Source organism: Rattus norvegicus, chromosome 17 (genome assembly GCF_036323735.1).
Source record: "Rattus norvegicus strain BN/NHsdMcwi chromosome 17, GRCr8, whole genome shotgun sequence".
Classification (NCBI taxonomy): Eukaryota; Metazoa; Chordata; class Mammalia; order Rodentia; family Muridae; genus Rattus; species Rattus norvegicus.
The window spans coordinates 3378384-3450472 of NC_086035.1; the positions used below are offsets into that span (position 1 = coordinate 3378384).

The 72089-nt window shown below is 38.4% G+C and overlaps 1 protein-coding gene and 1 non-coding gene across 3 annotated transcripts; one reads left to right on the forward strand and one right to left on the reverse strand.

The window, feature by feature from the left end:
• The first annotated feature begins 15546 nt into the window (after positions 1-15546).
• Positions 15547-51908, forward strand: Cts7 (cathepsin 7). Of its 2 annotated transcripts, none has more exons than NM_001106099.1 (8): positions 15547-15778; positions 16626-16762; positions 17053-17175; positions 17264-17404; positions 17939-18163; positions 18609-18771; positions 19228-19345; positions 20322-20687. In NM_001106099.1, the coding sequence occupies exons 2-8, from the start codon at positions 16637-16639 to the stop codon at positions 20419-20421; spliced, it is 996 nt and encodes a 331-aa protein (NP_001099569.1). In that variant the 5' UTR covers positions 15547-15778; positions 16626-16636; the 3' UTR covers positions 20422-20687. The 2 variants fall into 2 exon arrangements, with proteins under 2 accessions (NP_001099569.1, XP_038951373.1); XM_039095445.1 differs by lacking the exons at positions 15547-15778; positions 20322-20687 and adding exons at positions 50530-50622; positions 51809-51908 and having other exon boundaries at positions 16637-16762; positions 19228-19252.
• Positions 51909-57459: 5551 nt separating this feature from the next.
• LOC120098046 (U6 spliceosomal RNA) lies at positions 57460-57566 on the reverse strand. Its single transcript, XR_005495976.1, has one exon. It is a non-coding gene; the product is annotated as a U6 spliceosomal RNA (small nuclear RNA).
• Between the last annotated feature and the right edge of the window lie 14523 nt (positions 57567-72089).

The window sequence follows — 72089 nt, forward strand, 5'->3', positions numbered from 1 at the left end:
ATGCAATCCCCATCAAAATACCAATCCAATTCTTCAAAGAGTCAGACAGAATAATTTGCAAATTCATCTGGAATAACAAAAAACCCATGATAGCTAAAACTATCCTCAACAATAAAAGGACTTCAGGGGGAATCATTATTCCTGAACTCAAGCAGTATTACAGAGCAATAGTGATAAAAACTGCATTGTATTGGTACAGAGACAGACAGATAGACCAATGGAATAGAATTGAAGACCTAGAAATGAACCCACACACTTATGGTCACTTGATTTTTGACAAAGGAGTCAAAACCATCCAATGGAAAAAAGATAGCATTTTCAGCAAATGGTGCTGGTTCAACTGGAGGTCAACATGTAGAAGAGTGCAGATCGATCCAAGCTTATCACCCTGTACAAAGCTTAAGTCCAAGTGGATCAAGGACCTCCACATCAAACCAGACACACTCAATCTAATAGAAGAAAAACTAGGGAAGCATCTGTAACACATGGGCACTGGAAAAAATTTCCTGAACAAAACACCAATTGCTTATGCTCTAAGATCAAGAATCGACAAATGGGATCTCATAAAACTGCAAAGCTTCTGTAAGGCAAAGGACACTCTGGTTAGGACAAAATGGCAACCAACAGATTGGGAAAAGATCTTTACCAATCCTCCAACAGATAGAGGCCTTATATCCAAAATATACAAAGAACTCAAGAAGTTAGACCGCAGGGAGACAAATAACCCTATTAAAAATGGGGTTCAGAGCTAAAGAAAGAATTCACAGCTGAGGAATGCCAAATGGCTGAGAAACACCTAAAGATATGTTCAACATCTTTAGTCATAAGGGAAATGCAAATCAAAACAACCCTGAGATTTCACCTCACACCAGTGAGAATGGCTAAGATCAAAAACTCAGGTGACAGCAGATGCTGGATAGGATGTGGAGAAAGAGGAACACTCCTCCATTGTTGGTGGGGTTGCAGACTGATAGAACCATTCTGGAAATCAGTCTGGAGGTTCCTCAGAAAATTGGACATTGAACTGCCTGAGAATCCAGCTATACATCTCTTGCGCATATACCAAAAGATGCCCCAACATATAAAAAAGACACGTGCTCCACTATGTTCATCGCAGCCTTATTTATAATAGCGAGAAGCTGGAAAGAACCCAGATGCCCTTCAACAGAGGAATGGATACAGAAAATGTGGTACATCTACACAATGGATTATTACTCAGTTATCAAAAACAATGACTTTATGAAATTCGTAGGTAAATTGTTGGAACTTGAAAATATCATCCTGAGTGAGCTAACCCAATCACAGAAAGACACAGATGGTATGCACTCATTGATAAGTGGCTATTAGCCCAAATGCTTGAATTACCCTAGATGCCTAGAACAACTGAAACTCAAGAGAGATGATCAAAATGTGAATGCTTCACTCTCTTTAAAAGGGGAACAAGAATGCCCTTGGCAGGGAATAGAGAGGCAAAGATTAAAACAGAGACTGAAGGAACACCTTCAGAGCCTGCCCCACATGTGGCCCATACATATACAGCCACCCAATTAGACAAGATGGATGAAGCAAAAAAGTGCAGGCAGACAGGAGCCAGATTAGATCGCTCCTGAGAGACACAGCCATAATACAGCAAATACAGAGGTGAATGCCAGCAGCAAACCACTGAACTGAGAATAGGACCCCCATTGAAGGAATCAGAGAAAGAACTGGAAGAGCTTGAAGGGGCTCGAGACCCCATATGTACAACAATGCCAAGCAACCAGAGCTTCCCGGGACTAAGCCACTACCTAAAGAATATACATGGACTGACCTTGGACTCTGACCTCATAGGTAGCAATGAATATCCTAGTAAGAGCACCAGTGGAAGGGGAAGCCCTGGGTCCTGCTAAGACTGAACCACCAGTGAACTAGACTGTTGGGGGGATGGCGGCAATGGCGGGAGGGTGGGGAAGGGAACACCCATAAGGAAGTGGAGGGGGGAGGGTGATGTTTGCCCGGATACCGGGAAAGGGAATAACACTCGAAATGTATATTAGAAATACTCAAGTTAATAAAAAAAAAGTAAAAAAAAATTTAATGAATATCAAAGCACAACATACCCAAATGTAGGGAACACAATGAAAACATTGCTAGCAGGAAAACTCATAGCTCTGAGTGCTTCATAGAGGGCATACACTAACAACTTTACAGCACACATCAAATCTCTAGAACAAAAACAACCAAATATACCCAAGAAGAAAGGACAGCAGGAAATAATCAAACTCTGGGCTGAATCAACCAAGTAGAAACAAAAAGAACTACAGAAAGAATCAACAAAGCCAGGAGCTGATTCTTTGAGAAAATCAACGAGATATATAAACCCTTAGCCAGAATAACAAGAAGACAGAAAGACAGTATCCAAATTAACAAAATCAGAAATGAAAAGGGAGACATAACAACAAAGACTGAGAAAATTCAAAAAATCATCAGATATTACTTCAAAAGCATATACTCAACAAAACTGGAAAATCTGGATGAAATAGACAACTTTCTAGATATATACCAGGTACCAAAGTTAAATCAGAATCAGATACACCATCTAAACAATCTCATAACCCCTAAAGAAATAGAAGCAGTCATTACAAGTCTCTCAACCAAATAAAGTTGAGAACCAAATAATGAGTTTAGTGCAGAATTCTATCAGAACTTCAAAGGAGGCCTAATACACATACTCTTCAAACTATTTCACAAAATAGAAACAGAAAGAACATTACCCAATTCGGTCTTTGAAGCCACAGTTACACGTATACCTAAGCTGCCCAAAGACCCAAAATAGCGAGAGAATGTCAAACCAATTTCTTTTATGATTATCAATGCAAAAATACTCAATAAAATTGTTGCAAAGAGAATCCAAAAACACATCAACATAATCATTCACCATGATCACATAGGCTTTATCACAGGGATTCAGGGATGCCTCCATATATAGAAATCCATCAACCTAATCCATTATATAAACAAACTCAAAGAAATAATCCACATGATCATCTCATTTGATTCTCAGGAAGCATTTGACAAAACTCAAGACACCTTCATGATAAAAGCCTTGGAAAGATAAGGAAATCAAGGCCCATATCTAAACATAGTAAAAGCAATATACATCAAACCAGTAGCCCACATCAAACTAAATAGAGGGAAACATGAAGCAATCCCACTAAAATCAGGAACTAAACAGGGCTGCCCACTCTCTCCCTATCTATTCTATATAGTACTCAATGTCATAGCCAGAGAAATCAGACAACAAAAGGAGGTCAAAAGGATGCAAATTGTAAAGGAAGGAGTCAAAATATCACTATTTGCAGATGATATGATAGTATACTAAAGTGACTCCAAAAATTATACCAGAGAACTCCTAAACCAACAACTTCAGCAAAGTGGCTAGATGTAAAATTACCTCAAACAAATTAATAGTCTTCCTCTACTCAAAGGTTAAACAGTCTGAGAATGAAATTAGGGAAATGATTCCCTTCACAATAATCACAAATATTTAAAGTACCTTCATGTGACTCCAACCAAGCAAATGAAATATCTGTATGACAAGAACTTCAAGTCTCTGAAGAAAGAAATAGAAGATCTCAGAAGATAGAAAGATCTCTCATGCTCATAAATTGGAAGGATTAATAAAGTAAAAATGGCCATCTCACAGAAAGCAATCTACAGATTCAATGTAATCCCCATCAAAATTCCAATTCAATTCTTCATAGAGTTATAAAGAGGCATTCTTTTTTCTAAATGTATGCTTTTAGCTCTATTTCCCTTTTTCCATCATTTTCTGCCATAATAAACTTTTATCCCTTAGTAATAGTAAGTCAAAACAAACTTTTTTTTAATCTTTATTAACTGGGGTATTTCTTTTTTTTTTCTTTTTTGTAATTTATTTTTTCCATCTTTATTAACTTGAGTATTTCTTATTTACATTTCGATTGTTATTCCTGTCCCGGTTTCCTGGCCAACATCCCCCTAACTCTTCCCTCTCCCCTTCTCTATCAGTGTTCCCCTCCCTATTCTCCCCCCATTACCACCCTCCCCACAAAAATCACTTTCACTGGGGGTTCAGTCTTGGCAGGACCAAGGGCTTCCCCTTCCACTGGTGCTCTTACTCGGCTATTCATTGCTACCTATGAGGTTGGAGCTCAGGGTCAGTCCATGTATAGTCTTTGGGTAGTGGCTTAGTCCCTGGAAGCTCTGGTTGGTTGACATTGTTCTTCATATGGGGTCTCGAGCCCCTTCTAGTCCTTTCTCTGATTCCTTCAACGGGGGTCCCATTCTCAGTTCAGTGGTTTGCTGCTGGCATTTGCCTGTGTATTTGCTGTATCCTGGCTGTGTCTCTCAGGAGACATCTACATCCGGTTCCTGTCGGCCTGCACTTCTTTGCTTCATCCATCTTATCTAATTGTGTGGCTGTACAAAATAAACATTTTTATAACAACCATACCACTACCACAACCACCACAACCACCACCACCACCACCACCACCACCACCACCACCACCATATGACTGGTTAAACAAAACAAGGTCAATAACAAAATCATTTGTTTTGTCAATTGGGATGGGACAAGATCTACAGGGACCCTTTAGTGAATGAGATACAGACAATCATTTTCTTTGTCAAACTGGATTGATAAATAGGTTTAATTAAATTATCTAACAACATAATTATCTTCATGCATTATAAATAAAGAATTCTATGGACGTAGTTTTAGAGTTTGAAGGTCATGGAATGGAGAGGAGAGATGTAAAAAATAGATGATATGGACTGAAAGATACAGAGAAACATAGAATGGAATGGGCTACTTCTACAAGCATTAGCCAAAGGGGTCCACTAGACCTCCACAAATGTCTAGGCCACAGCAAATAGTCTTAATTCCCACAAGAAGTTGTAAGACCCTATTTTTGATATATCTGATTCACAGAAGATGAGAAAATAGAGTACTAAACTAGAAGTTTCTTTCCTACTGGATAGCTTTCACTATGCACACTATTCCTATAGAAAAGTAAACATTAGTATTACTCAACATGTAACACTGGTAGGTACAGCTGTGATTAGCATGACACTTTATGGCTATTAATGCAACAGTGGCATGAATGTCATGGGTCTATCCAATCAATATTTGATTCACAGGATGAAATCAATACCTCAGACCATTATTCAGAAAAAAATTCTAAAATGCTAACAAACAGCTATGATATAAAATAAACTTGTAATGAAGTATTATATCCCCAAATTAATGCTTCTTTTTACACACCTATGGAGGCTGCTACCTGAAGCAGATAGTTATTACAACAAAGACACTTAGTCAAGAAGACTAAGAGCCTGGAAATGCTCAGCAGGAAATGGAACAGATATACAACCACTCTTCCTCCATGGTTCAGATATCACTGGAAGGATATGACGTGAGACCCAGAGGCAGTTGATGACTACAAGGAAACAGAATCTTCTGGACACAACAAGCAGTTGTACAGAAGAACTCATAGTTAATGTGAAAGCAGACAGTAGACATGTCTAAGACAACAAGACAAAACAAAACAAAACATTACAAAACAAAAAACAAATCCCAGAATGAACAAGCCAGCTAGGCATGAAATCCCATTCTTGGACATGGAGCTACTAGCAAGAATTACCTTCTAGGAGAGGCAGAATCATTGATCTCTAAGACTATAGACTCTGGTAATCCAGCTATATCAACAAAAGGCCATATACCCACAAATACTTACACTGCAATAATTAGACTTGATGTTTTAAAATATGTCACAGAAACGTGTATAACTAAGGATGCTCAGATTTAGGAAGGAAATATAGAGTAGGGAGAGTGTGAGCTAAAATCTCCCATGAATCTCTCAAAGAACTAATTAGAGAAAAGATCATAATTCCAGGGATCATTTCAGTAGCTCCTTTCTGTTCTAGACACTGAACTTCCTCTATACTGGTGGAATGGGGAAGGTCCTATAAGCAATGTGATAATGTGAACACTGAAAATGTTGTCTAAAGCTTGATGTTGTCTTGGTTAGACCTGATTCCGTAGAGTTTGCAAAGATTTCCAATCTCCCTTTCTTTCATCTGAGCACTTTACTATTGTCCTTGAGAATCTGTGGTAGAACAGCAATAAGGACTGGTTGAAAATTCATGCATGATCACTGTATAATGACCTGCAGCAAAAGTTACCACAGATGAGAGTCTGACAGTTTTGGGAAACTTCTCAATATCAAGCAACACTCATCCTTCATGCATCATAATGAAGGACACTAGCAAGCTTTGGCTAGACTTTTCTTTAACACAATGAGTGACACATTGGCCTCTCATTAATGTCATTGTAGATTGCTTCCCCACCCGATTCCCCACAAGAACTCTGGAAAAGGATTGTCTCTATCTTAGAGTACTTCTATTGGAAACAAACATTTACTACATTTACTATATATATGAGACTCTCAAAGTGAAATTCTTAACAGACTTTTATGACAACAGACTAGATTCATAAACTTTCTGTATATAAAATGTTATTTTTCCCTAAATTACACTTCAAATTTGTATATAGCTAAATAATGTTAATATATTTAAATTCACAAGTCAAAAATTATTATGAAGTCCTTGTACCTAAAACTGAATATTTAGATTTCTTATTTCACAAATGAAGTTTATGCATGGAAAATTTAATAATGATTAGAAGAAGGCTAAGGTAATTATTTAATTAAATGTTTTAAATTTCATTTCCAGGAAGTTCTGTTTTATAAAATATAGCATAAACTTGTACTTTTCTATATAAAATTCTATACTTATCTTGAAAAGTGGTATAACAATATTTGGCACACTATTGGATTCAGGAAACATGATACTATTTCTTATGGGAAAGCATTTGAGTGTGAAGGCAACTATTTAGAGCAAAGATTGTTGGGAGATGGTATTTATAACCTTTGTCAATTCTTTTAATTCCCACGTAGAAAGACACTATAGCATACTTTGCAATAAATGGAAATAGTTTAACCAAAGGCTAACACATGTTACTAGATCTCAGTTAATAAAATCATCAAGATTTTAATGAATAGAAACTAATTAAAGTATCAGCGGTGCTAACAAAAGGTAAAAATTTTGAGATGGTAGATTAAGTATATAAAAACTCTATATACTTACACTGAAGCTTAAATCCAAGGTGATTTTCAGGGGAATTTTATTTTGAGAGAACATTTGATACCTGCTATTAGAAAATCTGTTCTGTGGGAAATACTTTGCTCTGTTCAATTTAATATGATTTTTGAATTATAATTTTCAGAAACCCAATCAAGCATTTTCTCAAAATAAAGAGAATATTCAGATGAAAAACTAGTGTCTTTATTTCCCAACACTCTATTTGAATGGAAGTTTCTAAGTACATAGAATGGATTGCTGTTGATGCTGCATATTGCATGTGAATATTGCTTCTGCATATTGACTATTTAGGTCTTTGTCTGACTCTCTTCTAATGCTGTGATTAACACCACGACCAAGAGCAACTTTGGGAGAATGGGTTTCATTTAGCTTGTAGTCTTTATAGTCTATCATCAGGAGAAACCAGCCCTTGAACTCAAGGAATTAACATTAAGGTTGGAACCGAAGCATATATAGGCTACAGTGGGACACTCTTGCTGTTGTCTTCTCCATGGCTTTTTTAAATCACCTTCACAATACAGTACAGAACCAAACTTTCATTATGACAGTGTCTACAGTGAGGTTGGGCTTCAAACATGAATCACTAAGAAAATGTGCACAGAAATGTCTGAAGGGACTATTTTATAACTTGATATACCATTTTCTCAGGCCATCAAAGATTGTGTCACGTTATCAACAAAAGCTTACTATCATAGTCAACAAAACAAAACAACAACAACAAAACAAGTCAAAGTGGAAATAGAAAGATCATTTGAAAACCATACTTTTCTCCATGTAGGTAACATGTTTTATGAATCCTAAGATAGCTATCACTCATTTAAACATTTAACGCTATCTTTTTATAAAGAATTTTGTGTAGAATAATTTTGGAGGAAGATGTGGTGCCAGCTCTCAGTTCCTTTGAATGATCTAAGGGACAACATACCCAAACATAGGGGATACAATGAAAGTAGTGCTAAGAGGAAAACTCTTAACTTTGAGTGCCTCAAAAAAGAAAATGGAGAGAGCATACACCAACAGCTTGACAGGACACATGAAAACTCTAGAACAAAAGGAAGCTAATACACTCAATAGGAGTAGATGGCAAGAAATAATCAAATTCAGAGCTGAAATCAAACAAGTAGAAAGAAAAAGAACTATAGAAAGAATCAACAGAACCAGGAGCTGGTTCTTTGAGAAAAACCACAATGTAGATAAACCCTTTGGCATACTAACCTCAGGGCACACAGACATTGTAACAAAACAAGTAACAAAATCATAAATGAAAAGGGGGACATAACAACAGAATCTGAAGAAATTCAAAACATCATCATATCCTCCTACAAAAGCCTATACTCAACAAAACTGGAAAGTCTGGATGAAATGGACAATTTTCTAGGCAGATACCAGGCACCAAAGTTAAACCAGGATCAGATAAACAAACCATCTAAATGGTCCCATAACCCCTATATAAATAGAAGCAGTCATTACAATTCTCCCAACTAAAAAAAGCCCGGAATCAAGTGGATTTAAGGCAGAATTCTGTCAGACCTTCAAAAAAGACCTAATACCCATACTCTTCAAATTATTCCACAAAATAGAAACAGAAGCAACAGTCTTTGAAGCCACAGCTACACTTATACCTAAACCACCCAAAGTCCCAACAAAGAAAGAGAACTTCAAACCAATATCCTTCATGAATATCAATGCAAAAATTACTCAATAAAATTCTCAAAAACCAAGTCCCAGAACACATCAACATGATCATTCATCATGATCAAGTAGGGTTCATGCCAGGAATGGAAGAATGTTTCAATATATGTAAATCCATCAATGTAATCTACTATGTAAACAAACTCAAAGAAAAGAACCATATGCTCTTTTCATTAGATGTTGAGAAAGCATTTGACAAAATTCAACCCCCCTCCATGATAAAAGTTTCAGAAAGATCAGGAAATCAAGGCCCATATCTAAACATAGTAAAATCAATATACAGCAAATCAGTAGCAAATATCAAAATAAATGGAGAAAAACTTGAAGCAATCCCACTAAAATCAGGGACTAGAAAAACAAAAATGTACTTGGCATGCACTCATTGATAAGTGGATATTAGCCAAAAAGCTCGAATTACCCATGATGCAATTGATAGACCACAGGAAGGTCAAGAAGAAGGATGACCAAAATGCAGATGTTCCCACTCCTTCTTAAAAAGGGGAAAATATCCATAGGAGGGGATATGGAAGGAAAGTTTAGAGCAGTGACTGAAGGAAAGGTCATTCAGAGCCTCCCCCAACATGTGGCCAATGATAGATAGTCACCAAAACTAGATAAGGTTGATGAAGCTAAAAAGTGCATGCTGAAAGGGGCCGGATATAGATCTCTCCTGAGAGACACATCCAGAGCATGTCCAATACAGAGGTCAGTGCAAGCAAAATACTGAACTGAGAACAGGACCCCCTTTGGGGGAATTAGAAGAAGGATTGAAAGAGCTGAAGGACCTTGCAACCCCATAAGAACAACAATGCCAACCAATCAGAGCTTTCAGGGACTAAACCACTACCGAAAGACTATACATGGACTGACCCAGAGCTTCAACTGAATATGTAGCAGAGAATAGCCTTGTTGGGGCACCAGTATAAGGGGAAGCTCTTGGTCCTGCCAAGGTTGGACCCCCAGTGCAGAGGAATGTCGAGGGGTGCTAAGGGGGTGAACGGGGGGACCACCCGTATGGAGGAGGGGAGGAGATGGGGGGGTTAGGAAACCGGGAAAGGGAATAACATTTGAAATGTAATCAAAGAAATAAATCTAATAATAAAAAAAATTCAAAAAAAGAAAAACTGCCTAGTCTTTCGCTACATATTCAATATAGTACTGGAAATCCTAGCCAGAGCAATTAGACAACAAAAAGAGGTCAACAGGATACAAATTTAAAAGGAAAAATTCAAAATATCACTATTTGCAGAGGATATTATAGTATACTTAAGTGACCCCAAAAATTCCACCAGAGAACACCTAAACCTGATAAACAACTTCCATAAAGTGTCTGGACATAAAATTATTTCAAACACGTCAATATCTTTCCTCTACTCAAAGGATAAACTCTCCAAGATAGCAGTTAGGAAAACAACACCCTTCAAAAGAGATCAAATAATACAAAATTCCTTTGTGTGACTCTAACCAATCAACTGAAGGACAAGAACTTTAAGTCTCTGAAGAAAGAAATCAAAGATCTCAGAAGATGGAAAGGTCTCCCATGCTCATGAATCGGAAGGATTAATATAGTAAAGATGGCCAATATACAGCTTCAAAGGAATCCCCATTAAAATTCCAACTCAATTCTTCATAGAGTTAGAAAGAGCAATTTGAAAATTCATTTGAAAAAACAAAAAATCCTGGATAGTGAAAACTATTCTCAACAATAAAAGACATTCTGGGGAAATCACCTTTCCTGACCTCAAGCTGTATTACAGATCAATCATGATAAAGACTGTAGGGTATTGGTACAGAGACAGGCATGTAGATTAATGGAATGGAATTGAAGACTCAAAATGAATTTCACACACCTATGGTCACTTGATCTTTAAAAGAGGAGCTAAAAATATCCAATGGGAAAAAAAAAGACAGCATTTTTCAGCAAATGGTGCTGGTTCAGCTGGAGGTCACTGTGTAGCAGAATGCAAACTGACCCATTCTTATCTCCTTGTACAAAGTTGAAGTCCAAATGAATCAAAGACCTTCACATTAAATTAGATATACTGAAACAAATAGAAGAGAAAGTTGGAAAGAGTCTCAAACACATAGGCACATGGGAAATTTTACTGAACAGAACACCAATGGCTTATGTTCTAAGGTCAAGATTTGCAAAGTTTCTGTAAGACAAAGGGCACTCACTGTCAATAGGACAAAAAAGTAACCAACAGATTGGGAAAAGGTCTTTACCAATCCTACATGGATAGAGGGCTAATATCTAATACATACAAAAACTCAAGAAGTAGACTCCAGAGAATCAAATAATCCTATTAAAATGGGGGTACAGACCTGCCCCACATATGGCCCATACATATACAGCCACCCAATTAGACAAGATGGATGAAGCAAAGAAGTGCAGGCTGACAGGAACCGGATGTAGATCTCTCCTGAAAGACACAGCCAGAATACAGCAAATACATAGGCAAATGCCAGCAGCAAACCACTGAACTGAGAATGGGACCCCCATTGAAGGAATCAGAGAAAGGACTAGAAGAGCTTGAAGGGGCTCGAGACCCCATATGAACAACAATGCCAACCAACCAGAGCTTCCAGGGACTAAGCCACTACCCAAAGACTATACATGGACTGACCCTGGGCTCCAACCTCATAGGTAGCAATGAATAGCCTAGTAAGAGCACCAGTGGAAGGGGAAGCCCTTGGTCCTGCCAAGACTGAACCCCCAGTGAAAGTGATTTTTGTGGGGAGGGTGGTAATGGGGGGAGGATGGGGAGGAGAAGCCCATAAAGAAGGGGAGGGGGAGGGGCTAAGGGGATGTTGGCCCAGAAACCGGGAAAGGGAATAACAATCGAAATGTAAATAAGAAATACTCAAGTTAATAAAGAAAAAAAGAAAAAAAAAGAAAAGAAACTAAAAAAATGGGGTACAGAGCTAAACAAAGAATTATCAATGGAGAAATAATGAATGGTTGAGAAACACCTAAAGAAATGTTAAACACCCTTAGTCATCAGGGAAATAAATGTAAATCAAAACAACCCTGAGATTCCACTTCACACCAGTTAGAATAGCTAAGATTAAAAACTCAGGTGAGAGTAGATGCTGGTGAGAATGTCAAGAAACAGGAACACTCCTCCACTGTTGGTGTAATTGCAAGCCAGTATAATGACTCTGGAAATCAGTCTGGTGGTTTCTTAGAAAATTGGACAGTATCATCCTGGGCATACTTCCAAATGATGCTCTAATATATAACAAGGAGACATGCTCCACTTTGTTCACAGCAGTCCTACTTATAATAGCTAGAACCTGGTGAGGACCCAGATGTCCTTCAACAGAGGAATGGGTAGAGAAAATGTGGTTCATTTAAACAATGGAATTCTATTCAGCTATTAAAACCAATGACTTCATGAAATTCACAGGCAAATGGATGGAACAAGAAAATATACTGAGTGAGGTAACTCAGTCACATAAGAACACACATAGTATGCACTTACTGATAAGTGGATAATAAGTCAAAAGCTTGGAATAAATGTGAAAAAATTTATAGATTTTATGAAGCTCAAGAAGAAGGAAGACCAAAATGTGGATGCTTCCTTCCTTCTTATAAGGGAGAACAAACCACTCACAGGAGGAAGTAACAGGAACTAAAAGTGTAGCAGGTTCTAACACAAAGGGACTGTCCCACCTGTGGATCCATCCCATTTCAGCCAACAAACTCAGTTACCATCGCTGATGCCTCAAGTGCTTACAGACAGGAGCCAGATATGGGTGTTTCCTAAGAGGCTTTCCCAGAGACCTACTGATACAGATGAGGATGTTTGCAGATAAGTATTGGAATTAACAAGGGCGAACCCAATGGTGGTGTTAGAGTAAGGACAGAAGGATCTGAAGGAATTTTAAACCCATAGGAAGAACAACAATATCAACCAACCAGACTCTAACAGAGCTACCAGGGACTAAACCACCAACCAATGTGTACACATGGAGGGACCCATGACTCTAGCCATATATATATATATATAGAAGAGGATGGCATCTTCCAGAATGAATAGGAAGAAAAGCTCTTGGTCCTGTGAAGGTCATTTCCCCAGTGTAGGTAATGCCAGGGTGTTGAGTTTGAAGTGGGTCGGTGGGAGTGGGAGCAACCTCATAGAAGCAGGGAGAGGTAGGAGGGGCTCTGGGAGAGGGGAGAAATGGCATAACATTTGAAATGTAAATACATAAAGTATCTAAGAAAAATAAAATAAAGGAATAGCCTCCCAACCGTAAAAACCTAACAACAAATGGATTTAAAAAAAAAAAGGAAAAGAAAAGAGATGAAACTGGTCTAGAACACTCCTAAAACATTTCCATAACTTAGAATTTTGGTATTCTCCAGATCCAGTTTATCTAAATATACATTCCAGAGATTCTGTCACCCCAGGTCTGGTATAGCATGCCAGCACACTCAGATGCACAGTTGTGTTCCTCCACTGTAATTAGAAATGTTCAGTGTGTGTGCTGTGCAGTTTTTCAGTCTGTAATATCTCTCAATATCAAAAAGTTGAATTTTAGGTAACAGAGTAAGTGACTTTACATGAAGGAAATAATCCATATGAATGAACTCACATTAAGGGAAATGGGACATGTGGAACACAAACCCTGAAATGAAGTTGAGTAAAGGCCACTTGCTCAGGATAGAAAAGAAAGAACCAGTAAATAGCTGATGAGTTACCTTATATGATAAAACTTACACATGAAAGTGTTCACAGTAGTGAAGCATGCAGATGAAGTATGGTCCTAGCTACCTTCCTAGTGTGGGGCAATAACTCAAGTCAAGTCATGAAAGAGCAGCTCAAAAGGGCAGGTAAGCTACAATTAGATTCCTTGATCACAGTTGATATTCGAGGGCATCTCAAAGATTCTTTTAGGCTGTACAAGAAGGCAGTCATGATTTGATGAATGTGTCTGAACATATGGTACAATAATGGATAAAAAGATAAACTGCTGTCTAAGAAGAACTCAGCCTGTGACACTCAGGAGGCTATAACTAGGAACACTTTATTAAGGACTATTGTACATAGGCTAACAAAATGGGGAGAGTTGGACAACTCAGCATATGTCCTTTTAACAGAGTTCAAAGTAAAGGAGGAAGCTTGGGATCTAAAAATGGAAAAGTATTGCAGCAAAACAGTATCAGAATTGAAGGGATATATGGCTGGATAAATGTTGAAGATGTTTGTTACAGACAGGTAATGATGAGTGGACCTTACTTAGGTCACTGTGGAGGAAGAGAAACTTGATCAGATTTAAAGGGTGATTAGATAACAATAATGACTTGTAGTGACTTATCAGGATTCTTGACGGAAATGGGATATTAGAAGGATGTGAATAGACATTGTTAGCAGAGACTCAGAGCTCTGAGTGAGGCATACCAGGCATTATTAAATAGAAAATGAATAATTAGGCATTTCAAAGACTTACAGTTATAATACTGCATTACTCTTTATGACATAAATATTCTTCATAGTTTATCCTATATTTAAATTTTTATTGGTTAACTTCAGATTTTGTACAAGTTGGGTACAGGGTGTAGAGTAGACAGGTATCATACATGACTTTCTTGATTAGAGAAAGCAATAAAACTCTACATTGAATACAGAATCAGAATATGGTGCGTTCATGTAAGAAAAAAATATATATAACTCAAGTAGAGGAGGGCAATTTGTACATGCTGGGGACTAAGTAATTTCCTAATACACACCCATTTAACACTGGTATGGTAAAAATTACCTTCAACGTGGCTATGGTAAGGAAAAACACTCTAACTCTGGTAGCAAGGAAATCCTTAAACAGAGAAAATACTGTGGCTGGTGCTGGGGTTAAAGACAGGGGTTACAGGATTATTGTGACCACAGTTTTCTGAAAGTAGATGAAATCTATCCTAAGGTAAAATTGGTGATGTTTGCATACCAATGATGACGTCCCAAAAGCCATTATAATTTATACCTAAAATGGTAATATGGGAAAATTTAGATAATATATGTGTTACTGAATGAAAACCTTGACAGGTCTGATGGTGCTTAGTAATGGGTACTCAATTAGAGAAACGTCAGATAGTTTTATGAGATCACGTGAACTAATGCCTTCATTTCCACTCTTGGCTTTGGCCTTGAACAACATTTTCTATACAGTCACCCTTCAAGTTTAGCCTTTTTATGATAATTAGTTGTGTTCCTCTGTGACAACGGAAAAAATGCATACTGTGTTCTGTGTTCTCATAGGCTCCTGATATAGATATATATTGAACATGAAATACAAGTGTGGAATATGCTAACTCATCCTACTTCATGCTGGTAAGCCACCTCTTACTCTAAACTAAGTGCTAGGCAGAGATCCCCACACCTTTTCTAGGAAACTTTCTAATTGTCTTTTTGAGGTACTATTGAGATAAAATGACTGGCTAATATGTGATCCGTAGCCTAAAGGTTGTTTCTGTAACATGCTCTGTGAAGGTCCACAAGTTTAATTCCCCAATGTCCACTAAAGGCAACCCACACCCACCCCTCCAGGACAGGTAAGATTAGATTTCAGTAGAAGCCTGGAGGCCGGATCCAGTGACCCATTTGGCCAATCAGAAGAAGGAAAAGTTTGACAAGGAGGACTGACTTGGTATTTAAACTGCAAATGAGGTGTGGCTGGGCCAGATCCTGACAGCTCAGCAACCTCTGAAGAACTTGTGGAGTACACCAAGACAACAGCGATCACCACAGGTTTGGCCCTGCTTCTACTTCCCCTGGAGGGAAGCCTTGAGAGACTCCATGGAAAATCAGGCAGACCCCCACAAATATCTTCTAAACTTCAGCAACCACATGGGTGGAGGTGGGGGAGAGTAGAAATGTCAGAGAGGAAGCCAAGCCAATCCTGGATCCAGGTTTTTATGGGTTTCAGTTCATTGTATGTCTGGTAATCTTCAGAGAATGCACAGTAGGGGCATGCTCATCTTACCCTGAGCCTAGATATATACTTTTTTGAAAACTATCACTAGATAAGAACTTATTTTCATGATTGCCATTTGTATTAGGTGGGATGCCTCTAGCAAAGAACTGTAGGAGGTATAGCTTATGACAACCTGGCTTGTCCTGAGCATGGAGTCCTAAAATGTCTGTATGTGTTACTTCATTATCCCTGGTAGCATTGGCTTCCAGTATCCTTCCCATGTGAGATTATTCTCACTGAGGTAATGCAAGTGTGGCAAAGTGTCTCAAGGAAGAATAGAGTACTTTTATCTTCTGTATATTTTCTAAGGAGGGAAACCTAGGATATTTTCTTTGAAGAGGGAATGTTTCAAATAAACTCATCTCCAGCTGTCTATTAGAAAAAGATGTGATACAATTTAAGCCCCAAGCCAAGAAGACACTTCTGACTTACCATCACATGCTGCATGAGAATTTTGTATCACTACAAATTCTCAGATAAATGTTCCAAGTCCCCAGATTTTTAGGTTCTGAATTTTGATATCCATGGTTATCTCTCTGATCATGCAAATTTGCAGTACACGCCAGTTTCATGTCTAGAATTTTGCTCACAGTCTGTATAATTTTACATTAAAATTAACTGCTATCCAGAGCATTTTTAGTCCAAATTAATATTCAGCCATTTCCTAATTTTTCGAGTAAATATCTGGCAAGAGTAGTTAGAATATTTTTAATCCAGCATGCATGATATAATTTATAAAGATTATTGGTATAGTCTTTGATTTGTTTTTCTTTATTCTCTAGGTACTTGCGACATGACTGTGGCTGTTTTTCTGGCCATCCTGTGCTTGAGAGCAGCCTTGGCTGCTCCAAGGCCTGATTACAGTTTGGATGCCGAGTGGGAGGAGTGGAAGAGGAACAATGCGAAAACATACAGCCCAGTAGGTCACATGGACATGCAAAGAGGGTCATGGTAGAAATTCTCACTGATGTTGGGTTTTCATTGGTAGAATAGCAGCCTTAGGGGGTACACCTACCTGAGGTAGTAATGTAATATGCAATGAACACAAGATGGCCACCTTGTCTGTTCATCAGGGTGTTAAGTGTGCCTTCTTTGTTTCCCTGAGATCCCTCTCTATGACCTTTGTATATCTGTAGCAGTAATTCCACATGGTCAACGAGGGTAGAGGCATAACCTGAAGTAAATGCCATCCACTATATTTATTTCCAGGAGGAGGAAAAGCAGAGGAGAGCAGTGTGGGAAGAAAATGTGAAAATGATCAAATGGCACACTATGCAGAATGGCCTGTGGATGAACAACTTCACCATAGAAATGAATGAATTTGGTGACATGGTGAGTGTGACTCAAATTGTTTCACACTTCTATCTTTGCTGTTTTGTTGTTTAAATGAAGTCATGATGTTTTTTTTTTTTCTGTGAAGACTGGTGAGGAAATGAGAATGATGACAGATAGTTCAGCTCTGACTCTAAGAAATGGAAAACACATCCAGAAACGCAATGTCAAAATTCCCAAAACCTTGGATTGGAGAGATACAGGCTGTGTGGCTCCTGTGCGAAGCCAGGTATGATAGCATCACATGCCTGTATTACCTATCTACCAAGGATACTGTATGCTATTGACATATTTCTATTATTTGACTGTGGTATGACATGCTGTTCACTTAACGCTTTTCTACAACCCAAAAGTCACATGTACTGTCTTCAGAATTTTGTCGCTAGTAACAAATGTTTCTTGGTTTCCCAAGTAATGAGGAAGCCCTAACACATTCCTTAGCAATTATAAGCCAATACATGTACAATATCATTTTTGTGCCTCAGTTACTTTGAATCTCCACCTAGAGGTTCCACTCTATTTCTCTCCAGACTTAATTTATTCCAGTAATGACATTTATCACACCTGCAGTACAGTAGATCACAGCTTTATGCTTGTATGTGTATGCTTGGAGCATGAGACACCTCCCTGTGGACACTGACCCCTCTTACCTAGGCATCTATCAAATGCTGATAGTTAACTTTTTTGAGAAAGTATGGAATTGGTTGAATTATTGTTCTAGTTAGAAATTTTGGTATATGATATTCTGTTTTTCCCTTCTCAGGGAGGATGTGGTGCATGTTGGGCCTTTTCTGTGGCCGCTTCCATAGAAAGTCAGCTGTTCAAGAAAACAGGCAAACTGATCCCACTGAGTGTACAGAATTTAATTGACTGCACAGTTACTTATGGCAATAATGACTGTTCTGGAGGCAAACCTTATACGGCCTTCCAATATGTGAAGAACAATGGCGGTCTGGAGGCTGAGGCAACCTACCCATATGAAGCAAAGGTAAGTGAACTTCCTGTATTGTCATTTCAGTTTGGATTGGGCAAGGGGAAAATATTAGAGAAATACACTGCATTCAGAGCTCATATTGACTGTAGAATCTGTCTGTGCACCATTACTGCTGCCATTTCAGTACCAACCACTGCATAGTTTGATTTCTTGGTTCCTGTTTCTATGCACATGGAGAATGGGCAAACCATTCCACATATTATACAGTTCTGTGCCATGAAAGTTTCTTCTGGATAAGTTTCTTCTCATGTCATTGAAGACATGAGAGCATATTTTCAGCTCTAAATATCTCTGTTAACATTTCATTGCCTGAGATAATGTATATAGAATCACAGACATGGGAATGTTCTGTTCCAAAGTGTAGAGTGTTATGGTTTTGAATTGTGCTCTCCAGAAGGTAGATTGAAGTCACTAATTTTTGTAACTTTATCTTTTATAGCTACGGCACTGCAGGTACCGTCCTGAACGTTCTGTTGTTAAGATAGCCCGCTTTTTTGTTGTCCCAAGGAATGAAGAAGCCCTAATGCAAGCTCTAGTAACCTATGGGCCCATTGCTGTTGCAATTGATGGTTCGCATGCATCCTTTAAAAGATATCGAGGAGGTAAAAATGTTTTCTTCTAGATATTAATGAAGACTTTTGAAACATGCCATGTTGATGCCCAATTATTGTGAATGATTTGGTGTGTATAAGCTTCTGTGCTAATCCATGCACTAATCAACTGTTGTTTCTGTGAGATGTGACAGGTAAATGCCTATGAGTACTTATCATCATTTTTAAAGCTTTTTTTAACTCTACTTTTCTCCACTTGGTGTATCTCAAGATATGGAGCTGACTTTTAAAGAGCACCTTGAATTAAGTAATTTATGTTCAGTTATGATTTCCTGGAATGACTTTCTATCAGTAAAAATATAAGATGTCGAAGAGTCTTCTTATATGGGTATAAGGAATGATGCTTTGTCATTTCAGTCAAGTCAGAAAATGCCTCACTTACTGTTCTTGACTGTGGTCACTATCAGCTTCCTGAAACTTTCACTCCCTTGATTTTATTTTTTTCAGGTATATATCATGAGCCAAAATGTAGGCGTGATACTCTCGACCATGGTCTACTATTGGTTGGCTATGGCTATGAAGGCCATGAGTCAGAGAACAGAAAATACTGGCTGCTAAAGAACAGGTATAAGCTGCTAAAGTTGTTTGATTTAAAGATTCAAATGGATTTTCTACTTGTAGTTAGATGTCAGATACTAGTCACAGAAAGCATTGTTCCATTAAATTGAAGGCACATGTTCTTTGTTGTTCAAGTGTGTGTGTGTGTGAGTGTGTGTGTGTGAGTGTGTGTGTGTGTGTGTGCGTGTGTGTGTATGTGTGTGAGATATTGATATCAGCTGTCTTCCTCAATGTTTTTCCATCTTATGTACTGAGGCTCAGATCCTAGAATTTTCTATTTTGGGGTTATGCTTATCCATTGATCTAGTTATGCCCTGACTTCTGCAATTATAATTTGACTGAAAATATCTTATTTACAAAAATGTTATTTTTATTTATTCATAAGTTGTGTGTTATATGAATGATTTCTTTGTGGGGGCAGATGCTTCTCCATCCTGAAAAACACCATTTTCACCAGAGATCCAGTTATAGAGGATTGTGAGATCACTTACATACCCATGTAAGGACAGGGTATTTTTTTCTTTTGAAGAAGTCCAAGGTGCCCCTAGTTTGAAGCTGTATCTTCAGCCTTAACCTAGCTTTAAGGGGAACTTGGAATCAAGCTCCAGAACTTATATTTATGTAATCTGGTTGATCCTGCTCTTTGGCTGTATCAACTAACATATAGTATTATATGGTCATGGAGTTCAGATTTTATTATTGGTTTCTGTGGAGGCCCAATATCATATTTGTGCCATTGATTTTTCTGTTTTTCAATTGTTATTCCTGAACAGTGCATTGGTGGAAAGATACCCCAATTTTCCATGCTATGATTTTTTTACTGCCTTCTGTGAGATAATTTTTGGTACTCTGGTGGTTGACATCTGCCTTTTCTGATGCTTTTTGTTAAGTTGACCTGTAGTTCAGTGCTCAAATACAGATTTGCTGTAACAATCAATTTTACTGATTCTTTTCTTACAAATGGAAAACCTCATTTCTTTCAGCCATGGTGAACAATGGGGTGAAAGGGGCTACATGAAGCTCCCCAGAGATCAGAACAACTACTGTGGAATTGCTTCTTATGCCATGTACCCTCTGTTGTGACCTGCCTGGATGTAGCAAGGAAGGAAAGATTTTTAAGGCAATATATACAGAAGAACCTCATCCTATTCAAAATGGCCAGCCTCTTCTGTATAAAAGGCACTAGTGTCAATGAACAGCAGGGTAGGAGGTGAAATCTGTGGTATGTTTAGTAAGTCATGACCACTGCTAGTCATGACTGATTTGTGTAATTTACTCCTGTAATGACCTGATTTTATGTTTTTCACTGTACCAAACGCTGTTCTTAAAAAATAAAAGCAAACTATAAACGTATGTATCATTTCTATTTTTGTGCAGTGGCATTTTTGTATTCAAACACAAAATTCTTCCTGATGATAGAACTTCATGTGGTGTTGATGTTACAGGAGAAAGAATGGGTGGTTCCTCTGCATCAGACGCTATTTCGTAGTCGGTTTTTGTCTGTTTATACCAGCAATTCTAGTATAAAAGATTATATGAAACTGTCTGTATTTGACATTTTTCGCTGACATGGCTCCACTCGGTTTCAATTATTGGCTTCTCTGTGCAATGAGATAGCCTTGCTTGCTGCTCCTCTAAATGGTACTTGGCTGTAACTCCCCCTGTCCACAATTTCAATCTTTTCGACCTTTCTCATACTGAGTCAGAGACATCAAGTTGCTTATACCTTCAGCTACAGAGATACACATTGAGGTTATTCCCTTACCATGCTGAGTGCTGACATGTCGTACAAAAGCAGGCTTTTGCATGCACAGATCTATTCTATTGCTGTTTATAGTTTTTATGGCCTGAGCATGCTTATCTGATGTAATTTTCTTTGCCATATGTGAGTATATACAGAAAAATAGCAATACAAACTTCTAAATATGTAACCCATTGGGATCTACTATGTATCACTGTCTGTGGTCTCAAGCATCTAGGACAAGCATTAAATACATCACCAATACAGTCATGATATCACCAGATATCATTTCAGTTTTCCAGTGCTTGACTTGAGAGATTGGCCTTTAAGTCTCAATAACCTTATTTGCATGATCATTATTTGAAGATAGTGCAGAGAAGTAGTCTTCTGCATATTTAGATTGACAAGTAAGTCTGCTTAGGCAGAATCCTCTATGCATCACACTTCTTTTTTTTAAAATATATACCACTTATAACTTTTATAAAGACATGGCATAGTTAATACAACAAGTCTGTGGTTGGGCCTATGATCAACAGGAACAGAATTGGAAGGGAATGTCCACTTTCATAGTGACATTTTTTCTTATTTTTTTCATCTTTATTAACTTGGGTATTACTTTTTTTAATCTTTATTAATTTAAGTATTTCTTATTTACATTTCGATTGTTATTATCTTTCCTGGTTTCCGGGCCAATATTCCCCTTACTCCTCCCCCTCCCCTCTTTTTTTTTTTTTATTAACTTGAGTATTTCTTATATACATTTTGAGTGTTATTCCCTTTCCCGGTTTCCGGGCAAACATCCCCCTCCCCCCTCCCTTTCCTTATGGGTGTTCCCCTCCCAACCCACCCCCCCATTGCCGCCCTCCCCCCATAGACTAGTTCACTGGGGGTTCAGTCTTAGCAGGACCCAGGGCTTCCCCTTCCACTGGTGCTCTTACTAGGATATTCATTGCTACCTATGGGGTCAGAGTCCAGGGTCAGTCCATGTATAGTCTTTAGGTAGTGGCTTAGTCCCTGGAAGCTCAGGTTGCTTGGCATTGTTGTACTTTTGGGGTCTCGAGCCCCCTCAAGCTCTTCCAGTTCTTTCTCTGATTCCTTCAATAGGGGACCTATTCTCAGTTCAGTGGTTTGCTGCTGGCATTCGCCTCTATATTTGCTGTATTCTGGCTGTGTCTCTCAGGAGCGATCTACATCCGGCTCCTGTCGGTCTGCACTTCTTTGCTTCATCCATCTTGTCTAATTGGGTGGCTGTATATGTATGGGCCACATGTGGGGCAGGCTCTGAATGGGTGTTCCTTCAGTCTCTGTTTTAATCTTTGCCTCTCCCTTCCCTGCCAAGGGTATTCTTTTTCCTCATTTAAAGAAGGAGTGAAGCATTCACATTTTGATCATCCGTCTTGAGTTTCCTTTGTTCTAGGGATCTAGGGTAATTCAAGCATTTGGGCTAATAGCCACTTATCAATGAGTGCATACCATGTATGTCTTTCTGTGAGTGGGTTAGCTCACTCAGGATGATATTTTCCAGTTCCAACCATTTGCCTACGAATTTCATAAACTCGTTGTTTTTGATAGCTGAGTAATATTCCATTGTGTAGATGTACCACATTTTCTGTATCCATTCCTCTGTTGAAGGGCATCTGGGTTCTTTCCAGTTTCTGGCTATTATAAATAAGGCTGCGATGAACATAGTGGAGCACGTGTCTCTTTTATATGTTGAGGCATCTTTTGGGTATATGCCCAAGAGAGGTATAGCTGGATCCTCAGGCAGTTCAATGTCCAATTTTCTGAGGAACCTCCAGACTGATTTCCAGAATGGTTTTACCAGTCTGCAATCCCACCAACAATGGAGGAGTGTTCCTCTTTCTCCACATCCTCGCCAGCATCTGCTGTCACCTGAGTTTTTGATCTTAGCCAATCGCACTGGTGTGAGGTGAAATCTCAGGGTTGTTTTGATTTGCATTTCCCTTATGACTAAAGATGTTGAACATTTCTTTAGGTGTTTCTCAGCCATTCGGCATTCCTCAGCTGTGAATTCTTTGTTTAGCTCTGAACCCCATTTTTTAATAGGGTTATTTGTTTCCCTGCGGTCTAACTTCTTGAGTTCTTTGTATATTTTGGATATAAGGCCTCTATCTGTTGTAGGATTGGTAAAGATCTTTTCCCAATCTGTTGGTTGCCGTTTTGTCCTAACCACAGTGTCCTTTGCCTTACAGAAGCTTTGCAGTTTTATGAGATCCCATTTGTCGATTCTTCATCTTAGAGCATAAGCCATTGGTGTTTTGTTCAGGAAATTTTTTCCAGTGCCCATGTGTTCCAGATGCTTCCCTAGTTTTTCTTCTATTAGTTTGAGTGTGTCTGGTTTGATGTGGAGGTCCTTGATCCACTTGGACTTAGGCTTTGTACAGGGTGATAAGCATGGATCGATCTGCATTCTTCTACATGTTGACCTCCAGTTGAACCAGCACCATTTGCTGAAAATGCTATCTTTTTTCCATTGGATGGTTTTGGCTCCTTTGTCAAAAATCAAGTGACCATAGGTGTGTGGGTTCATTTCTGGGTCTTCAATTCTATTCCATTGGTCTATCTGTCTGTCTCTGTACCAATACCATGCAGTTTTTATCACTATTGCTCTGTAATACTGCTTGAGTTCAGGGATAGTGATTCCCCCTGAAGTCCTTTTATTGTTGAGGATAGCCTTAGCTATCCTGGGTTTTTTGTTATTCCAGATGAATTTGCAAATTGTTCTGTCTAACTCTTTGAAGAATTGGATTGGTATTTTGATGGGGATTGCATTGAATCTGTAGATTGCTTTTGGTAAAATGGCCATTTTTACTATAATAATCCTGCCAATCCATGAGCATGGGAGATCTTTCCATCTTCTGAGGTCTTCTTCAATTTCTTTCCTCAGTGTCTTGAAGTTCTTATTGTACAGATCTTTTACTTGCTTGGTTAAAGTCACACCGAGGTACTTTATATTATTTGGGTCTATTATGAAGGGTGTCGTTTCCCTAATTTCTTTCTCGGCTTGTTTCTCTTTTGTATAGAGGAAGGCAACTGATTTATTTGAGTTAATTTTATACCCAGCCACTTTGCTGAAGTTGTTTATCAGCTTTAGTAGTTCTCTGGTGGAACTTTTGGGATCACTTAAATATACTATCATGTCATCTGCAAATAGTGATATTTTGACCTCTTCTTTTCCGATCTGTATCCCTTTGATCTCCTTTTGTTGTCTGATTGCTCTGGCTAGAACTTCAAGAACTATATTGAATAAGTAGGGAGAGAGTGGGCAGCCTTGTCTAGTCCCTGATTTTAGTGGGATTGCTTCAAGTTTCTCTCCATTTAGTTTAATGTTAGCAACTGGTTTGCTGTATATGGCTTTTACTATGTTTAGGTATGGGCCTTGAATTCCTATTCTTTCCAGGACTTTTATCATGAAGGGGTGTTGAATTTTGTCAAATGCTTTCTCAGCATCTAATGAAATGATCATGTGGTTCTGTTCTTTCAGTTTGTTTATATAATGGATCACGTTGATGGTTTTCCGTATATTAAACCATCCCTGCATGCCTGGGATGAAGCCTACTTGATCATGGTGGATGATTGTTTTGATGTGCTCTTGAATTCGGTTTGCCAGAATTTTATTGAGTATTTTTGCATCGATATTCATAAGGGAAATTGGTCTGAAGTTCTCTTTCTTTGTTGTGTCTTTGTGTGGTTTAGGTATAAGAGTAATTGTGGCTTCGTAGAAGGAATTCGGTAGGGCTCCATCTGTTTCAATTTTGTGGAATAGTTTGGATAATATTGGTATGAGGTCTTCTATGAAGGTTTGATAGAATTCTGCACTAAACCCGTCTGGACCTGGGCTCTTTTTGGTTGGGAGAACTTTAATGACTGCTTCTATTTCCGTAGGAGTTATGGGGTTGTTTAACTGGTTTATCTGTTCCTGATTTAACTTCGATACCTGGTATCTGTCTAGGAAATTGTCCATTTCCTGAAGATTTTCAAATTTTGTTGAATATAGGTTTTTATAGTAAGATCTGATGATTTTTTGAATTTCCTCCGATTCTGTAGTTATGTCTCCCTTTTCATTTCTGATTTTGTTAATTTGGACACACTCTCTGTGTCCTCTCGTTAGTCTGGCTAAGGGTTTATCTATCTTGTTGATTTTCTCAAAGAACCAACTTTTGGTTCTGTTGATTCTTTCTATGGTCCTTTTTGTTTCTACTTGGTTGATTTCAGCTCTGAGTTTGATTATTTCCTGCCTTCTACTCCTCCTGGGTGTATTTGCTTCTTTTTGTTCTAGAGCTTTTAGGTGTGCTGTCAAGCTGCTGACATATGCTCTTTCCTGTTTCTTTCTGCAGGCACTCAGCGCTATGAGTTTTCCTCTTAGCACAGCTTTCATTGTGTCCCATAAGTTTGAGTATGTTGTATCTTCATTTTCATTAAATTCTAAAAAGTTTTTAATTTCTTTCTTTATTTCTTCCTTGACCAGGTTATCATTGAGTAGAGCATTGTTCAATTTCCACGTATATGTGGGCATTCTTCCCTTATTGTTATTGAAGACCAGTTTTAGGCCGTGGTGGTCCGATAGCATGCATGGGAGTATTTCTATCTTTCTGTACCTGTTGAGGCCCGTTTTTTGACCAATTATATGGTCAATTTTGGAGAAAGTACCATGAGGAGCTGAGAAGAAGGTATATCCTTTTGCTTTAGGATAGAATGTTCTATAAATATCCGTTAAGTCCATTTGGCTCATGACTTCTCTTAGTCTGTCTACATCACTGTTTAATTTCTGTTTCCATGATCTGTCCATTGATGAGAGTGGGGTGTTGAAATCTCCCACTATTATTGTGTGAGGTGCAATGTGTGTTTTGAGCTTTAGTAAGGTTTCTTTTACGTATGTAGGTGCCCTTGTATTTGGGGCATAGATATTTAGGATTGAGAGTTCATCTTGGTGGATTTTTCCTTTGATGAATATGAAGGGTCCTTCCTTATCTTTTTTGATGACTTTTAGTTGGAAATTGATTTTATTTGATATTAGAATGGCTACTCCAGCTTGCTTCTTCTGACCATTTGCTTGGAAAGTTGTTTTCCAGCCTTTCACTCTGAGGTAGTGTCTGTCTTTGTCTCTGAGGTGTGTTTCCTGTAGGCAGCAGAATGCAGGGTCCTCGTTGCGTATCCAGTTTGTTAATCTATGTCTTTTTATTGGGGAGTTGAGGCCATTGATATTGAGAGATATTAAGGAATAGTGATTATTGCTTCCCGTTATATTCATATTTGGATGTGAGGTTATGTTTGTGTGCTTTCATTCTCTTTGTTTTGTTGCCAAGACGATTAGTTTCTTGCTTCTTCTAGGGTATAGCTTGCCTCCTTATGTTGGGCTTTACCATTTATTATCCTTTGTAGTGCTGGATTTATAGAAAGATATTCTGTAAATTTGGTTTTGTCATGGAATATCTTGGTTTCTCCATCAATGTTAATTGAGAGTTTTGCTGGATACAGTAACCTGGGCTGGCATTTGTGTTCTCTTAGGGTCTGTATAACATCAGTCCAGGATCTTCTGGCCTTCATAGTTTCTGGCGAGAAGTCTGGTGTGATTCTGATAGGTCTCCCTTTATATGTTAATTGATCTTTTTCCCTTACTGCTTTTAATATTCTTTCTTTATTTTGTGCGTTTGGTGTTTTGACAATTATGTGACTGGAGGTGTTTCTTTTCTGGTCCAATCTATTTGGAGTTCTGTAGGCTTCTTGTATGTCTATGGGTATCTCTTTTTTTAGGTTAGGGAAGTTTTCTTCTATGATTTTGTTGAAGATATTTACTGGTCCTTTGAGCTGGGAGTCTTCACTCTCTTCTATACCTATTATCCTTAGGTTTGATCTTCTCATTGAGTCCTGGATTTCCTGTATGTTTTGGACCAGTAGCTTTTTCCGCTTTACATTATCTTTGACAGTTGAGTCAATGATTTCTATGGAAACTTCTGCTCCTGAGATTCTCTCTTCCATCTCTTGCATTCTGTTGGTGAAGCTTGTATCTACAGCTCCTTGTCTCTTCTTTTGGTTTTCTATATCCAGGGTTGTTTCCATGTGTTCTTTCTTGATTGCTTCTATTTCCATTTTTAATTCCTTCAACTGTTTGATTGTGTTTTCCTGGAATTCTTTCAGGGATTTTTGCGATTCCTCTCTGTAGGCTTTTACTTGTTTATTAATGTTTTCCTGTGCTTCCCTAAGTGTGTTCATGTCTTTCTTGAAGTCCTCCAGCATCATGATCAAATATGATTTTGAAACTAGATCTTGCTTTTCTGGTGTTTTTGGATATTCCATGTTTGTTTTGGTGGGAGAATTGGGCTCCGATGATGGCATGTAGTCTTGGTTTCTGTTGCTTGGGTTCCTGCGCTTGCCTCTCGCCATCAGATTATCTCTAGTGTTACTTTGTTCTGCTATTCCTGACAGTGGCTAGACTGTCCTATAAGCCTGTGTGTCAGGAGTGCTGTAGACCTGTTTTCCTCTCTTTCAGTCAGTTATGGGGACAGAGTGTTCTGCTTTCGGGCATGTAGTTTTTCCTCTCTACAGGTCTTCAGCTGTTCCTGTGGGCCTGTGTCTTGAGTTCACCAGGCAGCTTTCTTGCAGCAGAAAATTTGGTCTTACCTGTGGTCCCGAGGCTCAGGTTTGCTCCTAGGGTGCTGCCCAGGGGCTCTCTGCAGCGGCAGCAACCAGGAAGACCTGTGCCGCCCCTTCCGGGAGCTTCAGTGCACCAGGGTTCCAGATGGTCTTTGGCTTTTTCCTCTGGCGTCCGAGATGTGTGTGCAGGGAGCAGTCTCTTCTGGTTTCCCAGGCTTGTCTGCCTCTCTGAAGGTTTAGCTCTCCCTCCCACGGGATTTGGGTGCAGAGAACTGTTTATCCGGTCTGTTTCCTTCTGGTTCTGGTGGTGTCTCAGGCCGGTGTCCTGCCGCTCCTGGGCCCTCCCCCACGGGAGCCCAGAGGCCTTATACAGTTTCCTCTTGGGCCAGGGATGTGGGCAGGGGTGAGCAGTGTTGGTGGTCTCTTCCGCTCTGCAGCCTCAGGAGTGCCCACCTGACCAGGCGGTTGGGTCTCTCTCTCACCGGGTCTGGGAGCAGAGAGCTGCTGCGGGCCGGGATCCGCGGGTGTGGGACTTACGGTAAACACAGAACGTGCCTGGTCCTAGAGAAATTCTGCTTCCGTGTGTCCCAAGCTCACCAGGCAGCTTTCTTGCAGCAGAAAATTTGGTCTTACCTGTTGTCCCGAGGCTCAGGTTCGCTCGTGGCGTGCTGCCCAGGGGCTCTCTGCAGGGGCAGCAACCAGGAAGACCTCCCCCTCCCCTCTTTATGGGCTTCTCCTTACCATCCTCCCCCCATTACCACCCTCCTCACAAAAATCACTTTCACTGGGGGTTCAGTCTTGGCAGGACCAAGGGCTTCCCCTTCCACTGGTGCTCTTACTAGGCTATTCATTGCTACCTATGAGGTTGGAGCCCAGGGTCAGTCCATGTATAGTCTTTGGGTAGTGGCTGAGACCCTGGAAGCTCTGGTTGCTTGGCATTGTTCTTCATATGGGGTCTGAAGCCCCTTCAAGCTCTTCCAGACCTTTCTCTGGTTCCTTCAACGGGGGTCCCATTCTCAGTTCAGTGGATTGCTGCTGGTATTCACCTATGTATTTGCTGTATTCTGGTTGTGTCTCTCAGGAGAGATCTACATCCGGTTCCTGTCACCCTGTACTTCTTTGCTTCATCCATCTTACCTAGTTTGGTGGCTGTATATGTATGGGCACATGTGGGGCAGGCTCTGAATGGGTGTTCCTTCTGCCTCTGTTCTAAACTTTGACGCCCTATTCCCTCCCAAGGGTATTCTTGTTCCCCTTTTAAAGAAGGAGTGAAGCATTCCCATTTTGGTCATCCTTCTTGACTTTCATGTGTTCTGTGAATCTAGGGTAATTCAAGCATTTGGGCTAATAGCCACTTATCAATGAGAGCATACCATGTGTGTTTTTCTGTGATTGGGTTACCTCACTCAGGATGATATTTTCCAGTTCCATCCATTTGCCTATGAATTTCATATAGTCATTGTTTTTGATAGCTGAATAATATTCCATTGTGTAGATGTACCATATTTTCTGTATCTATTCCTCTGTTGAAGGGCATCTGGGTTCTTTCCAGCTTCTGGCTATTATAAATAAGGCTGCTATGAACATAGTGGAGCATGTTTCTTTGTTGTATGTTGGGGCATCTTTTGGTTATATGCCAAAGAGAGGTATAGCTGGATCCTCAGGTAGTTCAATGTCCAATTTTCTGGGGAACCTCCAGACTGATTTCCAGAATGGTTATACCTGTCTGCAATCCCACCAGCAATGGAGGAGTGTTCCTCTTTCTCCACATCCTCACCAGCATTTGCTGTCACGTGAGTTTTTGATCTTAGCCATTCTCATTGGTGTGAGGTGAAGTCTAAGGGTTGTTTTGATTTGCATTTCCCTTATGACTAAAGATGTTGAACATTTCTTTAGTTTCTCAGCCATTCCACATTCCTCAGCTGTGAATTGTTTGTTTAGCTCTGAACCCCATTTTTTAATAGGGTTATTTGTCTCCCTGTGGTCTACCTTCTTAAGTTCTTTGTGTATTTTGGATATAAGCCCTCTATCTGTTGTAGGATTGGTAAAGATCTTTTCCCAATCTGTTGGTTGCCATTTTGTCCTAACAAGAGTGTCCTTTGCCTTACATAAGCATTGCAGTTTTATGAGATCCCATTTGTCGATTCTTGATCTTAGAGCATAGGCCATTGGTGTTTTGTTCAGGAAATTTTCTCCAGTGCCCATGTGTTTGAGATGCTTCCCCACCTTTTCTTCTAGTAGTTTGAGTGAATCTGGTTTGATGTGGAGGTCCTTGATCCACTTGAACTTAAGCTTTGTACAGGGTAATAAGCTTGGGTCGATCTGCATTCTTCTACATGCTGACCTCCAGTTGAATGAGCACCATTTGATGAAAATGCTCTTTTTTTTTCCATTGGATGGTTTTGGCTCCTTCGTCAAAAATCAAGTGACCATATGTTGTGGGTTCATTTCTGGGTCTCCAATTCTATTCTGGGTGTATCTGGCTGTCTCTGTTCTAATACCATGCATTTTTTTTTATCACTATTGCTCTGTAATACTGCTTGAGTTCAGGGATAGTGATTCCCCCTGAAGTCCTTTTATTGTTGAGGATAGTTTTAGCTATCCTGGGATTTTTGTTATTCCAGGTGAATTTGCAAATTGTTCTAACTCTCTGAAGAATTGTATTGGTATTTTGATGGGGATTGCATTGAATCTGTAGATCGCGTTTGGTAAAATGGCCATTTTTACAATGTTAATCCTGCCAATCCATGAGCATGAGAGATCTTTCCATCTTTTGAGGTCTTCTTCAATTTCTTCAGGGGCTTGACGTTCTTATCATACAGATCTTTTGCTTGCTTGTTTTAAGTCACACCAAGGTATTTTTCATTATTTGGGACTATTATGAAGGGTGTTGTTTCCCTAATTTCTTTCTTGGCTTGTTTCTCTTTTGTGTAGAGGAAGGCTACTGACTTATTTGAGTTAATTTTATACCCAGCTACTTGGCTGAAGGTGTTTATCAGGTTTTGTAGTTCTCTGGTGGAACTTTGGGATCGCTTAAATATCTTATCATATCATCTGCAAATAGTGATATTTTGACTTCTTTTCCAATCTGTATCCCCTTGATCTCCTTTTGTTGTCTGATTGTTCTGGCTAGAACTTCAAGGACTATATTGAATCAATAGGGAGAGAATAAGCAGCCTTGTCTAGTCCCTGATTTTAGTGGGAATGTTCAAGTTTCTCTCCATTTAGTTTAATGTTAGCTACTGGTTTGCTGTATATGGCTTTTACTATGTTTAGGTATGGGCCTTGAATTCCTATTTTTTCCAGTACTTTTATCATGAAGGGGTGTTGAATTTTGTCAAATGCTTTCTCAGCATCTAATGAAATCATCATGTGGTTTTGTTCTTTCAGTTTGTTTATATAATGGATTACGTTGATGGTTTTCCATATATTAAACCATTCCTGCATGCCTTGGATGAAGCCTACTTGATCAGGGGGAATGATTGTTTTGATGTGCTCTTGGATTTGGTTTGCCAGAATTTTATTGAGTATTTCTGCGTTGATATTCATAAGGGAAATTGGTTTGAAATTCTCTTTCTTTGGTAGGTCTTTGTGTGGTTTAGGTAAAAGAATAATTGTGGCTTTATAGAAGGAATTCAGTAGCACTCCATCTGTTTCAATTTTGTGGAATAATTTGGGTAGTATTGGTATGAGGTCTTCTATGAAGGTCTGATAGAATTCTGAACTGAACTCATCTGGACCTGGGCTGTTTTTGTTTGGGAGACCTATAATGATTGCTTCTATTTCGTTAGGAGTTATGGGGTTGTTTAAATGGTTTAACTGTTCCTGATTTAACTTCGGTACCTGGTATCTGTCTAGGAAATTGTCCATTTCTGGCAGATTTTCAAGTTTTCTTGAACATAGGCTTTTGTAGTAAGATCTGATGACTTTTGAATTTCCTCTGATTCTGTTGTTATGTCTCCCTTTTCATTTCTGATTTTGGTAATTTGGACACACTCTCTGTGTCCTCTCATTAGTCTGGCTAAGGGTTTATCTATCCTGTTGACATTCTCAAAGAACCAACTTTTGGTTCTGTTGATTCTTTCTATGGTCCTTTTTGTTTCTACTTGGTTGATTTCGGCTCTGAGTTTGATTATTTCGTGCCTTCTACTCCTCCTGGGTGTATTTGCTTCTTTTTGTTCTAGAGCTTTTAGGTGTGCTGTCAAGCTGCTGATATATGCTCTCTCCTGTTTCTTTCTGCAGGCACTCAGAGCTATGATTTTTCCTCTTAGCACAGCTTTCATTGTGTCCCATAAGGTTTGGTATATGGTACCTCCATTGTCATTAAATTCTAAGAAGTCTTTAATTTCTTTCTTTATTTCTTCCTTGACCAGGTTATCATTGAGTAGAGCATTGTTCAACTTCCATGTATATGTGGGCGTTCTTCACTTATTGTTATTGAAGACCAGCTTTAGCCTGTGGTGGTCTGAAAGGACACATGGGATTATTTCTATCTTTCTGTGTAGTTGAGGCCTGTTTTATGACCAATTATATGGTCAATTTTGGAGAAAGCACCATGAGGTTGTAATTAGAATTTTTTTCCTTTAGGATAGAATGTTCTATAAATATCTGTTAAGTCCATTTGGTTCATGACTTCTCTTCGTCTGTCTATGTCTCTGTTTAATTTCTGTTTCCATGATCTGTCCATTGATGAGAGTGGGGTGATGAAATCTACTATTAATGTGTGAGGTGTAATGTGTGCTTTGAGCTTTAGTAAGGTTTCTTTTACGTATGTAGGTACCCTTGTATTTGGGGCATAGATATTTAGGATTGAGAGTTCATCTTGGTGGATTTTTCCTTTGATGAATATGAAGTGTCCTTCCTTATCTTTTGTGATGACTTTTGATTGAAAATTGATTTTATTCGCTATTAGAATTGCTACTCCAGCTTGCTTCTTCAGACCATATGCTTGGAAATTTGTTTTCCAACCTTTCAGTCTGAGGTAGTGTCTGTCTTTGTCTCTGAGGTGTGTTTCCTGTAGGCAGCAGAATGCAGGGTCCTTATTGCATATCCAGTTCGTTAATCTATGTCTTTTTATTGGAGAGTTGAGACCATTGATGTTGAGAGATATTAAGGAAGAGTGATTATTGCTTCCTGTTATATTCATATTTGGATGTGAGATTTTGTTTGTGTGCTTTTCTTCTCTTTGTTTTGTTGCCAAGACGATTAGTTTCTTGCTTTTTCTAGGGTGTAGCTTGTCTCCTTATGTTGGGCTTTACCATTTATTATCCTTTGTAGTGCTGGATTTGTAGAGAGATATTGTGTAAATTTGTTTTTGCCATGGAATATCTTGGTTTCCCCATCTATGTCAATTGAGGGTTTTGCAGGATACAGTAACCTGGGATGGCATTTGTGTTCTCTTAGGGTATGTATGACTTCTGTCCAGGATCTTCTGGCTTTCATAGTCTCTGGTGAGAAGTCTGGTGTGATTCTGATAGGTCTGCCTTTATATGTTACTTGACCTTTTTCCCTTACTGCTTTTAATATCCTTTCTTTTTTTTCTGAATTTGGTGTTTTGACTATTATGTGACGGAAGGAGTTTCTTTTCTGGTCCAATCTATTTGGAGTTCTGTAGGGTTCCTGTGTGTTTATGGGCATCTCTTTTTTTAGGTTAGGGAAGTTTTCTTCTACGAATTTGTTGAAGATATTTAATGGTTCTTTGAGCTGGCACTCTTCACTCTCTTCTATACCTATTATCCTTAGGTTTAATCTTCTCATTGAGTCCTGGATTTCCTGTATGTTTTTGACCAGTAGCTTTTTCCGTTTCATATTTTCTTTGACTGTTGTGTCGATGATTTCTATGGAATCTTCTTCTCCTGATATTCTCTCTTCTATCTCTTGTATTCTGTTGGTGATGCTTATGTCTATGGCTCCTTGTCTCTTCCTTTGGTTTTCTATATCCAGGGTTGTTTCCCTGTGTCCTTTCTATATTGCTTCTATTTCTATTTTTAACTCTTTCGCCTGTTTGATTATATTTTCCTGGCATTCTTTCAGGCATTTTTGTGATTCCTCTCCATAGGCTTCTACTTGTTTATTTATGTTTTCCTGCGTTTCTGTAAGAGAGTTCTTCATGTCTTTCTTGATGTCCTCCATCATCATGATCAAATGTGATTTTAAATCTAGATCAAGTTTTTCTAGTGTGTTTGGATATTCAGTGTTTGCTTTGGCAGGAGAATTGGGCTCCGATGATGCCATGTAGTCTTGGTTTCTGTTGCTTGGGTTCCTTCGCTTGCCTCTTGCCATCAGGTTTTCCCTGGTGTTACCTTGTTCTGCTTTTTCTGACAGTGGCTAGACCATACTATAGGCCTGTGTGTCAGGAGTGCTGTAGACCTGTTTTCCCGTTTTCTTTCAGTCAGTTATTGGAACAGATTGTTCTGCTTTTGGGTGTTTAGTCTTTCCTGTCTACTGGTCTTCAGCTGTTCCTGTGGGCCTGTGTCCTGAGTCCACTAGGCAGGTCACTTGGAGCAGAAAAGTTTGTCTTACTTGTTTTCCCGCAGCTCAAGTTGCTCGTTGGGAGCTGCTTTTGAGCTCTCGGTGAGGGCAGTAACCAGGAGAGTCTGCACCACCTTTTGCCGGAGTCCCCGTGTACCTCGGTCCCAGAAGGCATTTGGTGTTTTCCTCTTGAGTCAGAAATGTGGGCAGTGTGTAGTCTCTTCTGGCTTCCCAGGCGTGTCTGCCTCTCTGAAGGTTTAGCTCTCCCTCCCACGGGATTTGGGTGCAGAGAACTGTTGACCAGGTCCCTTCAGGTTCTGGTTGTGTCTCCGGCACAGGGGACCTGTAGCTCCTGTGCCCCTATCTACCGGATCCCAGAGGCCATATACAGTTTCCTCTTGGGCCAGGGATGTGGGCAGGGTTGGGCAGTATTGGTGGTCTCTCCTGCTCTGCAGTCTCAGGATTGCCCACCTGTCTGGGCGGTGAGCTCTCTCTCCCAAGGGGCTTTATAGTCATTGTTTTTAATAGCTGAGTAGTACTCCATTTGTCAGGATGATAGTTTTCATTTTAAAACAATATCTAAATGAATATAAAATTAAATTAACAAATCAGACTGTACTTTGAATATTATACTTTCCTCTGGCTCTTTTTTCCTCTTTTCACTGACGAGTAACCTGGTAGCCAATGCTGTTTTCTACACTTTTCCTTATCTCACATATTTATGGCTTCTTGACTATCCTTTCATGTACTTCATGAATTGGAACTGATTATGTGTTTGTGTTTCTGTCACTGGAATAAAGTGTATTTTTGTATTATTTGTATTGTTTTCTTTTCCACCAGAGATAGGTATTTCTGCCTGTATTTTCCCATAATCTATGTTCATAGCCTCTGTTTCATAAAAAATATAAAATATAATAAGTAGATCCTGAAAACATTGGCCACAGTAAGTTTTTGAATGGGTAATGACCAAAAATTTATTCCAAGTGAACATTACATGTTTCTGAAAACTTTCGTCCATAATGAGTCTTCTGTATCCTTGTTTCTGAAGACCCAGTGTGGATTGTTTTTACATGAACTTTTTTCATTCAACACACCCAAACACCTGAGAATATTCAGAGACTCTGTGTGCCCTTAATGGTTATTTTTTTACATTACACAGAAAGTGTCCAGCATTTATAGAAACATAATGACTTAATCTTGGCAAACAGATTCTTTAATATATTCCTATCTCCATTGTCATTCAAATATCCACTAAATACAACTTTGAATTGTGTTGAGAATCATTAGTTTTTCAAACTGCCATTTGACTGACATTCTTGTGTTTTATAAAAAAAGGTCTCATGAATTTTGTCTTGCAATTGGGCAAGAATTACCAGAAATTTCTGAATTTCCCTACCACATATTTTGCTGTATTATACCATTAGTTCAAAACATAAATTATTAGCAGTGATAATTATAAAATCAACATATTTAATTTTCAAAATGACTAAAGATTCTATGGAATACACCTAGAGTAGATATGTCTGTTGTGAAAAGTCTCTTGACTTTTGTCTATATGTGCTCCAATGGGGGAAAAGTAGCCATGCCTCCGGCAAGAAACCCTCATCATGGTTGTCCCATTGGGCTTGGGGCTTTCCATTCCACTAGGGATGTCATTTTGATGGGTAGGCCTCCTCATTGTCAAAGAACAGCTTGGTTATTCTTACAAAAAATGCCTCCTCATGAACAAAACTTCAGAGCAGCAGTGATAAACTCAGTTTAATATGTCCAGGCAGTGAGGTAGCCTGATCAGCATCTTAGAAAATCAAGGAAATTCCTTGTGGCTTCTCAGTGAACAACTATATATCTGGTGTAATACCTCTGATGACAATTTTTTCACTTATTGCATTTGACAGGTAAAGGCCATTTCAATAAGTAAGCATATAGATGGTAGAGGGATTAAGGAGATGATGTGAAAGAAATGTAAACTGTCCAACCCCATGAACAGTAGAAGTGAATATGTAGGTTACCAACTCAGGATGACTATACTATACTTTGCAGTCAGTACTTTTTTTGCTTGTATTTTCCTGTTGATTGTGTCTATCTCTTAGAGATAAGAGATTACCTCATTGTAGGGTCCAGGCTTATAGGTCACTGGTAATATGTGAAAATCACTATTCTATAGATCCTCTAAGCTAGTATTCTCTGTGTATGCCCAAAATACTGTTATTCAAGTGTGTCTTTATTTATTCTGTAAATCTTTACCCACAGTTCATAACTTCTATCGATTGGGTTGGGTTGTAATGTGTTTGAGCTGAAAAATATGTCTGTAAATGAAGAAGATATCAAAATAAAGATAAATGTCTTTAGATATCATCAAGAGAAATGAGGGTACCTTGTGGATTCAGTCCTGTTTGTGTATAGATAGATGCTACATGAGTATCTTTACCATTCCCATCTTTTCATAATAGCAAGGAGTTCATGTTACTCTGGCACACTTTCTCTTCCCACAGCATCTGAGAGTTGACTGCACAGAAGAATTTAACTGTCTGTCCCATGGTCACCATGTTATCAGAAGCTGATTTTAGTCTCTGAGTTACACTTATACCAGCAATCTCTCACAATTCCTCATGAAGTACTTACTCCAGCTGCTGAATAGTGTGGGAAGGAGAGATTATGGAAGTCTCAGACAAAGAGAGAATAGTAGAGACATTTTTATTTAGTGTTTTCAAGCTCTAGACAGATTGTAAGAAAATTCTGGAAGAAGACAGATGATGAATGTGGAGGAACTTTGACTGCAGATCAAAGGCTCTATTCAAGGAGTGAGTATTAAATACTCCTTAAGAGAGGGTAGACATTATAAGTTAGGAGGGTGCAGGATTTATATTAATTCTCACAATTTTGCCAGAAACAATGAATCATGGATTATATTCTTCATAATGTGACTTTGCAGTGGATACTTGATTGATATGTCATGGTACAAATTTGTCAGTAGGAAAATATTTTGTTAATAGCAACCCACCTATGACTACTGATTCCACACTTAAGAATTAGATGGCACTTAAGCTGTTATAGTTATCTTTAACTATATTTTTTGGTTTATTGTTTTATATTTTCCCTTTATACCTTTGATTTCCTGGTCAGATTCTACGTTAGAACCAATCAGCTATTAAATTGTCTGTCAAGTATATTTTTTCTTATAGTGTCTGAGAATTTTGCATTTTCTTTTTGTTTTGTTGCAAGAGATTTTATACCTGGACTAAAGGAAATTCTTATCTTCATCACAACGAACATAAGCATACAGGTCAGTGAGTTCTAAAGATCTGTGTTTAGAGATGTTCTTGGGTTCTGTCCGGAAATAATGACTAATGCTTCTGAATCACCTGCTGAGGAAGAAAATCATTGTCTCTTTGGGAATGCTACAGTACTTAACTGTTGCTCCTAGGTCCTATGTGCTCTGGGCCATCTGTGAGAATCATTCTCATGGTACTCACTAATCAACCTTGTCACAGCACTTTGAGGATGATACCATACTTGCTTAACAGAATGTAAGGCGGTCAAAGGATTATGGAAAAGGGAGCACTTTAAGCTCCTTCATGTCAATAAGAAACAAAACCACTAACTGTGCCTTATAGCACACACACACACACACACACACACACACACACACACACACACACACAATTAGTAAAAACAATTCACCACTACTCACCCTTATTCTTATGATGGTCATTTGCTGTGAAATACAAGAAAACATATGAAGTCACTGTAAAAATAATAGGCAAGGTTCAGTATTACTTTGGCATACTTCACTATAAACGAGGAAGGTCTTTTCTTAATCAAAGAAATGAACTCTCCTGAATCATTTATTGTAATGTCAGTGAGTGACTGCCATGTCTCTAAAGGTATGATTGATTAGCTAGCACCTAGAATAATTTATTAAGAATTTGGGGTTTCATAATGCCCCTAGTAATGATGATGATTTAATTGATTTTAATAATAAAGGTTTTAAGTTGTCACTGATGTCAAAACAAGGTCATTCTTCTCAGATATCATCATCTTCATCACTTTTTAGTGCTTTATATATTTCATGTGCTTCACATACCAGATAGAAATGTATAGACAATATATGATATGAACATTTTCTGTTGGAAATTAAAATCTCAGTGACCAGCAGCCTCGTAAACAATGGGAATATTGTGTGGAGATTTTCAGCCATATATGTAATCTTTAGTTCTTGAAGTTACTGTGAGGAGTACAATAAAAATAAAGTATATCTACAGTCTAGGACCTCTCCAGTCACAGATAGTTAGCTGGATTTACAATATGAAGCAAGAATTTCCTCATACTGAGGGGTCTGTAAGTCCACTTAAATAGAAATATGTTTTCATATTGAGGAAGGTGTTTTGGAAATGATAGGAAGACATACTCTCAATTTGGTGGAAGTAGTTAAATGATAATGATCAGGGTGCTAATAATCATGATGGTAGAAATAATAACTCTGAATGTATAAGGATGATAGTTTGCACATTGAAACAACTTTCAGGTAAATATTTAAATTAAAGTAATAAATCAGATCTTAGTATGCTTATAATATAAAATATTACTTTGTCATATTATGACCTCTATTTACTGGTTCTCCTACCCTAACCCAAGGCTCTAGGTTGTTCTGAAAATTTTTGTTTTCACCTGATCAACAACTCAAAGAAACATCTTCCTCATATGGTACTGAGGATTATGTTAGTCTTTGACTGCTGTGGGGGAGTCACTTTAGGTGACATAATTACTCCATTTAAACACTTACATAATCAAACATACACACACACACACACACACACACACAGAGAGAGAGAGAGAGAGAGAGAGAGAGAGAGAGAGAGAGAGAGATCGCTTCAATCAGCTATAATGTCTACAAATTGTAACAATAACAGACCTTGTAAGATAGCACCAACAGTATGACAGTGGCATTTTCATCATGGTGAAAATCAACTTCTGTCTAACTGGACTTAAAAATTTATCAGTATGAGGAAATTCTTACTTGGTATTGTAAATCTAGCTAACTACTTATGGCTGGAAAGGTCATAGATTCTAAAAGAGAATCTGCTATATCTACTTTCCTAAACCAATATAATCTATAACTCTGCTCTAAATAGTTTTTCTCCTAAATACGGAGAATTACTAACTGTCACCATTTATCAAAGAAACTTCTTTAGGCATAAAAGGAGAGTATTATAGACAGCTGCACTAGTCAAAATGGAGAGTATGAGACCATGGAACAATTCCAGTGAATGAATCTATAATGCAATTTCTCCATCCATTCTTCTATAAAAAGTAAACATTGAAAAAGAAAATGGCGAAGAACATGGTTAAGAGCCACAAGAATTGTAATTGTGTTGTTAGATAGTGATTTCCAGACATGACATTGAAGCTGCACTATTGTAATCTCACCAATATAGTTATGTAAACAAGAGCAGTATAATGACATCACCTACTGATTTGCCAATGTGGCTATAAGAATAGCCCCAACATTACATCCAAGTTAGAGGCAACCAATTTTTACTGAGAGATGGAAAATCAGTTTTCTCCAGGAACAATCTTCCTAGTAGTTTATTCAATCTGAAGTGGCTAGCCTCAACCACATGTTTATCAAAGAACACTAAATGAACTAAATATGGAATATATATTTAAACATGTAAACAAAAGTATATGCATGTATATATGTAAAAATAATAAGAAAAGGTCATCAAATTGAGAGGGAGTAGAGAAGACATTGGCAAGAAGAGAGGGGTCAAAACAGTATAAACATAATACATGTAAAATTATAAAAATATAAAATGTAAATAAAGTCTCAAGAATTGTGTTGTTTTATAAATTGTGACGAACAGACATTTCAAGTCACTACATGCATGGGTGGATTATTTTGCAATATGTTCAACACCTAGGAACTAATTTATGACATCATTTGCTAAACACCACTAAATACATAGGTGAGGGTATATATTAACTATTGTTTGAGAATAGCAACAATTTTTTTATCATAAATGCAAAAGAAAATTTTAAATGGCTTAAGATTTGCCTATTAATGGAATAGTGTTCATGCATTGGAAATAAAGCCTTTCACTGAACACTGGCTATGAAATAGGAACACTGACATCATGTGTTATCTCTTACTATACTGGATATTTAGGATTACTACTACTACTATTGTAGAAGCTAGTTTGTCTGTTTCTCACACACTCTCTCTGTGTGTTTCTCTCTGTCTGTGTTACACACATATGTGTTTTACTGTTAAATTCTAGGTGATAACCAAGAAAGGGAGATATTGTTATGGAAGACTATACTGGGTGGATCAAATGGGGAAGGGATGAAAGAAATGGGAAAAGGAAGGACTATAGAGGATGGATAACAATGCTAATTGCCATTTGAGGGCCCATGTGAAAAGTTGGTTCCTAAAATATTTATGGACTAAAAAAGGAGCCATCAAATATTAGAGGAGGCAAGGCTAACCACATATATTTCACCAACAAGTCCAAACTTCAGTGCCAAGAATAGGTTAAAATAAATACGTGACTAAAGGGGCCCGAGCATACCAATAAACAATTTCCAAGGTCATTATTTGCTCTGAACAAACTGATAATAAGGCGCTATTATTGAAGACAATGCACATATCTCTCTAAACAGAGGATATGATGTGGTGTATAATTAGATCCTTCATCCCCTTTGATGGTATTTGCAGGTACTCTTCATATTAGCATATGAGATGAGTAAGCACTAACTCAGCTACAAACCATGCAATCTACAATGCTGGCCTGTCTGAATGAAATGTTAGTACAATCATGGCACAAACATTGCTGGAGTTACTAACCACTATCTCATTGAATTTGAGATCCACTCTATGGGATAGAACTCATGCCTGACACTGCTCTCGTGCCCAAGAATCCATGAGTATACAACCATGAGCCCAGTGGAATATTATTCTTCTGCTAAAGGAACATATCACTAAAATGACTCCTAACAATATTCTGCAATACGCATAGGTCAGTGTATCTCTCAGCCATAATCAAAAAACGGTTAATACTGAAGGAGATGGGACTAATACAGAGACCCAGAACTTGACAAATTACAGAGAGTGAGAGATCTAGGAATACTCGGTCCTAAAAGGATGTCTTCTTCAAAGCTTTGCCTTCAGGGCTCAGGAAGCTATGTGGAAAAGGAAGTAGAATGATTATAACAGCTAGAGGGGAGGGATGACACAAAGGAAAGAGTGCCATCTAGACACTACAGGACAGACACACATATGAACTCACAGATACAGGGACAACATTCACAGGGTCTGCACAAGTTTCAGACAGAGTGTGTTTTAACACTAATAGGGGAAATAGACTAATAGGTCTGACCCTTAATTTCAAAGCCCTCTCTAACAAATGGCAATATGTATGGAGAAATAGTTCCTAGTTGAGTCTTACTAGGCACATAAACCATACTCAAAGATAGGCTCCATGCCTAGAAATAAAGTAGTCAACAAAAAGAGAACTAAGTGGTGTTTTGGGAAACTTTGTCTCATATTGCTTTGTTTGAGTTTTTAACTTATTGATCTTTTGCTTAAATATTTTGTGTTTTTATGGTGTTTATGTGTGAGTATGTGTGTATGGGTATATCTCTTGTGCTTTTTATTTGCTTTGTTTTTAAATTATGATTTGTTTGTTTTTCTTATTTTCTAAAAGAAAAAGACATCCAGGGTTGGGGACGTGGGAATTGTAGATCTAGGAGGTGATGAGGGAGGGAAACCATTATCAGAATATATTTATGAAAATAATTTTCAATTAGAAAACACTGCATGAAATTCTCAAAGAATTAAAAAAGAAGAGCACAATTTCAGAGGTAATTTCCATACCACCTAGACTTAAGTATTTTCCTTAGTGTAGACAGTAGAAGACCCCATGACCAACATGCTAATGTGATTATTTTAATTTTGAGAAAGCTTTCCAAAGTCTGATATTAGACCTGTGATAGTCCTGAAGATTCCAAATTCCAAAAGCTATTTTATCCTATTTTGCCAGATGAAAATTTAACCATTATCCTTGCGATCAACCTCTATTCTAAGATTACAGACCTCTGTGGCAGAATATAAGGCAGGTTACATGTTGAGAGTTAAGACCAGGTTTAGGCTACTTCAGACATAATTGCGTCCAAGTAAGAAGTTTTAATGGACTAGGTAAGCCTGAGAAACAGGCAACAGTCACTCCTCATGAATGATTGATGCACTCAGAAGTCTTGGCCAAAGTGTCTTTTGAGATGATAAGCAACACAAAGTTCTTTGTCTAAAAACCAGAGAGAGGAGGGATTGGCTTTGTTAGGTATTCCTTCAACAGGGACAGTGGTCTGATATTTTGACATGTTCAAGGTCCTTCAAAATACAATCATTGCCAGAATTTTAGAACAATGATTGTAGGAGATTTATACGCAGTCTGTTCACAGCAAAAAAAGTTTTTATTCCCCACCTTTGATCTGACTGTGACCTCCCAATCTTAGAATGCCAAACAGTTGCTTCATGTTGATTCCTTAGCACAGAGTCTAATCTAACAGAGATTCAAGAAGAGCACCCAGGAACACCAGTACAAAACTGTCATTTCCTTCACCAGTCATGCTGCCTCTTCAATCCTAAGCTTTATGACTTCTCACTTCAGCACTTTATCCTTTCTAGCTGGAACAGTGATGAATCACTGTGTGGGAGCTGAATTAGATTTGGGCCTAGTTGCCTTGTCACTGTTTGGCCTTAGTCTTAGATTGTAGGATCAAAAGCCTCTCCCTGTAATTTATGGCACAAGAAGTTTACATTCATGGAATGTTTCCAGCTGGAACAAGACCCTTCTGGGTCTCCAGCAAGGTTTGACCCCTGCTGAGCCCTGCCCTTACATGTGGAAGCCTTTTGTTCCCAAGTGGCAGTCTGGCCAGGTACTTCTCACCTGAGTCAGAATTAGGCTGGCCTTCCTAGTTATTTTCCTAATTTGTTACCGAAGTCTCAGCCAGGGTTCCCCACTGTGCTTCACAGATACCTGCTAAGTGCTGTACTTGGGATATATAGTTTGGTCAATAAAGAAACCAGAGGCTCTCTTCCTCTTCTGGCTTGACATGAATAACGTGTGTGTGTGTGTGTGTGTGTGTGTGTGTGTGTGTGTGTGTGTGTGTGTGTGTGTGTGTTCCTTTCATCCCACAGGCTTTCGCCTGATTCTCAGTACCTTGTCCGTGCAGGCGCCGACATCACTGCATGGGAAATTTGGTACCAATGTTTTGTCACATTGATTTGCCCAAGAATTGGAGGTAAAGCAAGGGTGTGCTAATGTGTCAATATGCAATCAGGTTTGTTCCTCCCTAAGCTACCATCTGGTGAATCAAACCTACATCCCAAACCATCTCTTTCAGATTTATAAGCACATTTCACAGTTTATCACACATTTTGGAGGGCTACAGCATTATTTCCTACACTCTCCCAACTTTCCTAGAAGGTGAGCTTTCAGGACAACAGAGTAATAAGGGAAGAATGCTACAAGAGTTCTTTCTGTTGGGTATATTCAACAGCCACATGTCATTGTTGCAGAGACGTTTTTCTATTCATGAATCAACCCAAATCCAAAGTCCCCCAGCATGATACAGTAGGATTCCACATGGTTGAGAATGGCCAATGCTGGGTTTGAGGATTTAGCTCAGTGGTAGAGCACTTGCCTAGCAAGTGCAAGGCCCTGGGTTCAGTCCCCAGATCCGAGAAAAAAAAATGAAAAAGAAAAAAAAAAGAAAAGAAAAGAGAATGGCCAATGTTATAACCAAGATTAATATGCAGTTCTCCAGAACTTCCAGTTGCTGATATGGCTTACCTATGAATAAAATATAGTTTATAAAGAATGGGTTAACCTTTCAGAAAGGATTTCATTTTTTCCCCATCTTTATTAAATTGGGTATTTCTTATTTACATTTCAAATGTTATTCCCTTTCCCAGTTTTCAGGCCAACATCCCCCATCCCTCCCCCTCTCCTTATATATGGGTGTTCCCCTCCCCATCCTGCCCCCATTACCACCCTCACCACAAGAATCCAGTTCACTGGGGGTTCAGTTTTGGCAGGACCAAGGGTTTCCCCTTCCACTGGTGCCCTTACTAGGCTATTCATTGCTACCTATGCAGTTGGAGCCCAGGGTCACTCCATGTATAGTCTTTGGGAAGTGGCTTACACCCTGGAAGCTCTGGTTGGTTGGCATTGTTGTTCATATGGGGTCTCCAGCCCCTTCAAGCTCTTTCAGTCCTTTCTCTGATTCCTTCAATGGGGGTCCCATTCTCAGTTCTGTGGTTTGCTGTTGGCATTCGTCTATGTATTTGCTGTATTCTGGCTGTGTCTTTCAGGAGAGATCTACATCTGGTTCCTGTCAGCCTGCACTTCTTTGCTTCATCCATCTGATCTAGTTAGGTGGCTGTATATGTATGGGCCACATGTGGGGCAGGCTCTGAATGAGTGTTCCTTCAGCCTCTGTTCTAAATGCTGACATTGCTATGACCACAGTGTTGTACTAATGAATCCTTGTGTAGCTGATGAGCTGCATTATAAGGTCAATTTTAAACATGAAATATATACCTGTACTTTGATGCAGATGCAGGGGTGCTATTGGGTAACTCTTCAAAACTTGGCAGTCACTTCAATGTGTTTCATGTCACAAACAGCACTTAGAGATGAGAAATGGGCTTTAGATCACTCCACTTCATCCCTTTCCCTTCTCCAGTTATGTGCTTGAAGAACAATAGTAAGAACCCAACAATCCCCAAAAATGTGAGTTTATAATGCTTAGGGTTATGATCAGAGTTGAGACTTTCAGTCTTTGTGTATGATCATCCTAACTGTTTGATAAAGCTGCCTACTCTCCTAGAATAGTGTTTAAAAAGAGGAAATGTAGGTGTATAGGAAAATTGTGTTGTGACACTACAACATAACATCAGTAAAGGCCATGGATATGCTAATAAAGATGGATGATGAATGGGTTCCTGCACTGAAGAAGAGACTCTAAGCAGAGTGTAATGTATAGGAAATTGTATTGCGGAGGAGTAGAATGGGACTCTGTAGACATAAAACATATTTCAGAGAAATAGAATCAGCTGACATAGCTGTCTCCTAAAGTGCTCTGCCAGAGCCTGGCAAATACAGAGGCGGATGCTTGCAGCCAGCCACTGAACTGAGAACAGGGTCTCCAATGGAGGAGTTAGAGAAAGGAATGAAGGAGATGAAGGGGTTTGCAACCCCATAAAAAGAACAACAATATCAACCAACCAGATCCCCCAGAGCTCCTGGGGACTAAACCACCATTCAAAGAATACACAGGGGTGGACCTATGGCTCCACCTGCATATGTAGCAGAGGATGGCCTAGTCAAGCATTAATAGGAGGACAGGCACTTGATCCTCACAAGGCTGGATGCCCCGGTGTAGGGGAATGTTTGAGTGGAGAGTCAGGATAGAATAGTTGGGAGCACCCTTATAGAAGCAGGGGGAGGGAGGATGGGATAGTGGGTTTCTCTAGAGGAAACTAGGAAAGGGAATAACATTTTAAATGTAAATTAAAATAGTCAATAAAAGAAGAAAAAAAATCAGCCTACATGTGCAGGACTCTGCCTAGTTCAGGATCCTTGCTGTAGAGAAGTGAGGATGAGAAGACATCACATGGTACGGAGTAGAGGAATATATATCTCATCAGATAAGACGGGAGATCAGATAACAATAATGGTTATGATGACCTGAGTTACCAGGATTGATGTTGTAAGTGGGATGACTCAAAATACCCACACATTATCAGAAGACTTTTAGTCCAGAATCAACACAGGTACCACTCAACAGAAAGTGAATAAATAGGTATTTTAAAGGCTTAATTTAAAGATTTAAAGCCTTAATATTGCATTACTCATTCTCACATTATACTTCCTCCAAAACTCAGCACCCACACTTTGTGTTCTCTTTAGAAATTTGTCAATCAATGGATAAATCAAATAAAATGCTTCCATTTAACATCAAATTACATAGTTGAGTAAAGGAGATTTTGACAATAGTGATTAGAGTTTCATTTGTTTCTGAACAGTCACACCTTTTAATACAACTACAATGGAAATTTCCTTTACTAGGACTCTGGTAAGAAACCACTCAACCCACAGTCATTGACAAATTTCTACAGAGAACACGAAGTGTGGATGCTGAGTTTTGGAGGAAGGAGTAGAGAATATTGTTTATTGAGTCCAGAGTTTTCCTGTGAAATGTGGAAACCCATTAATAGAGGTACTTGTAAATTGATGCACAAAATGTGGCACGTACCTAAGGACACTACTGTACTCACACAAAGTAAGAAACTTGCAACACAATGCAAACATCAAGTCATACTTGCTGATGAGTGTCTGATGCAATTTCTACTACAAAAGCCACCAGAGATTCAGTATGCCAGGCCATTCATTTTCCCTCCTAGGTCTTGGCTGCGAACATCACTTTCCAGATTGGATGTCACCCCCACTTAAACTTCTTTTGAGAACAAGTTATATTCCACCTTGACCAAGGAGACCCATTCCAAGGTCTGTATTTTCATAGGATTCTACTGCAGCTGTGAACATATCATGAAAAATTAGACTAGAACATACTCAGTCCATTCCATGGATGGCAAACAAAGCCTTTCACTTTGATCTAAAGTAACTCTTTATACTGGAGAGTTTTATGTTAACATATGTTAATAATCAAAGAAGAGGTAGCTTAAGCAAAGAAAACTTATTATCTATAAGATTTGGCTATAGGCAAGTCTTTAGGGCATTTTTCTTAATTAGTGACTTATTGAGGTGGCAGTAGGAGGCATCCCATTACGGATGATACCATTCCTTTATGGCAGTCCAGCATTTTTTTTAGAAAGCAGGCTGAGTAAGCCATGATGAATGAGTCAATAATCAGCACTCCTTCATGGGCTCTGCATCATCTCCTGCCTCCAGGATACTGCCTTACTGGAGTGACTATTCTGACTTCCGTTGGTGACGAACTGTAAGGTGGAAGACTAATCAGAATCACCCCTTTCCTTCTGAAGTTTCTTTTGTTATGCTGTTTTATCACAGCAATAATAACAATAATACAGTATTAGACAAAAATTCCATACAACTTCACCACATTTTACTTAAGCCACTCAGGAGGGAAGAGCATTGAGTATCATGTGATGCAAGGAAGAAGGGATGGTTCTCTGCCTTCCTCTGTTAAGATTCACAAGGTCATCTCTACACCATCTATTGAAGCTGCTCACACACAACCCTTCGGGACAGGTGGGGTCAGATCTTATTACATGTTCCAGAGCCTAGAGGCCTAATCCAGTCACCAGCATAGCAAATCAGAAGAATGGCAAGACTGACTTCCTGGCCTGAAAGGATATTTAAAGCTGAAGTGAACTACAGCAGGGTCCGATCCTGGGATCTCAGCCACATCTGAAGATCTGAGTTTATGGAGTGAATAAAGACCTTAGAAGTCTTCCTGGTAAGGTCCTACCTCATATAAGCTAGAAAAGGAACTAACACTAGATAAGAAAACTGTTTGGGAGAATCCATCATAAACTCCAGGATTGAGACTATCTTCTCAATATCTATAGTCTTACTCTTAGGAGGTTGAATAAGGTAGAAAAAGTAAGAGAAAAAAAAGATCCTGCAAGTTTAACGTGACATTTGTTCCCTTAATGTAAAAACATGAGTCTTATTGTAGAGAGTAATAGCTAGTCCCTTCTGTCTCAGTATCATTTATTTCCCCTTGCACATTGCCACTTCATATATTACAATTCTTCATTGACATGTGCAAATTATTAGCAGATGACATAGCTCTCATTAGTTTTTATAGTGAGTGTCATATAAGAGGTACATTAAGTTGTGTTTTGAATTTTGTGTGTGCCTCTCTTTTGTATCCCACATACACTGATACCCAGTGTCTTTCCCTTGTGAAACTTTACCACTGAAGTAGTGATTATGGTGTAGAGTCAGAAAGACAGAACAAAGGGAATACTATTCGTCCTTTCAATATTTTCAAAGGCAAAATTACAAAATTTTCACTCAAGATGGGATTTTAAAGACAAGCCTACATACCAACCAACTATTAGGTGGGGATATGAAAGTCATTTGGCCACAGCTCTCAGGGTTACCTTGTGCTTAGAATTAGATACCACAAAAGTTTGTACAAATTCATGTCCTTCATCACTGACTCTCCTACATTTCAATTTTGAGGATCATGGACATCTTTCTGAAAATGTAAGTTTGCAATACACAGGCTGTTTCTGCTCCTAGAATTTGAGACACATGTTGTGCATTTTAGTGGAGGAACTAAGTATCATCTATTGAATATTTAACCACAAGTATCTATTTATCCATTTTCAAAATTTGTGGGCAGATATTTCACAAAAATACTTCAAGTAATTTTATCCAACACAAATGTCTCTATTTCTTAGAAAGGAATGAAAGGCATTTTGAAAGAGTTGCAGTTGGCCATCTTTATTTCCCTTCCTCACTGTCTAGGTGTTTGTGGCATGAGTCCTGCTGTCCTGCTAACCATCCTGTGCTTGGGGCTGGCTGGAACTATAAAATCATCTGATCCTAGTTTGGATTCTGAATGGCAGGATTGGAGGATAAAATATAACAAACACTACAGCCTGGTTAGTAATATGAACACTATTCAGCCAGACCCCATGAAGAATGGTCCTTGTTGAAGTTTATCGGAGCAAAAGAGGTCATAGTGACCATCTTTTATTAAGGAATTTCCCAAAGTCAAGCACAAAGAATACAGGATGGCCAAAATTTCTGTTCTCATGTATGTGAAGAGTGGCTTTTTTCTGCAGTGTCCTGAGACCTGTCTCATGACCCTTTGCAGTGAGTCTTTTTGTCAGCTTGTGTACAGGTTTTATAGGAAAGGTAAACACATGTTCTTCAGTGGTTTTTAACCTTTAGGTTGCAACCCCATTGGTAGTGAAATGACACTTTCAGTTGCATATTAGATGTCCTGCATGTTGTATATTTACATCATGATTCATAGCAGTAGCAAAATTACACTTATGAAGTAGCAAAGAAAATAAGTACATGGTTCGTAGACATTAGGACATGAGGAACTTCATTAAAGGATATATAGGAAGGCCAAAAACAACTCTTCTAATAAAGAATATTTGTGAGAACCCTGCTAAGTTGAGGGCCACATTACTGTGTATAACATTTGATGAAAATAATTAGTAATAACCTGCTCCCGTGCATGTGATCACTTTGCAGCTGAAAATCCCCTAATTATCCCAGAAAGTGAAATGACCTGGGACACATCATTCCCATGTACATGAGAACTTCATAACATATAATTATTATAATGCTTAAATTACTTCAGCCACTTGGTATATGTTAAGTTATGGAAAGATTGTCATTCTAGAACTAAATTCTAAGGAGTACCTTGAATTAAATAATTTGATATTGAATTATGTTCCTTGAAATATGACTTTCTTAGTAAAACTGCAAGGAGAAATTGATTTGTATATATGTAGGCAAGTATTAATTAACAAACTTATCTTTTGTTTAATTATTTTTTTGTTGTATCTCTTTGCATTTGGATCAAAACATGTATCAGGATTGATGTCAACCATGGGTCCTATTTTTTATTAATCCTTTTATTTGTTTACATTTCAAATGATATCTCCTGTTGTGGTTATGCCTACACAAACCCCCATCCCATCATCCATTCCCACCTCCTCTTTGCCTCTATGAGGGTGGTCTTTCACCCACTCACTTCCACCTCACCACTCTAGCATCCCCCTACACTGAGGCATTAAGCTTCCAGAGGACCAAGGGCCTCCCCTCCTATTGCTGTCAGATAAGACCATACTCTGCTACATATGTAGCTGGAGCCATGGATTCCCTTCATGTATACTCTTTGGTTGCTTTTTTAGTCTCTGGGAGCTCTAGGTGGTTCTGTTAGTGGACATTGTTCTTCCTATAGGGTTGCAGTCACCTTTAGCTCCTTCAGGCCTTCCCCTAGGTCTTCCATTAGGGCCCCTGGGCTCATTCTTATGTTTAAGTGTGAGTATCTGCATCTCTATTAGTTAGGTGGTGGTAGAACTTCTCAGAAAATAGCAGTACCAGGTTCCTGTCATCAAGCACTTCTTGGCATCAGCAACAGAGTTAGGGTTTGGTGTCTGCACATGGGATGGATCTCTAGTCGGGGTGCTCTCTGGATTGCCTTTTCTTTTTGTACTGGACATTTTTTTTGTCCAATTAGAAATGCCTTACTTGTTTTAATTGGCCATGTTTATTATTACATTCCAGGTACTTCCCATAACTTTGCTTTTATTTTCCAGGTATTTATTATGCGCAAACCTTCAGAAGTAATATTATCAACCATGGTGTTCTTTTAGTTGGCTATGGCTATGAAGGAAGAGAGTCAGATGGAAGGAAATACTGGCTGATAAAGAACAGGTATAAACTGCAAATATTTATATTTAAGTTTCTGAATGAGTTTACTGCTTGGAGTGAGAATGGGGATAAGAGTCCCCATTTTATGTATTTAAAACATACATTAAACAACTACCTTTTTCTTGGTGACCAATCGTATGCATGCAGTACACCTATTTGTGTGTGTATATGCCTGTGTGCCTGTGTGCCTGTGTGCCTGTGTGCCTATGTGCCTGTACCTGTGCGCGTGCGTGTGTGTGCGTGTGCGTGCGTGTGTGTGTGTGTGTGTGTGTGTTTGCATTTTCAATGTTGAGAGCAGTTGTTTTCCTTAGCTGTCTACCATGGAGGTAGCATATTTCTCTGACCTTATAGGTTACTGTCTTGTGTAGTTGCTTAGCTAGTTGCTCTACAGTTCTTTCTCTTTTGTGACCAGCACTTTACCTTTGAATAATATGGCTGGGTAGCCAACTGATAGTATGTGAGTGGTTCTGATTTAGTCACTGGTTTCCTTGAGTACTAATATGTTTGTGACATTGATTCTCTAAATGCTAGGATATTGTTGGTTCCAGGTGTGTCTTCACTTTATGGGATTTCAGGCAAGCTGCAATGATAACTTCACTTTTAATAATTATTATTTTCACTCATGTGAGTGTGTTTGGGTGACTTCTCATTCTACATGTGAACAGTTGGTCATGGAGATCTGAAGGGGATATCAGATTGTCTGAAAATGTAGGTAGAAGAGTCTGTGAGCTGATTGGGTTCTGGGAAAGGAACAACCATTCCATGGAAAAAACACAGGTCTAGCTCTAGTCTCCATTATGGTTTTAAGTGGGATCCTGGGCTTGATCTACAGTTCTTTCTCTTTTGTGACCAGCACTTTACCTTTGAATAATATGGCTGGGTAACCAACTGATAGTATGTGAGTGGTTCTGATTTAGTCACTGGTTTCCTTGAGTACTAATATGTTTGTGACATTGATTTTCTAAATGCTAGGATATTGTTGGTTCTGTGACATCTCTGGGTGGAAAAAATATCCTGATTTTCCCTGCTATAACTTTCATAGTCATATGTGAGGTTACTTTGCTTCTGAGTTGTTGATGTTCTTCATTTTCTGATCATTGTTTTAAGTTGAATTTACACTTGGGAGTGATTGTAATGAAAGCACTGTCTTGTGTTCTTTTTACTAAATGGAAAATATGGTTCCTTTCAGTCATGGTGAAGGATGGGGTATGAATGGCTACATGAAGATTGCTAGAGGCAGGAACAATGACTGTGGAATTGCTACATATGCCCTTTATCCTATAGTGTAAGCTGTCTAATGGTAACAAGCAAGGATTGGAGTGGAGAAAGACCATAAAGTGAAGGAACTTCCCCTTTACCATGGCCAGCAACTACTGCATGGATAGGCACATGAATTACTATAGAACATGATGTATGTGAATTCTGTTACATGTTTACTCCAGTAAGACATGATGGCTACTGCAACTTAAGTACTTCAATGATTTGATTTTGATTCCCATAACTTGATTTTGTTTTTGTTTAATGATAATATGATAGTATGTTTTTGTTTAATAATAACTTTAAAAATGTCTAAGTTCAAATGTACTATCTGTTTTCTTTCTGTTTTGAAAATTGTGACATTTAAAGTTTATGTAGTTCATTTTATTTGATATATATTTGAGTTTAAATATAATTACATTATCCCCTTCATGTTTCTTCTTCAAACTCCTCCCAAATTTCCTCTCTCTAACTCCTTATATACATCCCCTTATTTTCTCTCTATTAACTGTTTCTTTTTCTTTGTTGATCATCATTATATATACATGAGTACATATGTATATATCCATGAATATATAATAAAACCTGCTGAATGGTGAATTATTTTTTGTTCTTTTTGTGTACATGACTTCAGGACTGATCACTTTGTATTGGGTAGGTAGCTGATTAGGAATTTTCCAATGGGAGTGCTTATTCTCCTTCTCTCTGTATTCATAACTGCTGCATTTAAGGCTCAGGGAACATTGGGCAAGAAAGGGTAGAGTGACTAAGAGCGAGTGTATTATAAGTTACAGGTAGCGAGAGTATATAGAGTAGATGACATGGTTTCCAAGTAATGTTACAGGCCAAAATTCTAAATATAATCCAGTGATAGAATCATAATTCTTTCCATTAGGACATATGGTAAAGTATTTTATCTAAATTGACAAATCGACGGACTGGAAATCATTTGTATGTCATACTGCGTAATTCACATAAGTATTATGGTTTTTCAATTAATATCTGATATTTTTTACTTTTTATTGGACAGAAAATGTGAGATGTAGAGTGAGATTTTGATTCCTTAATTGGTTCTTGATTCTGTCAATAATGAGGTAGAAACCAATTGCTGGACAAAGGGAAAATAGTGGGGCTTCTGGGTCCCAGGCAGAAAAAACAGATACAGAGAAAGAGAATTCAGACCAAGCTTTGGAATGAGGAGGAATCTGCAGATTGACTATAAGCCAAATTCCTTTAAATTGTTAATTTCATTCTAGATTAGGGAATAGACATGTTGACAAATAATTTATGATCACAGACAGAAATACAATCCCACTTGGCCTTGTTTTTTGTGATGATAATTTCCCATGGATTTAATTTGAGTATCATATTTTGTTCCAATTTGGTTAATCTAATAATATGCTTTCTAGAGACTTTTTCAATCATGGAATGTGCTGGTTCTTGTGTAGGAAGGCTGTGCTAAATATTAATTGAGGTTTTTCTACTTTATCTTAGATCATTTAAGTTCCACGTAAGATACACAAACCTTTATTGAACTTTAAAAGTGCTAGACCTGGGCAAAATTAACCTTTATGGTATTTCATCTGCTTCATTGTCAAAAAGCCAGATACATAAATTGCCATGTTATGTATGGATATCTCCTACTCTAAGTGGCAGGATCTTATGGCCACGTTCTCACTAATCAACTAAATCACAGTGTCTTTATCATTCTTCGTCTCTTCTCCCTTTTCTCTTGGTGGTCTCTGCCTCAGACTCCATGCCCCAGAACTGTAGCCGTGTAATCCTTTCTTCTGACTGGCTACAAGCTGTACAGATTTTCATTCCACCAATAGTTTTTTTTATAAATTTTGTAATTATATTTATGAACAGAAAACTTAAGTGTACATTTAACCCAGTTTAGTGGCGAGTTCTTTAGCCTTTGCCTTTTCCAGCTTGGCAATGCGAGCCACAGACTTAGGACCCAGGACGTTGCCTCCCCAGTGGCGGCAGGAGATCTGCCAATAGTTTTAAATTAGGGAACAAAGTTTGCAGAAGTAAAGCTGACAAACATGAGAATTCAGTCACCTTAAGGTAACTAGACAGTAGGATACAGATCCAGCATACAGTGTATAGCAACAGACCAGACCTCAACACAGAAAGGTGTATTAGAGTTGTGAGAAGGTGAATTGCAGTTTTCTAGACAACCCATGAAACTCTAGACTAAGTAGTCTCAAAAACGCTGATAGGTCATTGGCTAAACATAGTAGCAGACACTGTTAAGACTTTGTACAGACTCTTTCCCAACCAAATTTTGAGGCACAGTTTTATAGGATTTACTAGTGGGTTGTATTATTTCTTGTAATCCTGAAGTTTCTCTGGCTAATACCTTGTGACACTTTCCTTTCTTTTGGAAAAATAGATCAATCTATGGCCCGAGTTAAAAATAAAATCTATTTCTAAGTCATACTTTTCTTGATTTTCTACATATGAATGGTGTGCAGTGAGCTGGAGGTCAAGCTGTATTCTTCTAAGCAACACTGCTCTCCTACAGCCTCAAGATGTATAATGTCTCTGGATATGATCAAGGAAAGCTGACTATTTATGGACATTAACTTGTGCATTGTTTGTCTCAGGGTTTTAAGCTGTGGCTTGTGTATTATGATAGTGAATATGTACGTGGTTCTCAGTATAATTATGTGTCTGAGATTCAGTTCAGGGAAAATTCCCAGGACAATTGTTCTCTTAGGATTGTCATGGCCCAGGTATAATGCAGATTAATATGATGAATGCAGAACCTGGGGACCACCCGTCAAAATTTAAAGAGGTTGGCATTGCCTTTAACTAGATGAATATCTGTATCTGTGTCCCTGTGTGGCTCCTCCAAGGTTTGGCCCATTCATATAGTAAGTATGCCTGACAGTCTACTTTCAGTAGCTGAGATTTTTTTTATTTTCCAAGTTCTGGATTACTACACCATAGGCACAGAGGCAGGGTATTTTCTGAACAGTGACCCAGTCTATAAGGGACTGTGACCATGAATAGCTAAATTTTTTGGGAGCATTTGTCATATTGGCCATGACACTGACAGGTTTGTGACAGCTATTATAATGCTTATAACGGTCTGTCATACTTTCTTTGAATGGAGTAATTACAAGAATACAGTAATTCAAGTCATAGTATAATTTTGACCTTATGAAGCTTCAGGTTACTTCTCTTCTATTTTTGATCTATTCATCAATAATTTGAGGGTAAGTTCCTCCAACAGTATCAGAGATGAAATAACAAATTCATAGACTTTCTTTATTGGATTCTATTTTAAGGGTCTTTGAGCAAAGCATAGGGATCTCATTAATTGTACAGGATTATTCATTTGGAACACCTCACTAGAACCCGAAGCCAGTAGACCCTGGAATAAATTTGATCCCACAGACTGTAATTGGCAAGAAAAATATTAAGTAGGAACCATGGCTTATGCAATGAGGAATGCAGTTCCTAAGCAATTTTCAGTTATGTCTGTCTCACAGAAATAACTGGAAGATCTATTACTTTAGGAGTGCATTGTTTTCTCAGGGGAGCTAGACTCAATTCTGGAACTAGACTACTGAAACAGCTTGTTTAGGTATCATAAATATATATCAGAGGGGCCTATGGATAGAGAAATTTCCACTTGGAATGTGCCCTGTGTCTCAGTTATGACAATTGGATGATGGGCCAAGTGGGCATACCTAAGGTAGAATCATTGATTACCAGTTTTGTGAATTTTTGGAGTCTTTTGGGACTCAAAATTCCACTCCATATAAGTGAACCACTCTGTTTCAGGCTTCTTTAGCAGGCATATAAAGAGGCATAGCCATTTGTGCATAAGTAGCAATCTAAAATCTATAATATTCTGTAACTATTAAGCCTTCTCTCATCTTCTTGAATGTGTTAGAAGTTAAAAACAAGAAGAGATCTTTCTTGAACTCATTGTAATAATGCTCGTTTATTTAAAAATAAATGGAGGTCTTATAGAATTCTGCACTAATCCCATGTGGTCCTGGGTTGTTTTTGGTTGGGGAACTTTTAATAACTGTTTCTATTTAGGAGCTATGGGGTTGTTTAAATGTTTTATTTTTTCCTGATTTAACTTTTGTACCTGGTATTTGTCTAGAAAATTGTTCATTTCCTCCAGATTTTCCAGTTTGGCTTTTGTAGTAGGATCTGATGATTATTTTAATTTCCTCAGATTCTGTTTTTATGTCTCCCTTTTCATTTCTGACATTGTTAATTTGGATACACTGTCTGTGTCCTCTGGTTAGTGTGGCTAAGAGTTTATCTATCTTGTTGATTTTCTCAAAGAACCAGTTCCTGTTTTTGTTGATTCTTGTATAGTTCTTTCTGTTTTTACTTGGTTGATTTCAGTCCCGAGTTTGATTATTTCCTGCCTTCTACCTTTCTTGGGTGCATTTGCTTTTTTTGTTCTAGAGCCTTTAGGTGTGCTGTAAATCTGTTGATGTATGCTCTCTCCCGATTCTTTTGTCAGGCACTCAGAGCTATGAGTTTTCCTCTTAGCACTGCTTTCAGTGTGTCCCATAAGGTCAGGTATGTTGTACCTTCATTTTCATTAAATTCTAAGAAGTCTTTAATTTCTTTATTTTTCCTTTACCAAGTTATCATTGAGTAGTGTGTTTTTCAACTTCCATGTATATATGGGCGTTCTGTCATTATTGTTGTTATTGAAGAACAGCCTTAGTTCATGGTGATCTGATAGGAGCATAGGATTATTTCAATCTTCTTGTATCTGTTGAGGCCTGTTTTGTCACTGATTATATGCTTAATTTTAGAACAGGTGATGTTCTAAAGTGATGTTCAGATGATGAATTGAGAAGAAGGTATGTTCTTTTGTTTTAGGATTAAATATTCTGTAAATATACGTTAAATCCATTTGGTTCATAACTTGTTAGTTTCTCCATGTTTCTATTTAGTTTCTTTTTCTATGATTTGACCATTGATGAGAGTGGGGTATTAAGGTCTCCCACTATTATTATGTGAGGTGCATTGCTTTGAGCTTTAGTAAGGTTCCTTTAATGAATATAGATGTTTTTGCATTGGGAGCATAGATATTCAGGACTGAGATTTCATCTTGGTGGGTTTTACCTTTGATGAATATGAAGTGTCTTTCCTTATCTTTTTAACTAACTTTTTTTGGTGAAAGTCAATTTTATTCGATATTAGAATGGCGACTCCAGCTCCTTTTTTGGGATCATTTGCTTGGAAAATTGTTTTTCCAGCCATTTACTCTGAGGTAGTGTCTGTCTTTGTGACTGAGGTGTGTTTCCTATATGCAGCAAAATGTGGTGTCCTCTTTCCATATCTAGTCTGTTAGTCTATGTCTTTTTATTGGGTAATTGAATCCATTGATTTTAAGAGATATTAAGGAATAGTGATTGTTGTTTCCTGTTATTTTTGTTGTGAGAGATAGAATTATGTTTGTGTGTCTCTCTTCTTTTGTGCTTGTTGCAAGAAGATTACTTTCCTGCTTTTTGTATGGGGTAGTTTTCCTCCTTGTGTTGGAGTTTTCTACCTATTATTCTTTTAGGCTAGATTTATGCAAACATATTCTGTAAAAATATGGAACGCTTTACAAATTTGTGTGTCTTCCTTGAGCAGCAGATATGCTAATCTTCTCTGTATTGTTCCTATTTTAGTACATGTGCTGCTCAAGTGAGCGCTATTTATGTTCTTCTTCCTCTATCCTCATCAGGAGATCTGATTTTAAATACAAATCTTGCTTTTCAGGTGTCTTGGGATATCTAGTATTTGCTGTGGTGAGAGAATTGTGTTCTGATGATGTCACATAGCTTGATTTCTGTTGCTTAGGTTCTTGTACTTGCCTCTTGCCATCTGGTTATCTTTGGTGTCAGTTACTCTTGCTGTCTCTGACTGGAGTTTGACCCTCTTATGTGCCTGTGAGCCTGTAGTCTTAGGAGTGAGAGCATTCCTTAGAGACTAGCTTTCACAGGCTGGATTTGGGCACAGAGGGCTTTGGGACAGCTGAAGAACAGAAGTATCTTCTCCCAGGCTTATCTGCAGTTCCCGTGCCCTGTGTTCTGGCAGGTCCCTCTCTCAACAGTTATTGGAGGAAAAGTTGTGGTCCCACATGGGGCCTTATGAGTAAGAGTATCTGTGAGACCAGCTCTCTCTGGGCAGGATTTGTGTATAGAGAGCTGTGGGACAGCCTTAGTTTTTGGTGCAGGTGGAGACTGGAAGCCTTTTTTGCTTTTAAATAGACCAAAATTCCAAAATTCTGACTACAGTTGAGCAAAATAAGTTGGGGATTTTGAAAAACCCTTGGAGGAGAACAAATAACATGACTTATGCAGATGTAGGTTTGAGATTTTTGTATGCAAATATAAGTGGTACATAGTATAAAATAAAGTATCTTAAAAACCAAAACTGAATAATAGCTCATATCTAACAAAGTATGTATGGAAGATATAATTATTAGAAATGATCTTGTGGGAACAATGTAATCTTAATTATAGATCCCAAACTCACTTCCATTTGTTAAAGTGTTCCATCACAACACAAGAAAAACTACAGAATGTACTAACCTGTGCCCATAGGGCCTCATAGAGACTGAACTGTCAACCGGGGAACATACATTGGACATACTTAGGCCGTCTGCCTAGATTTATTTAACGTTTGTGCAGCTGGACCTTAATTGAGGAGTCTTAAATCCAAAAGCAGGACATGTCTCTAGACCAATTGCTTGTCTTTGGATTCCTTTTCCTTAATTGGTCTACCTAGACTAGCTTTTATACTGGAAGATGTTTGTACACTCACTGCAATGTGATATCCCAAAGATCGTTGATATCTTTGGAGGCCTCCCCTTTTATAAGTAGAAAGGGAGTAAATTGGGAGAGCAAGTGAGGAGTGGAGGAGTAAGTGGAAGCTGCAATGAGATGTACGGTAAATTAAATAATATTTAGAAAGACAAAAATATGAATACTGAAAGTTCATCTTGATATGAAAACGTTTCTTATGAAACTCAACACTCCACCCCCCCCCACGGGATGATGCCACAGGTGAGGCAGGTACAAGATAGAATAAGACCTGTCATTGGACGAGAAGGAAGGATGGGCGGTAGAAAAGTTTGCAGGAGGGGGAGGAGACTGGGACGGAGAGGACGATTGAGGAGAAGGCAGAGAAGCAGCCGTGAGAGAACATGGAAGCTGACGTTAAGATTCCACGCTGTACCTGTACAGGTTGTTATGAATGCTCTTAAGGGATGAATGTGTACAGGGCTTTATATGTTTAGGTGGGCAATTATATCTTGGATCAAAGGTTATTGTATTGTGTGTTCTTTCATGTGGAGAATTGTATTTGGGAGAGTGTGAGGGATGCCATGGAGTTGGGGTGTGTGCCTCTGGCAAGATATTTAGGAGATATCTTGGGGCACTGTGGTGCGGGACCTAGTGGGGGATAAAAGATAGACCTATTTTTATAATTTTACAACAACAACAATAACAACAACAACAACAACAATACGCACACACACACACACACACACACACGCACACTGGTGTGGTGGTGTATGTCTTTAATCCATCACTTTGGAGACAGAGATAGGTAAATTGTTGTAATTTAGAAAATTTGGTCTATACAACAGTTCCAGATCAGCCTGGTGTTCATAGTGAGACACTGCTTCTATAAATGAATGAACAAATGAATGAATGAATTAACAAACAATCAAATAATTATCAATTCAGGTGACTTCATATGATCAAAGTAAGACAGAGTTAAAATGTTTAAACTGAAAGATCCATATGTGCACATACATGCCATTGAGTTTTGTCTGAGAATAGAAATCCTTGTAAATCCTGGTAGTCAAGGTCATGAAGCATTGCTAGAAATGATTTCTTCTGGTATGTCTTATTTTTAATATGGGACTTACAGAGAATACAACAGTTAATTGCTCTGTCTTGTAAGATATTTATACATGATATTCCTAACATTTTTACAGCCACCATTCACATGGTTCCTGAGACTTCAGTGGAGGTCAGTACTTACTAATCTAGGTGGATAAGAGAATTAAGACATCCTAAAGCAATTTCCCACAATTCTGGTTCAGTAGGTCTTGGGTACATTTAAGAATTATGTTTTGGTATAATTTTTGCCTCTGGATCTCTGCATATGCTCTCAAAGGAAGCTCCCAGCTGCCAAAGGAAGCCTCCCTAGTGACAATTGGGCTAGACCCTGTTCTTAGCATACAGCAAAATATAATTAGGAATCATTTCATTTACATCATTGAATAATTTTTTGGTCAGTCTTGTTTGTTTCCACTCTTCATCTCTGAGTCATCCAGCTTCTGGTTTTTGGCTATCCAGGTAGGTTTGGTCATGAACTCTCTCATTGGACCAGCCATTGGCATGTCATTCCCATAGGCTGTGAGCCAATAGTGTACCAATTAGCACAACTTGCAGGCAGGAGAGTTTGTGGTTCAGTTGATGTCTCAGTTTCACCAATGAAAGACTTGCTTAGTTACTAAAGATGGCTGATTCAGGCTATGTATGCTTCTCTACTAGAATTCCTCATTTTGAATACCCTTATCGGTACCAGGAAGTTTTCTCTGCGCTGAGGTTTCCACATTTCGTTCCAAATGCTCCCTATTCCTGTCAACTGTCCTTGTTCAATCACCCTCCATTTCTTCCTCCCACCCCTTATAGTTCCTGTCCCTTTTTGTCCCCTGGCCACAGGAAAATTAAATTCTATTCCTCCTCCTCAGGGTTATTCATGTGCACCCCATGCGGCTGTCCTTGTCATTTACCCTCTCTGTGCCTGCCAATTGTAGACTGATTATCTTTCACTTAACAGCTAATAACCACGTATAAATGAGTACATACCATGTTTGTCTTTCTTAATTTGGATTTCCTTGCTCATAAAGACAAACATGGTATGTATTCATGAAATTAGTGTTTGAGAATAGAAAAACATTTTTAACATAACTGCAACAGAAACAGCTAAATGGTTTAATATTTATCTAAAAATAAAATGGTGTTCAGGCATTGATAATAAATTCTTTCACTGAACAGCTTCTTTCTTCCTTTTTCACACACTCTATGAATTTCTCTCTGTTTCTGTCACACATGTATATGTTTTATTGTGAAATTCTAGAGAATAACACAAAAAAGGAGATGCAATATATTGTTATGAAAGACTATAGTGGAAAAATTAAATGGGGAAGGGATGGAAGAAATGGGTAAAGGATGGATTATGTAGAATGGCTTGCAACACTAATGGGTATTTGAGAGCCCAGAGGAAAAGATGCTTCCTATAATATATTTGGACTAAAAATTGAGTAATAAAATACTGGAGGAGACAATGACAACCATATATTTTTCATGAATAAATGCAAACTCTAGTGACAGGAATATATTACATTTAATTAATTGATTAGAAAAAGGGGCCCAAGGATACCAACAAACAACTCAAATTATTTCTAAGTTTTTAGTTGCTCTGCACAAATGGATGGAAAGGTTTTATTGCTGAAGACAACACTTATATATCTCTCTGAACACGGTGGAAATGGCCTGTTGTCTAACTAGAGCCTTTGTATATACTGACTAGTTTTTATGGTATTTGAAGATACTCTTCCTATTAGCAGATAAGACTAGTAATCACTAACTCAGTTATAAACCATGCAATCTACAATACTGGCCTGCCTGAATAATAGACTAGTGAAATATTAGCACAAACATTGTTGCAGTTACTAACCACTACCTCATTGTATTTGAGACACATTCTATGAGAAAGAACTCATGCCTGACACTGGTCAGGTATCCAAGAACATGAGTGTAGGCAACCATGTGCCTAGGTGAAAATTACTCTTCTCCTAAAGGAATAGATCACTAAAATGACTCCTAACAATATTCTACTATACTCATAGGCCAGTTTGTCTCTCAACCATCATAAAAAAATTAATCCTGTAGGAGGTGGGACTAATACAGAGGACCAGGACCTGACAAAGTACAGAGAGTGAGAGACTTTGGAATACTCAGCCCTAAAAGGATGTCTTCATCAAAGCTCTCCCCTCAGGTCTCAGGAAGTTATGTGGAAAAGGAAGTAGAATAATTATAAGAGTTAGAGGGGATGGATGACACAAAGGAAGTGAACAGCATCTTCCAGACATTACAGGACTGGCACACATATGAACTCACTGATACAGGGGCAGCATTCACAGGGTCTGCAAATTTTTCAGAGTGTTCTAGCACTGAGTGGGGAAAGTAGACATGAGGTCTGATCCCTAAATTAGATGCCCTCTCTAGCATGTGCCTATTTGTAAGGAAAAAATAGTTCTTAATATAGTATTATTGGGCATATAGACCATCCTTAATGATAAGCTTCATGCCCTGAAGCAGAGTAGTCAATAAAAAGTAAACCCAATGGTGTTTTGGGAAACTTTGCCTCATATCGCTTTGTTTGTTTTTTTTAATTTATTGATATTTGCATGAATATTATAATTTCAAATTTTGTGTTTTTATGGTATCAGTGTATGAATATGTGCCTGTATCTGTATATTTTTTGTGCTTTGTTATTTTAAATTATGATTTGTTTTCCATATATCCTTATTTGTTTTCTAAAAGAAAAAGACAGACAGGGTCGGGTAGGTGGGAATTGTAGATCTAGATGGTAATGAAGGAGGGAAACCATGATTAGAATATATTTATGAAAAATATTTCAATTACAAAACACACTGCATGAAATTTTCAAAGAACTAATTAAGAAGAGCATAATTTCAGAGGTCATTTCTACAATTTGATGACCTTCTAGATTTAAGTATCTTTCTTAATGTAGACAACATAAGTCATGCTAATATGAATATTGTATATTTTGAGAAATCCCTTAAAAGTCTGATGTTAAACCTGTGATAGATTTGAAGATTCTGAGTTCCAAAAATCATTGTATCAGGAAGAAATTCAAACACATTCTGCTTGGAGCAAGGGAGTTTTTTATCCCCCACCTTTGATTCGACTGTGAGTTTCTAATCTTAGAATGCAAAACATTTGTTTTATGTTAATTCCTCATCACAGAGCCTAATCTAATAGAAAGTCAAGAATATCACCAAGGAACACCAGCACAAAACTATCATTTCCTTCACCAGCCATGCTGAACTGTCATTACCTTCACCAGCCATGCTGCCTTTTAAATCCTAAGCTTAATGACTTCTCACTTCAGCATTTTATACTTTCTATTTGGAACAGTGGAGAATCACTGCACACAAAGTATTGGTACCAATAGTTAGTCCCATTGATGTGCCCAGGGATTGTATGTAAGTCAAAGGTCTGTTAATGTGTCACTATGCAATTGGACTTGCTCCTCCCTAAACTAGCCTCGGTGAATCAAGCTTACATTACAAACCATCTCTCTTACATAGTTCACATTTCCTAGGATTTGAATGTACATTTTACAATTTATTTCACATTTTAGAGGGTTGCATTATTATTTCCTGCCTCCTCCTAACTTCCCTGGAAGGCGAGCTTTCAGGAAAATTGAGGAAAAAGGGAAGAATGCTTGCAGAATTCTTTCTGTTGGGTGTATTCCACTGCAACATGTCTTTGTTAGAAAGACTTTTTTTGTGAATTCCTGAATCAACCCAAATCCAATATCCTCCAGCACAATACAGTAAGACTCTAGATATTTGAGAATGTTCAATACTTAAACCAAGATTTGTGAGCACTCCTTGAGAGTTTTCAGTTGTTGATATGGTTTACCTTTGGCTAAAATGTAAATTATTAAGAATGGATCGTCCATTGAAAATGGATTTCTTAATATAAATTTCAGTATCAAAATTATTTAGTTTTAAATTTCAGTTGCACAGTTATAAGTGTAAAAAATAAATTAAAAATAGAATATTAATTGTTTCTATTTATTGACTCCTCATTTTTTCATTACCTAATTTTATGTATGTAGACATAGCATAATAGAAAGGACATAAATAGAATTCTAGGACATTCTTAAAATTACTCTCCCAAACATTTCAATTTCCAGAAAATACATCCTCATTAATTTTAAACAGTTTAATTTCTTTATTTGATTGAAGTTAAGGTGGAAATGTTAACATAATATATTTCCTTACATCTTATACTACAGAGAAGCCTAAGAGTAAATATAAAACTTGAAGAAGAGATATCTTTTCATGGCATGCCAGCATATTGCTTATCCATAGGTGTGTAGATTTTACTTGGGTCTTCAGTGTGAATCCATTGGTCAAAATGTCTGTCTTTATGCTAACACCATGCAGGTTTTATTACTATAACTCTGAATTAAACTACAAATGAGGGTTGACAATACTTTTAACAGTTCTTTTATTGTTGAGGATTGTTTTAACTACCCTGGAGGGGATTTTGTTTGTTTTGTTTTTCTATTTGAAGTTTAAAATTGTCATATCAAGGTTTGTAAAAATTTGCAGTGGAATTTGATGATGATTCTGTTGAATATGTAGATTGCTTTTGGTTGGATGTCCTTGTTTAGTATGATATTCCTACTTATGAGTATGGGAGACCTTTCCATCTCCTTATATCTTTATTAATTTATTTCTTCAAAGACTTGAAATTTGTTTTTATCAAACATATCTTTCACTTGTTTGGCTAGAGTGACCAATATATATTTCATATTATTTGAGGCTGTAATCCAAATATATAAATAAGTAAATAAACTAGATATCAAAAAACAAGCCAAATAATCCCATTATAATGTGAAGCACAGATATAAACAGAATTCTCAATGATATCTCAAATGCCTGAGAAAAACATAAAGAAATGTTCAACATCCGTACTCATAATAGAAATGTAAATCAAAACTCCGTGGGAGAGAGACCTCACCACCTGGTCAGGTGGGCACTCCTGAGGCTGCAGAGCAGAAGAGACCACCAACACTGCCCACCCCTGCCCACATCCCTGGCCCAAGAGGCAACTGTATAAGGCCTCTGGGTTCCCGTAGGGGAGGGCCCAGGAGCGGCAGGACCCCTGCGCCTGAGACACCGCCGGAACCTGAAGGAAACAGACCGGATAAACAGTTCTCTGCACCCAAATCCAGTGGGAGGGAGAGCAGAACCTTCAGAGAGGCAGACACGCCTGGGAAACCAGAAGAGACTGCACTCTGCACACGTCCAGACGCCAGAGGAAAACACCAAACACCATCTGGAACCCTGGTGCACGGAGGCTCCCGGAAAGAGCGGCGCAGATCTTCCCAGTTGCTGCCACCGCGGAGAGGACTTAGGCAGTACCCCACGAGCAAACTTGAGCCTTGGAACCACAGGTAGGACCAACTTTCCCCTGCAAGAAACCTGCCTGGTGAACTCAAGACACAGGCCCACAGGAACAGCTGAAGACCTGTAGAGAGGAAAAACTACACGCCTGAAAGCAGAACACTCTGTCCCCATAACTGGCTGAAAGAAAACAGGAAAACAGGTCTACAGCACTCCTGACACACAGGCTTATAGGACAGTCTAGCCACTGTCAGAAATAGCAGAACAAAGTAACACTAGAGATAATCTGATGGCGAGAGGCAAGCGCAGGAACCCAAGCAACAGAAACCAAGACTACATGGCATCATCGGAGCCCAATTCTCCCACCAACATAAACATGGAATATCCAAACACACCAGAAAAGCAAGATCTAGTTTCAAAATCGTATTTGATCACGATGCTGGAGGACTTCAAGAAAGACGTGGAGAACTCCCTTAGAGAACAAGTAGAAGCCTACAGAGAGGAATCGCAAAAATGCCTGAAAGAATTCCAGGAAAACATAAATAAACAAGTAGAAACCCATAGAGAGGAGACACAAAAATCCCTGAAAGAATTCCAGGAAAACACAGTCAAACAGTTGAAGGAATTAAAAATGGAAATAGAAGCAATCAAGAAAGAACACATGGAAACAACCATGGACATAGAAAATCAAAAGAAAAGACAAGGAGCTGTAGATACAAGCTTCACCAACAGAATACAAGAGATGGAAGAGAGAATCTTGGGAGCAGAAGATTCCATAGAAATCATTGACTCAACTGTCAAAGATAATGTAAAGCGGAAAAAGCTACTGGTCCAAAACATACAGGAAATCCAGGACTCAATGAGACGATCAAACCTAAGGATAATAGGTATAGAAGAGAGTGAAGACTCCCAGCTCAAAGGACCAGTAAATATCTTCAACAAAATCATAGAAGAAAACTTCCCTAACCTAAAAAAAGAGATACCCATAGGCATACAAGAAGCCTACAGAACTCCAAATAGATTGGACCAGAAAAGAAACACCTCCCGTCACATAATTGTCAAAACACCAAACGCACAAAATAAAGAAAGAATATTAAAAGCAGTAAGGGAAAAAGGTCAAGTAACATATAAAGGCAGACCTATCAGAATCACACCAGACTTTTCCCCAGAAACTATGAAGGCCAGAAGATCCTGGACTGATGTCATACAGACCCTAAGACAACACAAATGCCAGCCCAGGTTACTGTATCCTGCAAAACTCTCAATCAACATAGATGGAGAAACCAAGATATTCCATGACAAAACCAAATTTACAGAATATCTTTCTACAAATCCAGCACTACAAAGGATAATAAAGGGTAAAGCCCAACATAAGGAGGCAAGCTATACCCTAGAAGAAGCAAGAAACTAATCGTCTTGGCAACAAAACAAAGAGAAGAAAAGCACACAAACATAACCTACACCCAAATATGAATATAACAGGAAGCAATAATCACTATTCCTTAATATCTCTCAACATCAATGGCCTCAACTCCCCAATAAAAAGACATAGATTAACAAACTGGATACGCAATGAGGACCCTGCATTCTGCTGCCTACAGGAAACACACCTCAGAGACAAAGACAGTCACTACCTCAGAGTGAAAGGCTGGAAAACAACTTTCCAAGCAAATGGTCAGAAGAAGCAAGCTGGAGTAGCCATTCTAATATCAAATAAAATCAATTTTCAATTAAAAGTCATCAAAAAAGATAAGGAAGGACACTTCATATTCATCAAAGGAAAAATCCACCAAGATGAACTCTCAATCCTCATCTTCAGTTGGTTTATATACAAGTGTGCAATTTCTAGGCTTGAAAGTAAAATGATGCTATCTGGTGCTGGATAGAGGAGTCTTATTTTTTATTATGGCAGCTTGCTATTTTTGTAACATGGTGATTTGGTTGAACACAATAAAGTACAGTAGTAACTGAAAAAAAAAGAAATGTAAATCAAAGCAAGTTTGAGATTCTATCTCATACCTGTCAGAAAGGCTAAGAAAAATAACATGTTATTTGCTCATGCTGGCAAAAATGCAGAGGAAGATGAAAATTCTTTCATTAGTGGTAGGAGTGCAAACTCATACAGCCACAATGAAAATCAACCTATTGGTTCCTCAAAAAACTGGTAATTAATCTACTTCAAGATCCAGCTATACCAATTTTAGGCATATACCCAAAGAATGCTCCTTTCTAACATAGGGGCACCTGCTCAGCTGTGATCATTGCGGCTTTATTTATAATAACTAGATATTGTAAACAACTTAAACGTTTCTCAGCTGAAGAATTGATACAGAAAATGCGGTAAATTTTTACAAAGGATTATTACTAAACTATTTACAAAAACAACATCATGAAATGAGCAGGCAAGTGGGCCCCATTAGAAAAAAGTCATTCTGAGTGAAGTAACTCAGACACAGAAATAGGAACATCTATGTATTTGCTTATAAGCAGATATTAGTTGTTATGTAAATGGTAAGCTATAATTCATAGGTTCAGAGAGGTTAGGTAAAGAGGAATACTCTAGTGGAGATGCACAGATCTCCCTATGTAAGGGAAATAGACATGTCTTTGCTGGTGGACCAGGGCAAGTTGAGACAGGAGTAGTAAGGGATTAAGTAGTGGGGTGAAAGGAGCGAGGACAGAAAGGAGAGAGTTTGGGAGGGCAGCTGGAATTGCCCAGCATTTGGGGAAAATGTGAGAATGTAGGGTAGTGGAACATTCCAGTAATCTCTGATAGTAACCCAACTGAGGATTCCAGTACTGGAGGACATGGATTCGAATTGGACGTCTTTTGCAGCCAGATCAGGATTTCAGTGCAAAAACTGGATTGAACTGCATTGAGTTGTTAACTGAGGGTAGTCCAAGAAGATTGCCAAACATCCCAGGCTGATGGTGGGACAGGTAGTTGCTCTCCAGAAACTGGCAGCAGAGCTCCATTGATAAGGATAGCTTCCACACAACTCTTTGAAAATATAGAGGTCAAGTTGATGCCTGCCTAGTCTCTTAGATGTAAGGAGGTCCTCCATTGCCTAGCAAAAGAGAGAGTTAGACAACTATGCAGGCACAAAACCTCTTACGAAATTTCTGTCCTGTATGCAAAATACCCTCTGGCAATGGTGGTGCAGAGTTTATTAGAGTGGCCAACCAATATTTGACTGAACTTGGGGTCCACTCCGTGAGCAGTATCTCATGCTTGACTCTCCTTGGATGGCCAGAAAGCAGAGGCTGGATACTCCCAAGATGAAGAGTAAAAGCAAACATAATTCACCAAGATAATTACTGTCATGATTCCTAATGGTATTCTGCTACACTGATAGATCAGTGCCATATCAAGTCTTCAAAAAAATACTTACTCTGGTAGCAGATGGAAGCAGGTGCAGAGACACAAAGCCAGATATTATGGAGAGAGAGAGAGAGAGAGAGAGAGAGAGAGAGAGAGAGAGAGAGAGAGAGAGAGAGAGAGAGAGAGACACTAAATTGGAGGTCTCCATTGGTTCCTATCATCAGAGCCTGGGGAATCCCACAGAAGAAAGGAAGGAAATTTTGAAGGACCCAGAGGTGATAAAGGACACAAATAGAACAGAGCCTATTAGATCAGTTGAGTCAGGCTCCTATGGGGGTCACAGAAATTGAAGCAGCAAGTAAGTGGCCTACATGTGTCTGGAATGGGACTGGGCAGTCATGGAAATTAAAGAGCTACAAGAAATAGCTTCTGCCATGTTGTTTATTTTTTATATGGGATCCAAGGTAAATTCTAATTATCAACATTGTTCTAAACAGTTTATACATTCACCTCCTGTCATTATGAAAACAACTTTACAACAGATTTTCCCAGATTTTAAAGGAGGTCAGAACCACCCTGGGACATTGAGAAATTTTCATGGTTGGTTGCATTTTCCTGGAAGTCTGACTCAGGAGGTGTGTGTTAGATTTAAAAATGTGTTTCCATTTCCAATTCCTAATGATGACATTGCTAGTACCATGATGTCACACTAATGAATCCTTATGGAACTTATAGGCTGCTTTACAAGACCAACTTTAAACATGAAGGATATAACTGTACTCTGGTGTAGATTCAGGGGTGCTATCAGGTAGTATTGCAATGCTTGGCAGTCATGTCAATGTATGTCATGTTACAGACAGGACTTAGAGAGTTAAGCTTTAGATCACACATCCTCATTCCTTTGCCCTGTCCAGGTATTCGGTTGATAAACAATCCTGAGAACCTAATAACATCAAGAGAGGTATGGTATGATTCTTAGGGTTATAATTAGGGTCGATACTCTCAGTCTCTTTTTAAGAGCATCCAAATTTTATGATTAAGCTGACTACTCACCTAGTACAGTGTTTGTAAATAGAAGATGTAGGTATATAAGAACATTGATTTGTGATGCTTATTATAACATACCTTCAGTAAGGGTCATGGGTATGCCTATAAGAATGCATGATGAATGGGGTCCTGCCTGAAGAAGAGACACTAAGCAGACTATACAGTCATGTAAAAAAATTTTGCTGAGGAGTAGAATGGGACTCTGTAGACATAAAATATATTTAAGTGAAACACAGTCAGCTTACATGAGCAGGACTCTGCCTAGTTCAGGATCCTTGCTGTAGACTGTGGAGGATGAAAAGACTTCACCTGGTATGGAGTGGAGGATAATATATCTCTTCAGATATGATGGGTGATCAAATAGCAATAATGATTGTTATTACCTGAGTTACCAGGATTGATGTTGTACGTGGGGTGACTCAAAGACATGTACATTACTAGAAGAATTAGTGTTCAGAATGAAGCAACACAGGTGCCACTAAAAAACAGCGAAAAAGTGGTTATTTGAAAGACTTAATCTGAAAACTTAATTAAAACTTTGATATTGCATTACTCAGTCTTACATAAATAGCCGTCAATGTTTTCCTACTTTCAGACATTTCTTGGTTAAGTTCAGTTTTTCAATATTGTTATAGGCTTTAAGGTTGACATGTATAATACATACATCCTATATCTGAGGAAGAAAAATATGCAATAGTCAATGAACAAACAAAATATGGTGCTTCCATGTAATATCAATCTACACAAATTGTGTAAAGGAGATTTTGACAATAGTTATTAGATACTCATTTATCTGTAAAGAGTCATGCCTTTTAATACAACTACAATGGACTCTTTTTTTCAACAAGTCTATGGTAACAACACTCAACCCACAGACACAGACAAAGTTCTACACAGAGAACACAAAATTGCAGAGACTGAGTTTTGGGGGAAAGAGTAGAGGATTATTTTTATTCAGTCCAGAGTTTCCTAGCAAAAGTAGCAACCCATCAATAGAGTTACTTGTACATAACTGCACGTACTGTGGCAAGTACCTAAAGCCCTATGCACACTAAGTAAGAAGAAACATATAAACCAATGCAAGCTTCAAGTCATAGTTGCTGATGAGCGTCTGATGCAATCTCAAGTTTAGAAACCACCTGAGTGTGTCATGAGATCCAGAATGCCATGGCATTCATTTTGTATCTTAGGCCTTGGCTGTAGATAGCACTTTCTAGGCTGTACTAGGCTTTACTAGAAAGTAAGCTGAATAAGTCGTGATGAGCAAACTAATAGTCAGAACTCCTTCATGGGCTCTGCATCATCTTTTGCCTCCAGGTGTCTGCCCTTTTTGAGTTCCTGTCCTGACTTCCTTTGGTGATGAATGGTAGGTGGAAGCCTAAGTGGAACAAATCCTTTCTTCTTACGATTCTTCTTTCATGGTGTTTTATTACAAAAACTCAGTCAGGAGTGAAAAGTATCAAGCATCGTGTGATGCAAGGAGGATAGGCTGGTTCTCTGCCTTTCTCTGTTAAGATCCACAGGTTTGGCTCTACAACACCTATTTAGGTTTCATACACCCAGCCCTTCAGGACAGGAGTGATCAGATCTTATGTATTTCAGAGCCTGGAGACCTAATCCAGTCACCAGCATAGCAAATCAGTAAAAGGGTAAAACTGACTTCCTGGCCTGAAACTGTATTTATACCTCAAATGAAATGTAGCAGAGCCAGACCTGGGATCTCAGCCACATCTGAAGATCTGAGTTTAAGAAGTGGATAAAGTCCTTAGAAGTCTTCCTGGTAAGGTCCTTCCTCTTCTCAAGCAGAACAGGAATTGACATTAGATAAGAAAACTGTGAGAATCTGGTATAAACCCCAGAAATGAGACTATCTTTTCAATATGTATAGTTTTACCCTATGGAGGTGAAAGAAAGTAGAAAAACTAAGGAGGTTAAAAGATCCTGCATGGTTAACTCAAACTTTGTTCCCTTAAAGTAAAAAATCTGAGTTTTTTGCAACAAGCAATAGCTGTCCCTTGTGCTTCAGGTATCATTACTATCCCCTTGCACATTGCTGCAAGGTAAACTACAATTCTTCATTGACATGGGCAAAAGGATTAGCAGATGACATAGCTATCATTAGGCCTTATAGTGAGAGTTGTATTAAGAGGCACATTAAGTCATGATTTTAATCCTGTGTGTGGCTCTCTTTTGTATCCCACATACACTGTTATCCAGTGGCTTTGGTGTATGATGCATTTATCACAGAAGTACTGATTATGGTGTGTAGCTATAAAGACAGAAGCAAGGGAATATTACTGATCTTTTCCATATTTTCAAAGGGCAACAGCTTACAATATTTTCATTTGAGATGGTAGTTTTCAAGACAAGTCCACATATCGATTATTAGGTAGGGATTTGAAAGTCATTTGGCCACAGCTCCAAGGGTCACCTTGTGCTTAGAATCGGATACCACAGAAGTTCATACAAATCCATGTCCTGTATCAATGACTGTCTAACATTTCGATTTTGAGGTTCATGGATATTTTTCTGATAATGTAAGTTTTCAATACACAAGATGTTTCTATTCCTAGAATTTGGGACACATGGGGTGCATTTTGGTGGCACCCCTAAATA

What these genes read in the sequence shown, in the direction of transcription:
- Cts7 (NM_001106099.1), top strand. Translation starts at nt 16,637, where the DNA reads ATGACTGTGGCTGTTTTTCTGGCCATCCTGTGCTTGAGAGCAGCCTTG. An exon ending in TGAATGAATTTGGTGACATG is followed by an intron (nt 17,176 to 17,263) that starts GTGAGTGTGACT and finishes TTTTCTGTGAAG; the next exon opens with ACTGGTGAGGAAATGAGAAT. An exon ending in TACTGGCTGCTAAAGAACAG is followed by an intron (nt 19,346 to 20,321) that starts GTATAAGCTGCT and finishes CATTTCTTTCAG; the next exon opens with CCATGGTGAACAATGGGGTG.